The sequence below is a fragment of the Hibiscus syriacus genome, unplaced genomic scaffold (assembly GCF_006381635.1).
Source record: "Hibiscus syriacus cultivar Baekdansim isolate YM2019G1 unplaced genomic scaffold, ASM638163v2 tig00013142_pilon, whole genome shotgun sequence".
Taxonomy (NCBI): domain Eukaryota; kingdom Viridiplantae; phylum Streptophyta; class Magnoliopsida; order Malvales; family Malvaceae; genus Hibiscus; species Hibiscus syriacus.
Window position 1 is genome coordinate 383,369 of NW_024062297.1, and position 72,089 is coordinate 455,457.

Below are 72,089 nucleotides of genomic sequence, written 5' to 3' on the forward strand. Positions count from 1 at the left end.
ATTCTTTCATCTTCTCTAAGTAGCCATAGTTACAATTTAAAGTCTTGAACATTTTTCTTGTTTCATTTTCGTTCGTTATCCCCCTTGCAACATAGTTTTAAAAAATCAAAGTCTTAGATTTTTCCTAGTTAAAGAAAAGTGGGGGGTTCATCCAAATCACCAAGGAGAAGAGTGTGGCTAAGTAAAGAGGTTCATTTCAGGATCCAAACATCAAGGTAGTTATTTCTAATCCTTTGGAATATTAAGTTTTCATAAATTTAGAGAGTTTGCTAAGATTTGGAGATTTGAGCATTTTAAGGTTTATATTTGATTTCTCAAGTAAATCATATTTAAGTTGTTAATAACACATTTTTATGATACCTTAAGACCCTAAACAACTTACTAAAGCTTTAGAATAAGTTTAAAAATGAAACCAAGTCATTTAAGATGACTTTTAAGTCTAAATAAACATTTTTAGGGTTTGAGTATCGATATTAGGATGAACAATATCGATTTTGGTAGAATTGGGGCTAAAATTGGGGTTTTCAAGAGGGATTATCAATATTTCCCCTGCAATACCGATACCCAGGGTCACAATATTGATACTGAGGCCCTATTTTTGCAACAAAATACATTTTTAGTATCGATACTTAGAGGGGTATCGATACTTGATCCTATGGTATCGATACTATAAGTATAATATCAATACTACTCACTTTGGATGGTTAGATTTAACCCGTTTAAGGCCCCTAATAGCTAAGTATGATTTGTAATAGTAATACTTTGTCCGTGAGGGATGTAAATGACTAGGCAAACCTAAAAACACTCGTAAGAGTAGGTTACATCAGGTATAACCATAGTAAGTGTGATACATCGAAATACCTTCTGTCAATTACATATACAGATTGTTGAGGACAAAGATCATTTCAGAGGATACATCGTGAGCATTCAGGAGGTATAGAAGGGAAGTATGATTTGAACAATTGAAATATCGTTACACAGTAATGAACAGGAGTCAAGTATCGGGCTAGCTTGTACTTCAGAAATGGTAAAAAAACTCAATAATCATCATTGAATTCATGAAATGTGTCTAGATTTCCCTTGAGTCAAAGAGACTAAAGCATTCTTAAGTAACAAATGATCCAAATAGAGCTTCTTAATAAATAACAACTATAGTAGTCTAATAAACCTTCGTATAATGTTCCATGCGAAAGAACGAGTGAGATAATAGCTAATGACAGGATAACTTCACTTTAGTAAGTCCAGCTATGCTAGAGTATAGCTAGGCTACCTTAGTTTCCCTAATGGGTCATTGTCAACGCGTGAGACACTTCAAGTGCTAACTAGGGCATGGGCCTAAACGCTTTTGAGGAGTGGGTTAGCGATGTCAGTTTTGTGTGGCTTTTGAACCTCAAGTATGCATGAGTAGTAAAGATGATGAATTGTCTTTAAGACATAAGAAACTAAATTATTTTAAGCTTTTGCATAACATTCTAGGAGAGAGAACGGTTGAAATACTAGTAAGTGAGGGACCATTCTCACCTACTTGTGTTTTAAATGATAACAATGACAAGATAATAATACTATATGTATGATAACCATAAGAACCTTATGAGGTAAGATTTCATGAGATTTATGTCATTTTTTTCTGCTCAGGAAACGATAAGGACACCCGATCTACTTGTATACATGACGATCATCTAAACTATATATATGTTAAATATCCATATATATGCCAATAGTGCTAAGGCACTTTAATATCAGTGCGAATGCACTTTCGTATTAGTGCTGAGGCATTTTAGTACTAGTGCTAAGGTATTTCCATTTATAGATGGCAATGCGAATAAACATATGTATATTTGATGTTTGGTTATGTATCATGCTTATTGAATTATATCATTTTTGGTATTACGGTTAGAGACTCAATATTTGTATACTCATAGAGAAGTTCTTAGTAGAAGACTAATGAAAGCATAAGGCTAAAACTATAATGATAGAACAGTCAAACCCTAAATAGTTAGAAATTGATCTAGATCTTGCATATAATTATTGCTTAGTACCATGTCTTTAACATGCTTATGTTTATGAAATTCTTATGTTTCTCTAGATTAGCTATTATACTGCTAGGCTTTATAAGCTTAACCTTCGGATGTTTTTTTGTTGGTAGTTAAGTAGCTTGTACAATTCGTACAACACCATCATGGAAGGACTTTCGCATCTCCTTCAGAGTATTGTATTGTAGTTTATGGGAAAATATATTCATAGAACCGTACTCATGTATTCAATTGTTAAACTTCAGGTTTGTATTATTTAATTTTAAATTATGTGTCAAGGAGCTCCGGTTTCGTAAAACGTTTTTATAAGTCATTTATGTTTTAAATATGATACCATTCAATATGTCTAAAGAAAAATGAATAGGTTTTAGAAATCAAGGGTTGACTTAGTAGCTTAGTGTAGCACTTTTGGCCCAATTAGGTTTAGGGTGTTACACATCAGGGTATTAGAAAATCAAGTTAGGTATTTAACAAGTTCTATTTTTTCTAGACCACCATGAGCATTGCCAAACGATACTAGGGTTGTACAAGCCCATAGGAAGGATCTCTATAGAGAGAATTGTAAGACTATAACATTGCGTAGTGGTATAAAGTTGGCCAATTTGTAGAAACAAAATGTTAAGAAAATTTAACTAACTATTGAGAAGCAATCAATAATTGAAAAGGAAAATTCAAGGCTAACTCTGTCACGACAAAGTCCAATGCACAAAAAGGTGAACCAAGTTTTGTAAAGTTATTCTCACTATAATTGTTGCAGTAATGTGCCAGACCACCAACTTGATATAAGATATTTCTTGATGCTCTTATAAAATCCACATAAATATTATACTAGATGAAACTTTAGAGCAAGTACTCAACTACGCAAAGTTCATAAAAAACATTTTTCTAAGAAGCTTAGATTGGGAAAATATGATACCATTATGCTCACTAAAGACTGTTGTATTATCTTGTTGAATCGATTGCCCTCAAAACTGAAAGACCCAAATAGTTTTACTATTCCTTGTATTATTGATAATTTATGTATAAACAAGAACTTTGTGACTTAGGTACTAGTATTAACCTTATTCCTACGTCATCTTTAAAAAAACTTGGAATTGGAGAATCATAACCCATCACTATTACGTTGTAGTTTACCGATCGCTCAATTGCTCACCTATAACACCAAAATCCCACTGATTCGAGTTTCATATGGAATCACTGAAGTGACTAACAATTTTTTTAAACTATACTCAACTTTTATAATATTTACACCAAGTATGAAAACATCACACTTTACACAAGCGGGGCCTTAATTTATGAAAAACCAATACTTAAATAAATAAATGAAATATTACAAGCTAACTCATTTTCAAATGATAAACTCTACATACCCACTAAGTCACCATTGCTATACTTTGGTACTCTGTTGAGACTTCTCTGATGATATCGTTGTTCTATCACACTCTATGAAACCTCAAACGTGTGAACAAAAACATATTTTGAAAGTTGGGCTTGTAAGTTCTGCGCTACACAATTCCTCTACTATACTAGATGTGTTCACCATATAAGTATGCTATTAAATATAGTCATGAAACAATAAAATTCATCAAGCATACAATCATAAAAAGCATCACGATGTAGATAGGGATTATATACCATCACTGTAATACTGACTAGCATCTAAAGTGCTTTAGCACGAAACTAAATTACCTTGACAATGATCTAAAGTTCCTTGGCATTGATCTAAAGTACCTTAGCATTAATTTATGTATATCTGAATATTTCTCACATTAATCAATGTCACACAAGGGTAATCAAGGTAGCTCGGCTACTCATTATCATAACTCATCACAATCAAGTGAGGCCATCCCCTCACTCATCACAATCTCACTTAGTTATGTTATCTAGAACATTATACAAGGGTTTATTACTCTTTTACATCTATTTTTCATTAGACCACTATATTCTAGTCAATTAATACCCAAGGACATTTAGGTAATTTCTGCCTCGATTGAGATCTTTCAATTTTTATACTCTTACAATAATTTATATTATTGCCCACTCGATATATATTATTACTAGCCTGACACTTGACTCGATTTGATTATTTAATAGTGGCTCTTTATTCACATTTTCCCTCAATTTCTCTTGAACTAAAGGGATGACTTGCACATCATCCACATACACAAGTAACTCGTGTGTTCTTGTTGTTTTTTAAGTATAAAAAATACAAAAGTCTTATAGAATCTTACCTCATAAGGATTTTATGATTATCCCACATATAACATTCTTATCTCATCATTATTATTAATTTCAACATTTTTAGACACCTCACTCAAGTCTCAAATCATGATTTAGTCACTTGGTAATGCAAACTCGTACTAGTATAGATCATTTCATTCACTTAGACCCATAAAGTAATTTGGTAAATTCAATCCCCTAAGGGCATTCTAGTAATTCAACCCACTCATAACTATATCAAATGTTTAAGAATTGTGGAAAGAATATTTAATTAATTATTAAAGTCTTGACATATTTTTCTTATCAGGTTTTTCGTATCACTTATTATGACCAAGGGTATTTTAGCCATTTTACCTATTTGAGGGTATTTCAGGCTTCCTCTCAAGTTTAACAAGCAATCACTAATGTGTTACATTATTTCTTAAAGTCTTATGCTTTCAGAAGTATTTTCAGACCCTTATAAAGCACTACTCACAACTAGGGGTAATTTGGTAATTTTAGCATTATAAGGTCCATTTTAGTAATTTCAAACATTCGAGCTAGATGCTTGATCTCAATTGCTATTAAACTCTTTACTCTTGAGTTTATTTGACATCTTGAAGTCCATTAAATAATCATCACTGAAGGTATTAGTACCTTTATATGGGTATACCTACCCGAGGGTATCGATACTCTCCCCTGAGTATCACTGCCAAAAATAACCCCAAAAATCTCCCAAAATACTCTTAGTATTGATACCATACATGTAGTGTCGATACTCTTTTGAGTATAATTACCAAAATTAGATTCATGATACCCTAAAAATCACCCTTTATATTTTCAAAAGAGTAGTATCGGTACTCCCTTCTCTAGTATCGGTAGTACCATTATAAAATAGATTAATTTCACCCCAGAATATTAATAGAATCGATACTGTATAAACATTATTGATACTATAACCTAGAAATACATTGTTTTATATGGGAAATACCCTAAACTTACCCCCAAACACTTATGTTAAGGCCTAAGTTTATTATTAAAGCTTGTAAAAGTCATTAGGCATAATCATACATCATTTTTGCACCAAACTAACATCATAAATAAAAAAACATCCAAAACCCAAAATTCTTCACCACCTCATACAAGCAAGTAAACTCATGTAGATGACATACAAGTTGTGAGGAAGAGTAAGAGTGCGTTACCTCAGCTCCTAGCAACCCAAAAACCTCTCTAGCTTACCTAAGAATCAACCTTCCTTGAATTTGATCTTTAGGGGGCTTCTCGCACCATTCTTCCTCTAACCAAAAGCCAGAAATTGATTCCAACATGAAAATGAATGACACTATTTGTTAAACAACAACTATAACACAAGAAAATCATATGGAAACAATGGATTAAGCTCATGGATCTTAAATCCTCCTTAAAACCTTCATGAAGCTCAAGATTATGAATCTTATCTCTAAAATTTTCATATGGATGAAGAAGATGAAGAAAAAAGAAGCCTCGAGGACTAAAAAAATTCCAAACAAAAACCCCAAAGACCCACATGAAAAATCAGTTATAAATACTCCCAAATAAGCCATGATTTTCTTTAATGATAAAATTAAAATATAGGTCCCTTTCATTTCACCCTAAGTTTAAAAATATGTTTGTTATCTCTAGTAAGGTTAATTTTTTACTTGATTAATCCCAAATTCTAACTAATGAACCTCAATGACAAAAACCTATTAAATAAATTATCGAGTCAACACTTGAATGTTAACTCAAAATTTTGGGTAGTTACGCCACCTTGAAAGTACGATAGGAAACATCTTGTTCAGGGATGAACTGAGGGGATGTGATAAGAAATTTCAAATTCCTCTATAGCTTTAATTATCTTCTTCCTATTTTCTATTGATGATCTAATGTCGCACCTCCTATAATTTTATATTTCGCACCCTGGTATTTATAAACTTATCTTTTGATATAGTTTAAAAATTTACACTAAATTTAGGTGAAATTAGAAGTGAATTTGGGATTAAATTGAATAAAAAAAGTATGCAAATTGAATGTACAAAATAGTTGGATTGTTTTGAAAAACACATGAAAATGATGGAGTTATGAAGCTATTACCCATTTAAAATACAATCAAATAAGAAGCTCACTTAATTATTTACTACATCATGTTAAAGAAATCAGTCATGTATAATTATCAACATCAGTGATGGGAGTTCCTTTAGCATCGCTTGCAGAGATCGGGTCACCAGTATAGGTCCGAGGGTGTTACACATATATTATTAACACTTTTAGAATAATATAGATTCAATAATTAGAATCAAGTTTTAAAATAAGAATTTAACTACATAATCATAAAAAGAAGAGATAGATCGAGGGTGTGCTGGGAAAGAGGTCACACCCCCTTGAAATTTCAAATTCCTCTATAGATTTAAATATTTTCTTCCTATTTTCTATTGATAATATAATCTCGCACCCCTATAATTTTATATTCCACAACCCCTAATATTTATCAACTTATCTTTTGATCTAAATTAAATATTTATACTTAATTTAGATAAAATTAGAAGTGAATTTGGGATTAAATTGAATACAAAAATGAGAATTGAATGTACAAAATAGTTGGATTGTTTTGAAAAATGCATGAAAATGGGGGAGTTATGAAATAATTTCCCCTTTCAAATACAATCAAATACAAATTGCACTCGGGTTTTGTTTTTCACAACAAAAAGAAAGCTATTTGACCTTATTTTGCCCAATTTTCTTTGAAATTTCTTGTATTTCTTGTTTATTTCTTAAAATTCAAACATCAAAGAATCCAATCTTACTTTCATTTTTTGAGAATTTTTCTTGAGAGCATCATGAAATCACCCTCCAAATCCCAATTTTCTTTAACTTTCTAAAGGGTCGACTTTCCTTGATTTTCAATTTCAATCCAAGAAGGTTCAAAATTGAGGTAAGAAACTTTTTTCTTGATGTATTTTAAAGTTATTTGAAGCTTTAAAATTCCATTTTCTTTTATATTTTCAGATATGTATGTTATCTTCAATCGTAAGTTTACTTTAGGAGCTTCCATTGTGAAATCTTAGTTTCATTAAATTTCTTTGATTTTAGAACTTCATAAGTTATCTTCTGACCCATTCTTAACATAAAATCATTATATAGTAATCAATTTTAAAAATTCTTCTTTAAAAATTCTTGATTATGGGTTAGTATGAACTTTAGGGTTATTAGGTAGATTATTCTTTGTAAATTAGTTCTTATGATCCAATGATAATAATAGGATACTTAACTGAGGTTTAAAATGTCCAAATTGAGATTAAACAAAAAAAACTTAAATTGTGCTACTTTAACTAGTTAAGCGGAAACATGTAAGATTAAATATTTTTTTATAATTTGAATATTAAAAATATGATTTCTATTAAAGGGTTAGTGTTAAAAACATTTTGATGTTTTAATTTAACAAATTAAGTATAAATGAATTTTAAGATTTTACAAATGATTTTCTAAGTATATTCGATTTAATTATTCGAATATCAAAATATTACTCCAAGTCTTTCAAAGATCAATTTCAATCCTTACTAAAGTGTAAAATTGTGTTTTAAACTTAAAACATTTTTGAAAAAAAATTCACAAAGTATTTTGAACAAAAAACGAGCCTAAAATCAATTTTTCAAAAGAGTGTACCGATGCACCAATCCATGCATCAATGCACCATTGAATAAATTGAACATCGAATGCATTTTATGCATCGATACACATACCATGCATTGATGCACTCAGGTTTTTATGAAAACATCGAATGCATTTAATGCATCGATGCACAAGCCATGCATCGATGCACTCAGGCTATTTCAAAACATCGAATGCATTTTATGCATTGATGCACCCTTAGTGCACCGATGCACTAAGTGGTCCAACGGTCGAAATATTTGAATTTTACACATAGTGTACCGATGCACTAGCCTTATGCATCGATACACACAAGCTCCCAACAGATTTTATTAATTGTTTTCACACAATAACGGCTCTAATGACTTCATTAAAGATCCCTAGCATTCAGAAGTGATTCAAGGAGTATTTAAACAAGCTTAGAAGCCATTTATCAATAAGAAGAAACAACAAGAAACAAGAATCAAGAGATAATAAAAGAGAAAGCATCAAACTCATTGTTTGAGCACTTCAAGCCTATTTTTCATTCAATATTCATTTTGCTTTCAAGAACACTACTTGTACTCAATTTTATTCATTCTTGAGTGTTCTTTCTTTGTTCTAGAATTGTGCAAACAATCTACCTTGTGAGGTTTTCCTTGTAAGTTTGCAAATTTGTGTTTTTCTCTTTGAAAAAGAGTGTGCTTAAGAATTGGGGTATATTCTTGAGGGAGTTGTAAGGTTATCTCTTTGGCCTTAAAAGAAAGAACAAATTAGTGAATTTGTTGGAAAATCCTTAGTGTGGATAGCTAAAGTAGTGGACGTAGACTTTGGTTGAGAAAGTCGAACCACTCTAAATCACTGTGCAATTACTTTCAATTTACTGCAAAAGCTTCCACCAAAATTTTAATTGCCAATTCACCCCCTCTTGGCCTATTCCATCGATCGATTAAATATACAATTGGTATCAGAGCCTCACTCATTTGAAGGTTTAATCGCCTCTTGAGTTGATTCGAGAAGAGTTACATCGATAATCAAGTCACCAATGGCCTCTACTTCAAACTCCGACTTCGGTCTTGATTCATTGCCCGTCAACAAGCCTCATTTCTTCAATGGAGCTAATTATGCTTATTGGAAGAATAGGATGATGTATTTCATTCAAGCAAGTGACATGGAGCATGAAATATTATAGAACACGGATACATCAAACTCTCCACTCACCCAAGATTGTGGAGTGAATGAGAGACAAGAATGTTCCAGCTCAACTCCAAAGTTATCCATATTATCTTTTGTGCTCTTGGACCGGATAAATATAGGAGAGTTTCATCTTGCACAACCACCATTTTCAATAGTCTCAAATCATATGGAGAAATCATTCCAAATGATAAGCTTGTAAGGAAGTTAGTTTACTCTCTTCCAAAAGCTTGGCAATTAAAGAAGACGACGATCATCGAGGCTAAGAACTTAAAATCCTTGACCCTCGATGAACTTATTGACTCTCTCCTTACACATGAAATGATGCTTAAAGAAGGGGAAGTCCTTGAGAAAAGAGACGAGACCAAGAAGGATACGGAGAAAAAAAAAGAACATGGGAGTTGCTCTCAAATCAACAAAAGATGAGAGTGATTCGGATGAAGATGACGATGACGAGGAGATGGCATTTTTGCCAAACGGTTCAGAAAAATGATGAGGCCAAACCGAGGAAGAAAATTCAAATGAAATGAAGGCTTCAAAAATGAACCAAAAGAGAAGGACCCGATCATTTGCTATGAATGCGAAAAGTCGGGGCATGTCAAATATGATTGCCCACAATTGAAGAGAATGGGTCAATCTAAGAATAATAACAAGGCTCACGTGGCTACATGGAGCGATGAAGAAAGTTCCGATGAAGAGGAACAAGAAGTAGCAAACTTGTGCTTGATGGCTTTCGGGGAAGATTCTAAGGTAACCTCTAACTCATTTGAATTAGATGATTTATCTTATGATGAGTTATTAGAGGAATATAATGGGTTGGCTTCGGATTATGAGAAATTGTTTTTAAAATATAAAAATGATGTTTCAAAATTGAAAAATAAAAATAAGCTCATATCCAAGACCAACAATGATATTGAAAGTAAAATAAAAAATTTGCAAATCAAACTAGAAGAGTTTGAAAAGAAAAATTCTGATTTGCATAATTTACTTTGAAAGGTCAATGATGATCATCAAAAGAAAATTGATGATCTTAAAGCTTGTTTTAATAAAGTTGGAACAAAACGTTTTGAAAATGGAGAAAATTCAAAATCCAACTTTGTTAGAAAATTTTTAAAAACTACAATCATAGAGGTCCCCGAAGAACCCCTAATGGAAAAATTATTAGAAGTATATGGGTTCCTAAAGAATTCATTACTACTAAAGATAAGGATATCCTACATAAATGGATACCTAAGGGGACTAGGATTTTGGAAACTAATTAATATTGACCCAAAAGAATTTGGGTACCAAAAATTCGAAATTAATCTATGTTTGTAGGAAAAGGAGAATTGCTACAAGGCAAGGGAAACAAATTCAAATTCATGGTACCTTGATAGTGGATGCTCAAGACATATGAATAGAGACAAGAGCCGGGCATTGATTGTTTGATGATTACAAACTAGATTTTACAACTAATTTCATCAAAAACTCACAAATTTTCAATGAATTTTTGAAATATAAAAAAAATCGAAAAATCTTAATTTAATTTTTAAATTTGATGTTTTTGATTTAATTATGTTGTTTTCATGAAAAACTATACATATTATAATTTTTGAACATTGTTTTCTAAATAGTTTTTCAAAACTATGCCCATTAGGATTTGGTTTAGAGAACCTTGAATTATTGCGAACTCAATTGAGTTTTGGGATTGATTATTGTGCATACATGTGTTTCAAAATTGCAGGTTACATTCCTAATTCCGATTCCTTAAACTATAGTAAACCCTAAATGCCCTAGGACCTCTTCTATTCATTCGAATCAACCTCCTAATCCTATTCCTCTTCAAGCTCCAAATCTTAACGAGCCCAATATAACCATCCTAAACTCATGTTTTAATATGCCTGAGCATCGTAGAGATGAACTCTACCATAGGTACATAAATTCTTTCCAATCTTACAAAATCTAGGAAGAACATATTCCCTCTGTTCAAGCCATGGTAGATATCAACTTTCAATACCTATCAACTCTCAAGTTCTGGAAGTTTGATAACTGTTTCATCTTAAACCTATTGTCTATCATCAGCTGGTCCACATTTTCTACTCTAATGCGGTATGTATTCAAAATGAGAGTCAATGTGGGACTAGGAATTAGATCCTACCTTTTAGGTCAATATATTCATATTGACTCCGAAACCATAGCTAGGCAATTTGGGTTAGATGACAATGGTTTTATATAATGAGAAAGCAACTGTGGCATATCCCTATATTCCTAATGCTAGTGTTAGTACCTTACGTACACATAATGATCATTTTCTACATGTAATGATCTCTTGGTGGTTTTGACCATCCGGAGGTAGGTACTCTACTCTTTATGTCAGGGATTTATGGTGGATGCATTGTATCTAGCATAATAGAAAGATAAATTTGCTACATATTATTTTTAGTGAACTAGTAGATACCATAAATGTTGTCCCTTCTAAACATGTCAAAACTTTAGTTTATGGTGTCTACTTAGCAACCTTTTTATCAAACTCAACCTTAGAGTCTCTCTCGACAATCCCATCCCTCTGTAAAACCAAATCAATCTCACCTCTTTGAAGAAATATGATTCGACCCAATAAGCAAACTCATGCAAGATATTGATGAGGAAGTACCTGATGATGATCCTCCGGCACCGAAATCAGCACAGCAAGAAGATCAAACGCCACCATATTTTTATCTTTCTTAGAGTCATTTGATCTGAGGTTTGCTTCCATGGAGTCTCAGATAACTAAGTTTCAACGGGAGATGCGTGAACATATAGACGCTCTCACTCTTGAAGTATGAGCTCATTATTCTCCTCCTTCCGACCCTCCGATGGAGTAGCTCTCTTGCCATGCTTTCTTAAACTTAAACTCTGATTGAAAACATTTTGATATTTTTGGATTGTTTTACTTTGGTTGTTGAATGTTTGAATTTGTTTGGATTTATGATTTGGATGATTGGATGTTTGAACTTATTATATACATATATTTGGTTTGGTTTTAACTTTCATTTTGAGCTTAATGTTTATTAATTTTTGCATCATTTACATATTAGTTGCATTATGACCAATTATGCCATTTCACATTTGATTATGAATATTGAATTATGAAACTAATGGCTAACATTTCTCTTGATCTTTGATCTTAGCAGCTTAAGCTATATTTATTTATAATTAATTGGCTATGCTTTTCAAAACCTTATTTAAAGACGTTTTAGAGTCTTTTTGATTTAAAAAAATGGGGAGTAAATTAAATTTTCACAATTGTTTACAAAAAAATATGTTCTAATAAAATCTTAAAATTACTCAAATGTTTTGTTATATCAAAAAGGGGGAGATTGTTGAAAACATTTTGATGTTTCGATATAACAAATTAAGTATAAATGAATTTTAAGATTTTACAAATGATTTTCTAAGTATTTCGATTTAATTACTCGAATATCAAAATATTACTCCAAGATTTTCAAAGATCAATTTCAATCCTTACTAAAGTGTAAAATTTGTTTTAATCTTAAAATATTTTTGAAACAATTTTCACAAAGTATTTCAAACCAAAAACGAGCCTAAAATCAATTTTTAAAAATAGTGTACCGATGCACCATTCCATGCATCGATGCACCATTGAATAAATTGAACATCGAATGCATTTTATGCATCGATGCACATACCATGCATCGATGCACTCAGGTTTTTATGAAAACATTGAATGCATTTAATGCATCGATGCACAATCCATGCATCGATACACAAGCCATGCATCGATGGACTCAGGCTATTTCAAAACATTGAATGCGTTTTATGCATCGATGCACCCTTAGTGCACCGATGCACTAACTGATCCAACGGTCGAAATATTTGAATTTTACACATAGTGTACCGATGCACTAGCCTTATGCATCGATGCACACATGCTCCCAACTGATTTTATTAATTATTTTACACAATAACGACTCTAATGACTTCATTAAAGATCCCAAACATTCAAAAGTGATTCAAGGAGTATTTAAACAAGCTTAGAAGTCATTGATCAATAAGAAGAAACAACAAGAAACAAGAATCAAGAGAGAATCAAAGAGAAAGCATCAAAATCATTGTTTGAGCACTTCAAGCCTATTTTTCATTCAATATTCATTTTGCTTTCAAGAACACTACTTGAACTCAATTGTATTCATTCTTGAGTGTTATTTCTTTGTTCTAGAATTGTGCAAACAATATACCTTGTGAGGTTTTCCTTGTAAGTTTACAAATTTGTGTTTTTCTCTTTGAAAAAGAGTGTGCTCAAGAACTGGGGTATATTATTGAGGGAGTTGTAAGGTTATCTCTTTGGCTTTAAAAGAAAGAATAAATTAGTAAATTTGTTGGAAAATGCTTAGTGTGGATAGCTAAGGTAGTGAACGTAGACTTTGGTTGAGAAAGTCAAACCACTCAAAATCGTTGTGCAATTACTTTCAATTTTCTGCAAAAGCTTCCACCAAAATTTTAATTGCCAATTCACCCCCCCTCTTGGCCTATTTCATCGGTCGATTAACTCAACAGTTAGACACAGGAAATGGAAAAAAACATATTTGTACTTTACAACATGTGAGAGATACAAAGTGGGTTATCTTGCATATTATGATAGATATTCTAAGTATCAATGATGATCTTAGTCAAGCTTTGCAACGTAAATCTCAAGATATACTAAATGCTATCAAGTTAAAAGAACCTTATACAAAAGTTTAGAGAAGAATGGTGTGATCCTTTACTTGAGAAGGTAGCATTATTTTGAGATAAACATGATATAGAGATACTTGATATGAATTCTTTATATAAAGGTGGCAGAGGGAGGTCTCATCTTTAAAAAAAATCCATCTCAGTCGGGCATCGCTACTATTGATTCTGAAATGCATGAGATGAATATTAGATTCAAATATGACATGGTGGAGTTACTTAATCTTAGTTTTTCTTTGGATCCAAGGGATGGTTTTAAATCATTTTGCATTGATGATATATGCAAGCTTGCAGATAAATTTTACCCAGAAGACTTCTTGGAGCAGGAAATATTACACTTAAAAGTTCAATTAGAACATTTTGAATTAGAAGCTCGAGGGAGCCTTGAATTGAGAAGGACATCAACATTTTCATAGCCTTGTCAAAAGTTAGCGAGGACTCAAAAGTCAATTATTTACCATCTTCTTAATCGACTTGTTTATCTTGTTTTGACTATTTCTGTTTCTACTACGACCAAGGAACGAGCTTTTTCGCCTTGAAGCTAATGAAGACTCCCTTGCGTAACTAAATGGAGGATGAGTTTTTGTCGAGCTACTTAATATCATATATTGGAAAAGAAATTGCACATGATTTATCAATAAATTCTCATATTGATGACTTTGATCTAATGAAAGAGCGTCGGGCACAATTTCGAATGCCTAGTTTTGACAAGTAAGAATATAGTTTTTGTAATATTTCGAAGCTTCCTAATTATTAGGTATCCTAGAATTTGTTTTAACTTTGTTCTTAAGTATTTTAGGAGTTATCTTATAACTCCAATTTGTATAGTTAGTAAGTTATCTTCATCTCTAATAGATAAAACTCTAGTATATTAGTGCAAATTGTAAATCATTTTTTAATATAAAAGAGGAGAATGAAGAAGAATGTTATTTGTTTTGTTGTGCATATTTATTTTAATAGTTACTATAGTTGTTATTTTATGTTAACTTATTTCATCATATTAAATATAAAAGCTCGCACCCCAGGCATAAAATAATGCTTCCATCCATGGTCTTGGTGAAGGTTGACAAGTTTATCTTTCCTGTTAATTTATTGTGGTAAAATATGAGGCAAATAAAAAGGTGTTCATTATCTTAGGTTGTCCCTTTTTAACCATTTGAAGAACTTTGATAGATGTTTAAAAGGGAGAACTCACAATGCACATGTATTATTAACAAATAACATTTTAACTAGTGGAACCTTTGAAATGTGTTGACATTGAAGAATGTGATATGATGGATATTAACATTTAACTCGTCAATTAAGAATTTGAGGAATGTAAAAGAAATGAAGATCCAAACTTTGTCATGACATAGAAAGATGTAATTATAAAGGATGCTAAAGATATTGCAAAGACAGACCAGGTTGATACAAGATAATTTCAAAATTTTGAATTACTCGAGCTATTTAATTGAGTGATGAAACCTCCAATGCCTTCACTTAAAGAGCCTCATACACTGGAATTAAATTCATTTCTTGAACAACTAAACTATTTGTTCATAGGAGAAGATAAGACTTTGTCTATCATTATCAAAGTTAGATGCATCTCATGAAGAGAAACTATTGCAAGTCCTAAAGTAATATAAGAAGGTTATATGTTGGATTGTTGCTAACATCAAAGGGATAAGCCATATCTTTTGCATGCATATGATCTAATTAAAAGATACTTGCAACATTCGATTAAACAATAAATATGGCTTAACTCTATTATGGAAGAAGTTATAAAGAAGAAGATTATTTGTAGCACCGTTAACTCGTATATGTGTACTATTACGAGTTAAAGATATTACGTCAATTATTCAAAATATATCTTAACCCAAAATGAGTAAAAATTTTCTTTCAAAAGTTACCAAAATTTAACATTTATTATAAAATAATTAATCATAGAAAATCAAAATATAATATTTCGAATTCTATTTCAAATCCGGTTTCAAGAAGTAACAGGCGGTTCTACTATGTTTCATATAATAAATAAAATTGTCAAAGAAAAAAATGTCTGACTTAAAATCCAATTAATTAATATTTAAAACATAGTTTAGTATCATAATATTTATTCATACTATTATTTATATTTAACAATAACTATATTAATAAATTTGCAAACATTTCTTACTCGTATACATGTCAACTAAAAAATTTTGAACACAATAGGATGTCATTATTGTTACTTAAATATAACTTGGTGATTGATGCCAAGCTCAGCTCCTTACTGCTCTCGATATCTTTTACCTACGCTTGAAAATCATCACACGTAAGTATACACTTAGTGAGGCAATTCACAGAAATATTCAAGGAAAGGCAACACGTAAATGCCAATGAGTAATAATATTCAATGCATTATGATCACTTTACCTATAATTTCAATCATGCTACTGATAATAACATGATATCAACCACATATAAAATTTCTTACCAATATACTTGCCATTCACTCCAAAACCTCATAAGCTTATTCATCTGTTTATCATTTATTAACCAATAAAACATAGCAAAAATATAGACCTATGAGGACCCTAGGTAAACGAGTCAAATATGCACCGAAGTGCTAACCGAATATGACACATAAGGTTATTCTTGTGCCCACCATACACATTAAGTGTCATGGGTATACATTATTGCTAAACTAAATATGACACATAAAGTTGTACCCACCACCTGCACTAAGTGTCTTGGGTATACACTCTAGTGCTAAACTGAATATACAGCTTGCTGCTAGACTATGGCATGCCAACTATACATTGTCCCTCAATGACTTACTTGGGCATATAGTATATTTTCATTCCATCCATGGCTATATATATCAATATAATTTAGCATTTGGGTAGTTCAGACCAGAAATAACATCCATTTCAATACATAATATATAAACTTAGTGATCAATTCATTTTACATTCAACTTTTGACATAACTAAAACATGTCAAATATATGATAAATGACATAAATATCATGCCAATATAAACAAGGTAGACTCATAGCAAGTCTTCCTAATGATGTATACCACATCCATGTATAATGTCATGCATGCATTGCACTCACTTAGACATTTTATATACAAGTCAAAATATAAGTCTCCCTAAGCTTTAACTTGATCATTTGCTTTTGATTTGTTTCAATCCCAAAATTTAACTCAAATTCATATTTTGTTGTTTGCACTACCTTCAAATAAATATTTTTATATTTTAATATACAAACTTAAAAATTATTCTATGTATACCATTTGAAACTATACTTAAATAAAAATCTAACCATATAAGTAACTTCTACTAATTCAATTTGTACAATTTATAGTGAATTTTAAAAGTTGACTTACAGAAGCTGTTTTGAGCTTAATCAATTGCCCTGTTTTCTGACCTATCCTCGATTAAAAAATTATATCTTTTTGTATACTCCTTGAAATCAATATCTGTTTGTTTATAAAAAAAAACTATACTGATATATGAATCCAAATGTATAAAAATAATCCTCGAATTATTTTTTAGAATTTATGGTGATTTTCTAAACTTACTGTTTAGATCACAAATCTAGGCATATTTCACCAATTTGCATTTTTAGATTATTCACTAATTATATTAGCTCCCCAAATGATTATATGTTCATAAATCACCAAAGTCACACAACATTGAGAGTCACTTCTTACCATATAAACTCTATCACTAGCTCATCTTGATCCCATGTTTGCTCAATAACACAAACACAAATAAAATATGCATTCACTTGGTGTCCTTAGCTTGCAACATTCCTTAGAAATTCCCATTTCATCCTTAAGCTTATCCTTAGCTTTAATATTGTTTGATATTGATTACAATCATAATTTAAATGAACACCATTTACAAAACATAAATAGTTCAAACCTTATGCTAGATTCTTACTAACATAAGCACACATTAGAAAATAAATTCCTAAAAATCTTCCGATGCTCATTTGATACAAATTCATGTCACAACATAAATGTTGAACATAAAATTTCAAGTTGACCATTCAAGTTCCCTTTTTATTCAAATTTATCCAAACTTCACATAACATTTTCACTTAAGTTTCTAACTTTTCTATATTTTTTATTTCATTCTCAACTTTTACCAACTTTCCAAAATGGCCCAATTTCACATCCTAACATAAATTTCAACACTCTAACATTAATTTCCAGCATAGTACATCAACTATTAAATAATTACACATTGATCCCGTAATTGTTCCATAATTATCGAATAGGTCCCCTACTTTCACAAAATTAACAATTGGTCTAAACAACATTCTAAAGCTTGTAGAACCTTCCAAATATCATTTCTAAGCTTAGGCCGAAAATCCAAGGTTAGGGATTCATGAATTTTCAACTTGTTCCAACCATGAATTTAACCTTAAAAAACATTTCAAAGCTTCTACAATCAAACCCCTAACTGAATTTCATCAAATCACAAATTTCCTCAAACTTAGGGTTTAGGCCAAAACCAATATAAGCATATCTAGGTGGTTTTAATCATTAATCAAACTTAGAAATGATTCTATAACATCAATAACCTCAAAATTCATCATCATTTTTCATAAAACCCTTACATGTTCCTCAACCCTAAAATTTGGAAAAAAGCATTCAAGCAAGATCAGTTTCCTATTTCACGCTTTAATCCAAAAAACTAAGGAAATTGCTTGAAAATAAAAATAAAATTTCTCTTACCTAAGGTTTATGGTTCACACCTATGGTGGATGAAGATGAGCTTGGTCTCGTGAATTTCTAGTTAATTTCATGTTAATTTGTCATTTATTAAGCTTAAATGAATTTAAAATTAATTTAATGGGAAATGACAATTTTACCATTAATGAAACTTTATAATTACATCCATACCAAGTCACATGTTACTTATCATCTTTCCAAAGTCAAAGATGAACAAATTACTTTGCTCTTTACAACTTTACCCATGCGCTTTTCCAAAAATTTCAATCTTGTCATTTTCATCCAAATGTCCAAATCAAACATGGAAATAAATTCTCAAATCCAATTCCCTATATTATTCTCCATCATTTTAAAATGTAGAAATAATATTTCTAAGCTTAATTTATCATCATTCAAAATTTTACAAAATTTATATTCGATTCAATTCGATTTATTGAATTTTTACCGAACTTTAACATTTTATAGCTTTTAACACAAATTCCATATTGAAAATATGATTCCTACAAAAAAGTTATTCTTGGGGGTGAACTATTCATTTTTGAACTCAAAACACCTAACTTTTAAAAATAACCCTTTTGGTCCTTAAACTTTTAAAACTTTATAATTTGGTTATTAAACTTTTAAATTTTACATTTTGGTCACTAACCAAAATTTTGGGTAATACATTATCAAGCGGGTAGATGCTAAAATTATTTACCCATCTCCGAAAATAACTGGCGATTCTGGTACAATGCATACCAAAGAAATAAGGAATTACTATAGTATGCAATTAAAGAGGTGAGAACATACCGATATACTTTAGCCCGGGTCGGCGTATCTGTATGGATTATAGAAATTTAACGTGTTGGTATCACTGGTACACCTCATGGTGCAAATAAAAAATTAATTTGGTGATCTCCTATAGAGATCCAAGAAGAACGAATAAGGGTGAATAATGAGAAATTACATGTTAAAAATCAGAAAAACTTCAATCTAAAACTACTAAGTTGTTTTACGAATTTGATTCCATTCACACAATGTTAGATTCGTAACATTTCAGCATTAACAAAAGGTTAATATTTTGTTTTACTCCTAAACTACTACTAAAACATCAAGTATGTCCTTAAACAATACTTTATATCTAATATACCCAAAAAAAAAATTCCACAGTTTTTTCAAATACCCTCCACCACCGCCGTATTCCTCTCCTCCCCGCCTCTCCCACCTCATCAGCTCTCAAATCTAGATATAGTCATCTCGACTTAGTCTTCTCACTCCCTTCTCCGCATGAAAGCTTTCTTTATAGAAAACTACGACCAAAATCTCTATTATAGGCAACATACTAGCAATTACAATACTTGATACCAATGATGATGAACATAAAATTGCCATATTATAACACTATATCACAACTACATAATACTTTGTTTCCCCAAGCTCCAATTACCTTAAAATCATTGTTAATGATCATTCCAAATGGTGGAAAAGCCTCATATTTTCTAGTCTTACTCGATTAAGTGGTCCAATATATTACATTATTACTCACACTATTTGGGTAAATAGGTTAAAATGAACAATTTGATGTGAATTCAAATAAGTATAATTTTATCTAAATTGCGGTGTGATGTTTGAATTTGAAGTTGTTTTTTGGTTGGCTTAACTTAAAAATAAGTGTCCAGAGTATAGCCAAAGTTAACTTTAATGCCTAAAGAATTTTTCGTTAAAAATATGCGTCTAACATTTCAGCATTACACTTTTAAGTGCATGGACTGTAACGATTAAAATTTTGGGTTTTTTTAATTCTAAAGAAATTTGGGTTTTAAAAAAATTAAAATTTTCATTTTAAAATAATTTTTTAAAAATTTTATAATTCTGACATATGTTAGATAACAATATTTTTTAACGACGGTTACGATTCTAACACCTAAAAATATAACATTGCAAACATTAGGTACCTGAAACTATAACCGAGAAATCGTTAGACATTTATTTTTAATGAAAAATTCTTTAGACATCAAAAGTTAACTTTAAGAATAATATAGATACTTACTTTTACATTAAGTCTTTCTTATATTAAAAATTGATTATAGATTATCACGACTCAATAAAATTATCAACATCTATCAATAGTTTCCAATGTAAAAAAAAATTCAAAAGAGGAAACGACGACTTTGGTAACAAAGAGACCAAAATAGAAAGAAATAAAAGGTATGGATTGATACTAAAAAAATACAAGCAAACAAAAACATAAATAAAATCCAACAATAATATTGTGTAAAGACTTTAACTCCAACTATTTAATTAAAAAATATATATAAAGACTATTTAAAAAATTATAAAATTAATATCTAATATATGAGAAATTTGATTCTTTACATTAACAACAAACCATATATTGAATAGATTGTTGGGTGTGGGTCCCACTATATGGGTAACCCATCATCTTAAAAATGGGTTCAACTCAAAAAAAATGGGTTGCAACTTAAAATGGGGTGCAACCAGAAAATAGATTGCAACTTAAAAATAGGTTGTAACTTTAAAAAAGAGTTTTGCCATACCTTTTTTGTCTTTTGACATTTGGTGAAAAGATACTTTTAGCATGTGTGTAAAAACTGGTGTGGGAAGCAAAACAACAAAAATTAGATTTAAAAAAGTATGAGCTTCACATTCGAGAGAAAGAATGGGAGAAAACAATTTTTGAAGCTTTGGTGCATGAGTGATCAACTTTTCATTCGGAGTTCCATTTATGGTTCGATTGAGCAAATTTTTGGATGGCAGCTAGATGACAAAGTTTTCTTGATTTTGTACGGTTTTATTTTTCATTCGAGTCTTGTAGCGTTGAAAATACCCATTTTTCAGCATGTTGCATTTTTTTTGATGTTCTCCCATTTTTCTCTATTTTTCTACAGACTACTTGTTATTGGCCTTGTTGGAGTTCTATGCTTGTTGTAGGTTGGATATTTTAGTCTTGTAGTTGAACATTTGATGATACTAGAGCATTTTTATTAGACTCTAAAGTCACGTAGTTTTTACCCTTGATTTGGATAGGTTTTCCATTTAAAAATATCGGTGTCTCGATTTATTTGCATTGTGGTTGTATTGGTTGATTTATGGTTCATTAGTGTTGCTAGAGAACATATATTGTGCTATTGTGCTTGCCATAATTATTGACAGGTGTTATAGGGAGAGAGAGAACACTGGTTGTGCTTTCTGTAACATCCTTAATACTGGGTTAGTGACTAAATTGTAAAACTTCAGAATTTTGTGATGGGATAATTGACTCTTTCAATGACTTATTTGAAAATATTTTATGTAGGTAATTTAGTAATTATTAAAGTAATTAAAGGGTAAAGCGGTCAATTGACAAGGACGATTTTTATCTCCCTTTTATAAGATAAGGAAAATCACGTTGGAAGAGGGAAAAAGAGTTCCAGAGTTCACTTGTTCACGCTTGGAAGCCAAGAGTCAAAGGTGAGTTTCTGGTTAATGATTTCTTGTTAAATTTAAGATTGGGTTTTGATTATTGGGTGATAATTAAGCTTAAGGAGAGCTTAAATTGTCTTGAAACAATAAGATGAAGAGAATAAAGGGAATTAAAGAAAAGAGGGGAATAAGTGAAATATAGGAAGATAGTTCTCTAATGAAGTTTGAGATTGAATTTGACTTGTGATCAATCTAATTAACATGTATGAAATGTTAGAATTGGATTTAAAACATGTTAAAAATTTGGGTATGATTCTTGAATTTCATAAGGATGAGAGGATATGGAGGTTAAAGATGGGATAAATAAGTATTAAAGAGTTTAAGTATATGGATGTCAGTTGGAAATATGTAAGGGCATGAAATATGATGTTTTGAGCTAAGTTGAGTAATTTTCGTGCATAAAATGTGAATTCTGGGCTGGTGTGTATCGGTACATATTCAACATGTACCGATACACCAAGGGTAAATTTCTAGAAAATGTTCAAAGTGTACCGATGCACAGGAAGTGTATCGATACACCCCTTAAAATGAAAACATCGAATATAATTTGTGTATCGATGCACACATTAAAGAATGTACCGATACACTTATAAAGGAAAAAAATAATCTTTCCTTTAGTTTAAGAAATGAAAGATTTGAGTACGCCAAGCGGAATATTGATATGTATAATGTATGATTTTGTAGATATCGATCGAGAGCAACGTCCGGCAAGTTGATAAGAAATAGGCATCGAGATGAGATAAGAAAGTGGTAAGGACTAGTGAGGCCAGGTGAGTGCATATTATTTAGTATATGATGTTTAATGGGAAATAAGACTTGTTACAAGTCTATTTCCAATAGTAAAATGCATGAATTCATAGATAGAGTATGTGTTTGCTATGATTTATATGTGCATGAATATATGTATTGATATGTTATTATGTATGTTACATGATTTGTATAAGTACATGTTAGTTTGATAAGTCATGTGAAACAGTACAAATGATCTATATGATTATATAAAAATGTGACAATGAGCTATGTGAAAGAAATATGAGATTATGTGTATATGTGAATGTGTGATAACATAAATATTAATGCCCATGTTATATGTCATGAAAGCTAAAGGTATAATTGACATACCAAGAGTTGAGGGTCTACGCGGTCCTTCAGGACATATATGTATCCTTTGGAACATCTATGAGGTCTTTTAGGACACATACTTGGTCCTTAGAATATTTTTATTTTATGATTCTTAAGGAATTTCTATGTGGTCCTTATGGACATTTTTATGTAACTTCGGTACATTTCTACGCTTCACTTCGGTGCAATTCTACGTGGTACTTCGGTGCATTTATACGAGCTGTGGTGGCAGCATTAGTGCACAACCTCTATAGACTCACATATCTATAGTTCTTACATCTGTACGTGTGCTAATAAAGAGAGAACTTTGAATACAACGTATGTAATATATACTAATGATGTGTAATATGAATGGTATGATATGATATATGTGTGTTATGGGTGATTGCATCTTTTACATGATACACATGAATGTATGTTAATGTATGTGAATGAATATAAATGACTTATATGATGATATAAGAATCTGTTATGAAATATATAATATGAATGTAAGAAATCATATGAACAAGAGATAAGAGATATGAAGGATAATATAATAGGAGTACGATAAATACATAAATGATGACATGTATGTGTGTATGTATGTAATGGTTATATGAAAAGTATATGAGTTGTATGATATGATATCATGAAACATGCATTCATTGTAGAAGTTATAGTTTGCATTATATATTTTATATGCCTCACTAAGTCATAGAATTAGCGTGTAAATGTTGCACATATAGGTTTCGAGAAAGTTATGGAGCAAAGAGGAGCAAGACAAGTCAGATTCTCCTTTCTAAGGATCAGATCAGAAATGTAGTTAAATATATGTATTTTGTTACATAGAATGTAGTTGGCATGTAGTCTAAATATTTGAATTGTATAAGCTCTGATATGTTTTGTAAAACCCATTAACTTTTAATTAGTGTAAAATATTCATTTTATTGAGTTGTGAATTTGGATTTTTCATCCATATGTAGAGGAAAATGTTTTGAAAAGTCAATGTGACACCTTGGACTCGGATCTGGGTCGGATACGGGTTGGGATGTTACACTTCCATTTAATTTCGATTGTTCAATTTCTTCCCCAATAAACTGGTAACAGAGCTTGGTTATTGTGTCAGATAATTATGAAAATAAATTCAAGAAATATGATTATGTTGAATAGAATGAATTATCAATTATAGCGAAATAAAATGAAAGACTTGTCGTTTGTGAAGGCTTTGCATCTTTCGATCTTTGTACTCAAAAATCCGATTCAAAAAGTGATGAAGAATGGGAATTTGAGCTTCAACAAGTGTTTGGTTTTATTCGGTAATTTGTTGAAGAGAATATTTATTACCACATTGATCAAGAGACACATCCTCGCACATTTTGGGAGGAGCTTGAAAACTTGTATGCTTCGAGGTCGGGCAACAACAAGTTATTTTTGTTGAAAAATGATGGCGTTGAAATACAAAGAAGGAACGTATACAAAGAAAGAACGTATACAACTGATCAAGTTAGTGAGTTTCATAGTGTGATGAATCAACTGCTTGGTATGGGTGTCAAAATTTGATGATAATATTTTAGGGCTTTGGTTTCTTGCTACTCTACCATACTCTTGGGAGAGTTTTAGGTCTCGCTTATTAATTATGTTCCACAGGGTATTATTTCTTTGGATTTGGCTAAGAGTGGTGTATTGAATGAAGATGTTAAAAGAAGATCTAAGGGTTCTAAATCACAGTATGAGGTGTTGGTTATCGAGAATTAGGAAGAAATAGAGAAAAAGATGAAAAGGGTAGAGACAAAAGCTAAAGCAAGTGAAGATTGAGATTCAAGTATATTGAGTGTCATCATTGTGGTAAGAAAGGTCATATCAAAAAATATTGCTTCAAGTGGAAGAAAGAGAACAAAGGTGTGGTGATAAACACGATCAGAAAGATGATTAAAAATATGAGTGTGTTACTACAGTTACTCGTGATAATCTGTCGGTTATTTGTGATGAGAATTTGGTCAACCTAGCATGCAACGAGACTAGTTGGGTGGTTGATACTGGTGCTTCACTTATGCCATGTCTAGGAGGAATTTCTTTACATCTTATACTCCTGGTGATTTTGGGGTATTGAAGATGGATAATGACGGTTTGGTTTTGGTTATTGGCATGGAGATGTTAGCTTGGTGAGTAAAAATGGTACAAAGTTGACTCTCAAGGATGTCAGGCATACACTGGATATCAGTTTGAATTTGATATCTACGGGAAAACTTGATGATGAGGGATTTTGTAACACTTTCAGTGAAAGACGATGGAAGCTGACTAAAGGCTCCTTGGTTATGGTTCGAGAAAATAAGAGCTCAAATTTTTACTTGATGTAGGATTCAACTTCTCATGAGACTATGAATGTGACATTGCATGATAAATTAATTGAGTTGTGGCATAAACAGATTAGTCACATGAGTGATAAGAGCCTTAACCATATAGCGAAAAAATATCAACTTTCGTATTTGAAGAATGCTACACTGAAGAATTGTGATCATTGTCTAGCACAGAAACAAAGAAGATTTTCTTTTAGAAGTCCTCCTCCTCATAGAAGATCAGAGTTAAATAGTTGATCCATTCAGATGTTTGTGGTCCAAAAAAGGTAAGATCATGTGGCGGTGCACTTTATTTTGTGACTTTCGTTAATGATTATTCAAGAAAGTTGTGGGTCTACACTTTGAAGTCGAAAGACCAATTTTTGAGGTGTTTAAATAGTTTTAAGCATCAATTGAAAGAGAAATAGGAAAGAAGTTAAAGCACATTCATACTGATAATGGTCACGAGTACACGGGGTCGTTTCATGAGTATTGTCTGTGACAGGGAATTAGACATCAAAAGACACTATAAAAAACTCCATAGTTAAATGGATTAGCTAAAAGAATGAATCGAACATTGATTGAGAGTGTCAGATGTATGTTTTCAGAAGCAAAGTTGTCAAGATCATTTTGGGCTAAAGTATTGAATATCGTGTCACATGTGATTAATCTGTCTCCTAGTGTTTGTTTGTGAGGTGATGAACCAGATAGAGTTGGTTTGGTAGCGACATGCCATATGATCATCTTCATGTGTTAGGTTGTAAAAAATTTGTTCATATTCCAAAGGATAAAAGATCTAAGTAGGATGCCAAGACTCAACAATGCATCTTTATTGTTTATAGTCTAGATGGTGAGTTTAGCCATAGACTCTATGATCCAGTTCAGAAGAAGTTCATGAGAAGCTGAGATGTTGTCTTCAATAAAGATCGTACCATTGATGACATTGATAAGACAAAGAAAGGGGATTCACAAGATAGTGGTGTCTTGACCAACGTGAATCTAGTTCCCCTAGACTCTTCACGGGATCCTATTAAGGGTGATGTGCATGGTGATGTTAACGATGACCAGCAAAGGTGACTTTGATGCTCCTATGGATGATGTTGTTAATGATCAATAACAAACATCTATATCTCAATCAGAAGTTCCACTTCAGATGTCTTCTAGAGATCGATTATCTTTTTCAAGTATTCTTCTGATGAGTACGTTCTTTTAACTGACGGGGGAGAACCTAAATGTTATGAAGAGGCTATGGATATTAAATACAAAGATCAGTGGGTTGAAGTGATGAAAGATAAACTTCAATCCTTGTATGAAAACAAAAAATTTGATTTGGTGAAACTGCCTAAGGGAAAGAAAGCTTTGAAGGATCAATGGGTTTATGGGTTGAAGCAAGAAGAGAAGTCTCTATCTCCATGATACAGACCTAGATTGGTCGTCAAGGGTTATACTCAGAAAAATAGGGTTGATTTTGAAGAAATATTTTCTTTGATTATGAATATGTCCTCTATCAAAATTATATTGAGTTTGGCAGCTTGTTATGACTTAGAGGTTGAACAAATGGATGTAAAAATTGCTTTTCTTCATGTTGATTTGGAGGAAGAGCTTTACATAGGGCAGCCAAAGGGATTTGTAGACCAAGGAAAAGAAGACTATGTGTGCAAGTTGAAGAAGAACTTGTATGGATTGAAGCAATCTCTAAGGAAATGGTACAAAAAGTTTGATTCTATTATGGGAGAGCAAGGCTACAAGAAGACTACTTTTGATCATTATGTGTTTGTTAAGAGATTATTTGATGATGATTTCATTATCTTTTTGCTATATGTTAATGATATGCTTATTCTTGGTCGTAATGCTTATGGAATTGAGAAATTTAAGCAAGAGTTGAGTAAATCCTTTGTGTTGAAGGATTTAGGACCAGCAAAGCAAATTCTTGCATAAAGTTGATACGTGATAGAAGGGCCAAGAAATGTGGTTATCACACGAAATGTACACTGAGAAAGTATTCAAAGGTTTAGTATAGACAAAGATAAAGCGGCAAATACTCTCTTTGCTACGCACTTTAGATTGAGTGTTAAGCATAGTCCTTCCACAAAAAGGAGAAGGAAAAGATGCAGAAAGTTCCTTACTCTTTAACCATAGGTAGTTTGATGTATATGATAGTATGCATGAGACCAGACTTGGATTATGTTGTTGGTATAGTTAGTTGTTTTCTTTCTAATCTAGGCAAAGAGCATTTCAATGCAGTGAAGAAGATTATGAGATATCTTTATGGAATCTCCAACATGTAACTTTGTTTTGGCAATGAGAAACATATTCTTATTGGATATACAGATTCAGACATGGACAGAGACATTGACTCGAGGAGATTTACTTCAGGTTACTTGATCACTTATGCAGGGGAAACTATGGTATGGAAATCGAGATTGTAAAAGTGTGTTGCATTTTCCACCATCGAATCAGAGTTCATTGCAGCTACAGAAGCGTGCAAAGAGATGTTTTGATGAAGAATTCTATCCATGAACTTGGTTTTACTCATGAGAGGTATGTCATATATTGTGATAGCTACAGAGTGATTCATCTTGGTAAGAACTCAACTTTTCATGCTAGATCTAAGCATATTGATGTGAGGTACCATTGGATACGAGATGTTATTAAAGTAGAGTTGTTAGAGCTTGAGAAGATTCACACTGATGATAATGGTGTTGATATGTTGATGAAAGCCTTACCAAGTGGGAAGTTTAAAGCATGTTGTTTGACCTCCGACATGAAGGCATTCCCACATAGTTGGAAGGGGATATTTGTTGGGTGTGGGTCCCACTATGTGGGGGAACCCATCACCTTCAAAATAGGTGTAATTAAAAAAATGGATTACAACTTAAAATGGGGTACAACCAGAAAATAGGTTGTAACTTAAAATGGGTTGCAACTTTAAAAAGGGGTTATGTGTGTAAAAAGAGTGTGGGCAGCAAAAAAACAAAATTAGATTTGAAAAAGTGTAAGCTTCATGTTGGAGAAAATAGTTTTTGAAGATTTGGTGCAAGAGTGATTAACTCTTCGATCGAAGGTCTATTGGTGGTTTGATTGAGCTGATTTTTAGACAACAGCTAGGCGACAAGGTATTCTTGACTTTGTATGGTTTGATTTTTTATCCGAGTCTTGTAGCTTTGAAAATACATGTTTTTCAACAAGCTACGTTTTTTGTGATATTCTCCCATTTTTCTCTCTTAAACTACTTGTTATTAGCCTTGTTAGAGTTGTATGTTTGTTGTAGGTTGGATATTGTAGTCTTTTAGTTGAACATTTGATGATAGTGGATCTTTTTGATTGGACTCTAAAGTCTCATGGTTTTTACCCTTGATTTAGTGAGGTTTTCCACGTAAAAATATTGGTGTCTCGATTTATTTGCATTGTGGTTGCATTGGTTGAATTGTGGTTGATTAGTGTTGCAAGGGAACATATATTGTGCTATTTTTCTTGCCATAATTATTGACAGACATCATAGGGAGAGAAAGATCATCGTTTGTGCTTTCACTTGATTTCGATTATTTGGTTTCTTCCCCAACATAGATATTAGCTTACATAAATATTTAAATATAATCATCTTATGTTACAATATTTACTCTATTAAATGATTAAAGTCAATACATAAATGTTATCGTCATTGTTATTCGATTTTATTTTCTTTCAATATTGTAACACCCATAACCCATATAATTATACGTATACATATTATAGATGTCACCCGAATTTCTTAAAACCATTTCCACTTTTACAAGTGATTTAAAATTTATTTTCTTAAAATAGTAATTGATATTATAAAAATATCATATCGTATAAATTATGTTTCATTATAACGAATTTAATTCAAAAGATTTTTTATGAACAATACCTGTGAATAGTGAACAGTGTACCGATGCGCTATAGTAACGTGAACCATAGGCTACCACCTTACCTTCTTGCATAAGTATACAACCCAAACCATTATGAGATGTATCACTATACACCACATATTCTTTGCTCGATTCTAGTTGTACCCACACTGGTGCTTCCGTTAAAATATTCTTTAAAGCTTTTAAAACTCTCTTGACATTTCTCAGTCCAAGCAAATGAAACATCCTTTCTCAAGAGCTTGGTCAAGGAGAAGCAACCATCAAATTTTTTTTCACAAACCTTCGATAATAACCAATAAGTCCCAAAAACTTTGGACCTCTGAATTTTTTTTGGAGGTTTCCACTCCAATTTTTCTTTTTATACCATCTGCCGAGACAACATAACCAAGAAAAACAACTTCTGATAGCCAAAACTCACACTTTGACATTTTGGCATATAACTTTTTACCCTCAATTATCTCGAGCACAATACAAATATGACATCATGCTTTATCTTGTATTTGAGTATACCCGAATGTCATCAATACAGACCACCTCAACTGATTTAAGTAAGGTTGAAGTATTCGATTCATCAAAATCCATGAATGTTGATAGATCATTTTTCAAACCAAACGGCTTTACTACAAACTCAAAGTGTCTATACTGTTTCCTGAAAACTATCTTTGAAACATCTTCCTCTTTAAAATTTTAACTGGTTATATCCCATTCAAATATCAATTTTAGAAAACATTGCTACTCCTTTTAAGCTGATAAAACAAGTGATCAATCCTCAAAATAGGATATTTGTTCTTGATAGTTACTCTATTTAACTATCGATAATTTATGTATAATCACACATATCCATTTTTTTTAAACAGCATCGGTTCACCCCAATGTGAACTACTCGGTCTAATGCATCCTCAATCTATCAATTCTTGCAATTAGTTCTTTATTCTCTTAGCTTAATCACTACCATTTGATATGAACTCATAGATACATGATTAATGCCTTAATAACTATCAATATTAAATTCCACCCCTCAATCTGGAGGTAACCCATAATAATAAATCTAAAAAGACTTATGGAAATTCCCAAGTTATGAAAATATCATATGATCTTACTTCATATACTTGAGTATCTATCACCTTAGCTAGAAAAGCTATGCATCATTTTTATATCATCTTAATCGCAACCATTGCTGATATCACGTCAATGGATATTTCACTTTTTCATCAATCATTAAAATTTTTAATTTCTCCGCATTTTTTAAATTAATCGCTTCTTGCGACTATTAACCCAACTTTAATGTAGAGACAACCACTCATGATCAAAATGATATTAACTTATTAATGATAATCCCATCGGATTCATCAATAACATAAGCTCTTGAATCTTTATTGGACATTTATTAATTGTTCGTCTAATACTTGTATCATGATCGTGACCTATGGGTCTTCCTCTATAATATCACTCGATATCAAGTAGAATTGAATATTTCTACTTTAGAATTCCTTATTTCCTTCTTAAGGAAATCTGTATAACTTTTCCAGATCCAAAGATAATATTTTCCAAACAGTTGAAACATTTTCCATCTCAACTGAAAGTCTAAATGTCAACTTCATTCAATAATAAAACTTGATAAATTTATAGCAATAACTTCATAGTAGTTAATGCTAAAATCACACTACCAAGAAAATTTACTCCTTTTTCTTATCATTACGAACTTGACACTTTTCAAGTTCTTGAGAATCCATCTCAATCTAAACAATAATTCATTATAACATGAAATGTTAGACAATCCATTTTCGCATATTTACCTTCACAAGGTAACACTATCCAGTTTTATGGACTTGATATATTCTCAATCCAACTCATAACCATTTGATTCACTAATAACTCAACTTTCTGTAAACTTTTTAGTGGAAATCATATTTACCGCTTATTCAATTCCTATTACTCAATAAACAATGCTTTAAACAATTTAATGCTTAGCTTAAATATTTCTCACTTATTTAAACTTACCTGGAGAAACCTCAAAATCATCACTAGATTCAGAAATCTCCTTTGGATCCTTATCCGATTCGATTTTTCTTGTAAGTCGTTCAAACTTTTTAATCAATTCTTCCAATTCATAAACTTTGTTAAATGTTAGGGCATTTCTTCCACAAAATGGAGAAAAAATCCTTTATAACATCCACCCTTCTAAGGTGTTTTACATAAGTCATGTTAGGTCCCATTTTAATCGATTTCAATCTTGACTTTCTTTTTAACATTTCGACTTTCTTACCTTTGTCTTTAATTTCAACATCTGAACATAGTCAGAATCATCATACTTTGGTGGCATGTATATATACAATTATCAGTAACTTTTACATCCTAGTGGCATGTATACACTTTTAACTCAAAATAACCTCGGTTTAGTCCTAGAATCGGCTAAATCTGTAGCTCTGATACCAATAAATGTAACACTCATAACCCGTATAATTATACCTATACATATTATAGATGTCACCCGAATTTCTTAAAACCATTTCCACTTTTACAAGTGATTTAAAATTTATTTTCTTAAAATGGTAATTGATATTATAAAAATATCATATCGTATACATTATGTTTCATTATAACGAATTTAATTCAAAAGATTTTTTATGAACAATACCCGTGAATAGTGAATAGTGTACCGATGCGCTACTGTAACGTGAACAGTGCAATACAATTGTGTATCGTTACACTGCTACAGTAAATTCCTAAAATACATATAAATTCATAAAAATTTAACCTTTCATCATATAAAGTTTCCAAATTTAATCAACAAAACAAATTGAATATTATTATTTACATGCCACTATTTAATTCAAATTCTATCATAGGATGTCATGCTGATATTGAAATATACCTCTCGATGCTTGATGTCATTCCGAACTCTTTATTCTATTACTGACTTTTTACCAACGCGTGAAAATCATCACACTAAGTATATACTTAGTGAGGCAATTAAAACAATATACAATGTAATACAATTCATGCATGAATCTCAATATCCAAATCAAAATGCCATAAAATCATATTACATACATGTGCAATATTTTACCATTTAATACCATAAGCTCGTAAGCTTATTTTACCAATAAACTTACCATTTATCCATAAGCTCGTAAGCTTATTTTACCAATACACTTACCATTTATCCATAAGCTTGTAAGCTTATTTTACCAGTACACTTACCATTTATCCATAAGCTCGTAAGCTTATTTTACCAATACACTTGCCATTATTCCCTAACCATATACCATAGACAATAACCATAAACAATAGACAATAGCCCAATATACAACCCTGAGGACCCTGGGTACACGAGTCAAATATAAGCACCGTAATGCTAATTCGTATGACACATAAGGTCGTATCCACCATCTGTACTAGGTATCCTTAAGTACAGTCCCGTATGACACATAAGGTCGTACCCACCATATACACTAGGTATCCTTTAGTGTATCCCGTATTCAGCCTGCTGCTGGACTCTATGGCATGTCAACTATACCCTGTCCATCAATAACTGACTTGGGCATACAGTCTATTTTATTTGATCCATCCATGGAAAAGTATAATATCAATATTTAACAATGGGGCAGTTCATACCCGAAATAACATTCATGGTAAAAATCATATATGTTCATGATAACATTGTCGTAATCGTCTTTTGGTTGGGCCCCAGAATTGGGCTTCGACTTGAAAAATGTGGATTGGAGTTGCCATCGACCATTTTAAAATGAATTTAGGTGGGTCGAACACTATCTTACCTGATCTGCGTTTTTACCAGAAATATGTCGAGTTCGAGAGTCGGTTACGGTTAAGGAAGGATTAGCACCCTTGAACCGCCCTTTCGATACCAATTAAATTTCCTGTTGTCTTAGTTACGAAAATTCGAAATTAAAATTAAAATTTAACAGACCCGAATCAAATTATTTACAATTGATTGATTTGAATACCCTTAAAAGATAAAAATGTTTGACTCGTAGCGGAGTATAAAATCGAATTAGGATAGCAAGTGTGCAAACGTGAGAATAATAAATAAAACAAGAAAAAATGAAAAATAACAAAACACGTAAAAAAATAATAAAAATAAATAAAAATAAAAAAATGAATAAAATGTTAAAAAACAAAGACACAAATAAAGGGAAAATATAATGGAGTAAAAAAATAAAAAAGGTAAAAGAAATTAAAAATGAATAAAAATAATGTGTACATATAAAGTAGTATTTACTAAAACAAATAAAAATAATAAATATACAATACTAAGTAAAACAAATAAAAAATAAAGATATACATGATATTAAGAAAAAAATAATAGAAAAAAATAAAATAAAATAAAAATATAATATATATATAAATAAATAAATAGAAACAAAAATAGAATATTAAGAAAATATGTATATAAAAACGTATAAAATATAATATTAAGAAAAAATATATATACATAGTAAATTGAGAAAAATTAATACATATATACATATATATATATATATATATATATAATGATATAAGATATATATAAAAAATAATATAATATAAATAAAAAAAGGAATATAGTAAATAAATAAAAAAATATAATTAAAAATATATATAGGGGATGAAATTAATATAAAAGTAAAATTAAAGGGTAAATTTCAAGGTAAATTAAAGATTAAGATTGACTTAGGGGGAATATTAAATACTTTAAAAAAATGAACATGCCTCGGGAGTAGATCTAGGTTCGAAACTTCGAAACGCCACCCCTTTTTGGTCATCGGCGCAACCCACGCTTTGGGTTATTCAAACCATATCTCAAGAAAAATAATATGCACATGCGAGAAATGAACGAATCAATGTAAAAAAAGATGATACCTTTTATTTCCTTTTCGAATTTCCGATTTCTTATCGGCTTTAACCCTTTCTAATTTTTCTTTACTAAAATCCCAAATCCAAAAATATGATATCTATAAAACCCCACTCTCAAGAGTAAACCATCTATTTATGGAATAAAATTCTCTTTAGGAAATTTATCACTTAATTCCTTAACTTTTTCCCAATTTTATACTTTGACAATCAAACTTTCAAAATTTTCATTTTGGTCATTATCTAAATTTTTGGAGTATTACAATTATGATCTCTTTTAATAATAAAATTCGTCAATATCTTTGAGACAAAGAAATTATTTTATGGACACTTCCCACCATATCATCGATAATTCTATTAATTAAAATTTATCTACATCATTAAAATTTTTAATATCATTTCTATAATAATATTTTATTTTTCAAATCATCTTCTCCCCCTTGCATATCAAAACTAAAAATAATTAGGGTTTATTTTTATTCCTATGCGTAATACCCTTTACCCAAAATTTGAGGGATTGAGATTGATTCCTGTAGTTCTCAAGACATTAATGAGTTTTCAAGCAAGGAAAATAGCTGCTGCAACGATATTTTACCTCTTTTCAATTCTGTGAGTTTGGATAAAGAGGTACACGCATGATAATAAAAATAAATTCCTAATTATTTTTAAGAGTAAATTTCATTATTCTTCGGTGAACTATATTATTTCTCATATTTTATTTAATATAATTTTAATTTTTAATTTACTCACTCAACTTTTGAATTATTTTTGTCTTGATCACTCTGAATTATTTTATCATTATTTTTATATGACATGTCACTTTTATTATTATTTAATATAAAATAATTCAAAATAAAAAATAAAAAAAACAGAAAATAGTCGGATGTCACCGTTGACCACCAAGACGCAATTAAGTAGGTTGTAATTAATTAAATAATTATTATTTTTGTATAAATCACTGGTATGCAATCTATTGACCGAATAATCCAGATCGGGTACTGACTGCAGAGGCGAGGGCGACCCTTCCAACCCAGTTTGCTCCATTCACAAACGTCAGGATTCGAACTCTTGACCTTGCTTAAGACCCTAGTACGTCATCCCATTAGACTAACTGATTCTTAGTTCATTAAATAATTATTGAATACCCTTATTTCTCTCTTTTTTTTTATTTTTTCCTAAGAAAAAAAAAAGTGGCGTAGTGCTTATCAGCAAATGAATAGAAACAAAAAAGAAGGAAGTTACATGCAGAAAAAAGAGAGAAGCAGACGTGGAAGAAGAATAGAGATTTGCAATTCAACAGAAAACCACGTATTTTTCATGCACAGACCTTGACTTTCTATAAAGAAAACCCCTTCTTCCCTCCCCACCTTTAATCTCACACAAAATGCCAGGCCTCACCATTGGAGACACCGTGCCCAACCTTGAAATCGAAACGACCCACGGCAAATTCAAGCTCCACGATTACTTCAACAATCGCTGGACCATCATCTTCTCTCATCCATGTATCTATAGCTATATATACATTTTTATTAGATCTTTCTTTCTTTATATTTTTGTTGCAGTCATTCATTATTGCTTTTGTATGCAGCGGATTTCACACCTGTGTGCACTACGGAGCTTGGCAAGATGGTGGCTTACCTGCCGGAGTTCGAAAAACGAGGGGTTAAGCTTCTGGGTTTCTCTTGCGACGATGTGCACTCACACAAGGAGTGGATCAAAGACGTTGAAGCTTATAATGTAACTACCTTTCTTGACTTCCCTTTTTAAAAAAGCTTTTGAATATCTATTTTGATCAAAGAAGATGCTACGGACGTTACAACGTAAAATACTATGTTTTTATGTTACGAATGCGGTCATGGTAACCTCGAAAAACACCACGAAAAACGTTATGATAATGGTTTTGAGATGGTTGTTTCTTTGGGTAGCCTGGGTACATGGTGGATCCGAATGAACAAGACTCGTAGGGGAACCAGCTCCCTTCTTGAGCTATGCATATATATACTAAATATATGTAAGTTTTTACTATGTACGCACTGCTTAAGCTTACAGTGGTTTAAATAAAAGTTGTTCAGTAACTTTTGAATGGTAAGAAAGTTATAAATTTTACCTTTTGCTGAATGTCAGAATCAACTTTGCAAATGACGGGAGTCGAATCCGGATTTATTGCTTGAAGGCAATTATCCTAACCGTTGGACTACAAACGCAAGTTCCTAGTTGAAAATAGTTAACAATAATGATTACTAAAAGCTAGGAATAATAGTTGGTCCGTATATGTTTATTGAATTTTGATTAAAACGTTGGAATGGATAACAAAAGATAATGAAATAATTAGTGAAAATGTAACATAGCAATTAATCTGTTTAAAATTAGTGAATCTTCATTATTACAAAACAATGTCCACATTAAACTTTATGCAGACTCTTAAACATTATTCTAATTAGGGTGAGATTCGATCGAGTCGAGTCAAAATTTTTTGAGTTATTTGAGTTGACGAGTTGTATTTTACAATTCGAATTTAACTCAAAATTTTTCGAGTTTAGTCAAAAAATTTTGAGTTATTTGAGTTGACGAATTGTATTTTACAATTCGAATTTAACTCAAAATTTTTTCAAGTCGAGTTAAAGTTTAAGAAATTCGAGTTGAGTTATTTGAGTTTCTATATTAAATTTTATTATAATTATTTATAGAATTATACTAATTTTATTGTAATTATTTATAGTATTGTAGTAAGGATTGATTCAAATTGTTGACTTTTTTTTAATCATGTAATATATATATATTCACATTATAATGTTATTTAATATATCAAAAAAAATTAAAATTATAAAATATATTAATAATATTATATTTTAAAGAAATTATTTTTAGTTAAAATAGGGACGAACGTAGAATTTGAGGCGAACTTAAACTTAAAAGGATAAAATAAAATTCCAAGGGGCAAACTAAAATTCTAGGGCAAAACAGATTTTCAATAGGAAACATATAGAAAATTTTTAAAATATATGGTAGTTTTAAATTTTTAGGGGGCAACTACCCCCACCCATCTCGATCCGTTCCTAGGGTAAAGTATTGTCGAGTGTGTAAAGTCTAAAGAGTATAAAGTATAAATAAGTCAACGAATTGATGGAAAGAAATTATTTGCAAGCAATTGTAATCAAATAATCAAATTGAGTGAAATATATATTCTATTGTGGTATATGAGCATGGACTTTAAATTTAGTAAAAATTGGACTTAAAATAAAGGATGAATGGAAGAAGTAAGAAAATTATAAAAAAAATTGAGGAACTAAATAGAAAAATAAAAAAATTATTAAAAATAAATTAAAAGTACATATGTATTATACAATGGTTTAGGAGCATATGATTCAAATTTTGTAAAAAATATAGACTCAAAATGAAGGAGAAACTGAAGGAATAATGAAATCAAGGGCTAAATCGTAAAATTATTAAAATACCTAGTCAAATTTTTTATTTTTTGAGTAACTCGAAATTACAAAATTCAACTCTACTCAAACTCAAAAACTGAATTGATAATTCGAGTAGACTCAAAAAACTCAAAATTAAAAAAAATCAAATTTTCAAATCGAGTAGAGTTTTACTAACCCCTACTTCTAAGGGTTTATACAACATATATTAGAAATGCAGAGCCACCGAGCACCAAACTTCCACCTATGCACTTTGTAAACCACAGTTCTCACCCTGGGCACCGAAACAATACCGATTGTTGGGGGTTCGACTGATTACCTAACATAATTTCTTTACTTAATTCCAGCTGGCGGTTGCATTGGAGATGTAGGATTAGGAGGACAATCGGAGAAGAATATTTGTGATATAAGACGAATCTACACTCTTTAAAGGAGGTGAATAGATAACCTTATTGTTATCTCGATCTAGGAATGACAAAAACAATGGCCTTGAATTGTAAGTATGGCTGCAACAAAGAAGATAAGTAAAGAGGATTAGTATATAAAGGAATGAATAAGTAAATAAATGATGAAATAAAGATAAGAAAGAGTTGCCTGAAGAATTGAAGATGATGATGTTGGTGGTCTTCAATGGAAGATGGTTGATGGTGTTAAAGTTGAAAGGATGATGGTGATGAAAGTGTATATCAAACACGCCAAAGAAGAAGCTATGCTAGAGAGTTCAACTCCAGTTTTCACAAACTTACTCGAGGGATGGTAATGGTGTCTTAAACCCACTAGATATGAAATCTAGGAATTATAAGAATCAAGGTGGAAAGTTTGACGCTACAAGTATAGAAATATACATACTTATCGATAAAGTTCTTAAAGAACTTGGAAGAAAGATTATCTTTTCAACTATACCAACAGACCAAAGGAGCTTTTTGTACTGTTTACGAACCTGATGCCCCCTCACATGAGCCTGAAATTAATGATAAGCAGAATAAACAGGTAATTCATACTACAAATCAAGGGACCAAAAGAGAAAACACAAAAAGAAACTTTAGTCTGTTGTTAATAGTTGTACAGATAATCAAGAGACATCAACGGTAGTAATTAAGAATTAAGAATCTCTCTTGAAACTTTCCATAATCCTGCCTAATATGAAAACAAACAAAAAAAAGGTTACTGATGTAAATTGTAAAGTACCTGAATTTTCACAATTCGATTTCTTATCTTCAAAAATTCATTCCTTCCTTTCCAGCCACGATACTTATGTTGGATCTTCGAAGCTGCAGTGTGCAAATAGTGTCTAAAATGATTCATCTTTTGATGCCTATTCCAAGACCCAAGAATACTAAGATCAAGTGATACTTCAGACATCATCATTGCCTGTAGTTGATTGTAAATGGGAAAAGCGAGCTCGAAATGCAGATTGAATTAGCGCAGCTGCATGATCTGATTTTCTAACAGCAGTAAGGGACCCTTTCAATGCACAATTCTCATCTAATGCCCCATTAGACGGAGCAACTTGCGAAGCAGTCTCAACGGCCTCTTGTGCTGCCATAGTTGTAGCATCATTATCTACCGAATTTTGGTTAACAGTCAATGAAGAAAGACGGGTGATCAAATCAGCTTCAGCTCGGTATCCAACTATTCCTTTGTGACCTCTACTTGATGCTAAGTCAGTTGCGGTTCTTCCACCAGGGAAATTTGGTTTGGGATCATCAATAGCACCAGGAGATGTGCCTAGTTTAATAAGCGCAATGACTGTTTCTTCTCTGGAAAAAGAAAATGACCATCAATACAAAACCATCACAATTGAACACACGTATATTTAACACGAACAGATATATGAAGAAATTGTGCAAAGACTTGACCTTCCAAAATATGATGCCCAGTGAAGAGTCGATCTACCTCGAGCATCTCTAAAATTAGGACTTATCCCTGCAGAAGCTATAGGATCCATTGCCCACTCATAACCAAGAGAAGCAACCAAGTGTATAATTCCTTGACCTTTGTCATCTAGAATATGTGGACCTTTGCCATCTTCATGAACTTTGTTTATCAAGCACTCACGGAGTTTTTGTTTTAGCAAATTCAGAATCAATCCCTCTCTAGATTGTATACAATCATTTGCACTTGGTATTCCCGTTGAACATATGTTATTTTTCTACCAACATTTATCACAATCCTCAACAGCACTAACCAACCTCTTCCTCCTGGGGCCAACATGCAACGATTTTGCCAAACGAACTTGCAAGTGTATTTCCTCTTGTTCTGTGGTTTTAACACCTGTAATAAATGAAAATCCAGGTAGCTTTCGACGATATTCAAACTCCCTTGTCTCGCTGCATGCCAATCTGTTGCTGCAGGTGATATAAAGTGGGACACGTCCAGAAGCATGAGAAGGAACTTGACAACGAATGACATTGTTGGTCAAAACCTCGGCAGAAACTTCAATTTCACCAAACGTACAGCCCCATTTGGCAGCGCCGGAAAGCTCTTTGTTTCGTAAAAAATTTCCAACAAGTAAAGCCTGCTTAAGAAGCACGCATGGGTAAGTATGATTTCATGAAAAACAAATGACGCGCTAACAAAACATTACACGCAAATCATATTTCTGTACCTTTGTTTCAACACTTGAATAAGCCCAATCGGGTGAGAAATAAACAATGCTAAATAATTGTTCCTGGGAAAGAGTAGGACCCAAGGAATCGATATCCAACTGCATATGGCGGGATAAACTGGATACTTCCTTGTCATCAGTCTCAGTGTTAAGTGTATTCCAATAATTGGCAGAGTCAGAAGCCATCAAAGAATCATCACAATCTCCAATTTCTTTATACATCCGTCTTCTGAAGCTATCAAATTTTTTCAGCTCTCCTGGTTCGTCATTCTGTACATTGTCTTTGAATCATACCGTTGTAGCTCCTGCAGGAGATCAACTATCAATCTATAAATTTTCAACATACCTGGAAAAAACATACAAGGGAAATGGATTGATTCTAGGACATCACAAAGTATCATAGGTTACAAAAGCGATGGCTTAAGTTAATGGAAACAGAGGAACATCATTATATTAGTCATTTGTGTTTAAAACTGAAGCTGCTAAAAGATGCAAAGAGAAATGAATTACACTTATATGCTATACAACTTAAGGCACAGATTGCATACTTATCCAAAGCATACGCCAGATATAGCTCTAAGTTCTAAGCCATAATGCTGTTAAGAACTATGCGGAATACAAAATGCACGTGTCTTGTTATGACAGACCTGAATTAGCTTCCCTGGATATTCTCCGACTGCTTAAACACCTACATTGTTGATTAACTTGTCTGCACAAGTTACAGTATCTGAGATATCATGCACCCTCAACTGTGCTTCCCTATGAGTTATAAAGTCAGCTGTCCCAGGCTGTTCAACATAGAGCTTTTGATCTGGCGTGCTAACGGTATCTGTGGCCAAGTTATGGATGCCAGGCCAGAAACATGGCACAGAAAGAGTGCCATGATTAAAGTTAGATTCTGGAAAACCTGAAAAATGGAGGATGATCAGATCATAGATCTTAGAAATATATTAGAAGTTTCTAAAATAAAGTACTAAAGGCCTGAATTTTAGGGTAATGGTTATTTTTTTCACGCTCTCAATTATTATTTTGAAGGTGATAACGACACAATGAGGATTCCAATGTGATTAACCTCACCAGCAACTTCAGGTTCAATTGAAGCAGTACAAGATAAGGAACCATATACAGGTTGGTCGGGAGAATCGGCACTTGGATAATCCCTGGAGTCAACATCCTCAAATTCAGGACATAATGTTTTCCCAATTCCAATCAACTCTGCTCATCGATGCAGGAGATATCTCAATTGTAGCAGCAGGTGAATTTTCCTGTGCTAGGGACGGAGCTGAAGCAGTTTGCAGGCTAACACTCTGTGATCCTGGGTCCGGTAGTAAATGGAAGGTTTCAGACCTGCACCCCTGCAAAGAATGAATGCATTGAATTGCATAGAGTGGACATATGCAATTTAAAAAATCAAACCAGAGACAATTAAAGTCTACGAGTTAAAGCATGGATCCTCCAAGATATCTGCAACCTAAAGAGCATTTATTGTTGACACAAAGCATAGAATTTTTTGCAATGTCTTTATCTTAATTCCTAAGAAGATGGGCAAAGAGAGAGAAAGAGAGTAAGATTATACCTCGTTTACTTCTCTGTAATGAACAAAAACAATATGTTCAAACTCCCTGAAAACAGAATTATAACAACATGAAAATACAAAACATTGAAGAATAGACTAAGCAATATTTGATAAAGAAGGATTATCAAATATACTTTCTAAATGAATAAATTGAAATGGTGTCGCTGAAAACTGTTTTGGAAGTGTATATAGCCAGAAAACCACTCACCCATCAAGCATCCAGTATCAACGTTTTTCTGAAAATTCTCATTAAACTGACCATGTGCATAGTAACAATGAAGAACATCCACACTTTCAACCTACAAAAGTGAATTAGAAAACAACTTACAAAAAGTACATGAACAAGTTTCACCAAAATATACAGAAATCGAGTTTGATATGATAGATGCCTTTAGAAAGTAATGAGCTCAATTTAAAAATGTAGTCTTAGGGATGTGAAGACTCAATTTAACCAAATTAATGAAAGCATGGCATATAAAGCTAGTTAAGACCTTACCTGATGTGATCACGCCTACCTTGGATCCAAAAGTGATGCCTCAAGGTCCCATTACTAGATCAAGGGCCAAACAATTCAGGGAAGTACTCTTAACTAAGTGTCTTGATGCCTTCAATTCATTTGATAACTTAACACCATCCAATGTTAAGTTGTATAATGTTTTAATAGCTAAAGAGTAACTTAGCATATCCACATATTTATGATTGATACACAATGTTATAAGTATGTTAAGATTAGTCTTGCATTTATTTAAGCATGATTCATTACATTCAAGAAATGGAAGCATTCTTAATTATTCATTTGATAGCTCATGTGCATTCATTTTAGCTCCTAAGTCTTATACATTAGCTTACATATGTTATATCCTTATGTACTTAGCTCATGACATGCATACATAGCTCACAAGATCATGTTCATGCACGGAAGCAAGGTAATTAGATCATACAAGCTCAATGCATTTGATTTACCTTGTTTTCTTTGCACATGTAGGTACATGGAAGCATGACACACATTGGGGCAGCTTGTGGGAGTATTTGGGATCTATATACAGCTCACAATTAGCTCACAAACATCATGACAGCTCGTGGAACACAATGGGAAGCTCAACTCAGCTGGAGGAGCTCAAGACTACTCATCTCAGCTAGTAGGACTATTTGAAGACAAGTTGCTGAAAGTGACAAAAAATGTGGCTGAACATAGCTGAAGGAGATGCTAAGGAGCTTATGAGATCACGGCTAAGAAGATTCTTCTCCACCAGCCCTTGCATTACTAGCTAGCTATACACATGCAAGCTTGAAGATAGCTCAACTCACGCCTAAGGCTGCTGCACATGTTTGGTCTTCATCATATGCATAAGGCTACACCATAAGCCCCCTAGAGAACCATGTGCATGCCTTGTGACCAGCCAAGCCATGTGCTATACGTGTGCCTCCTTTACGCGCCAAAGATGAATGGTTACATAACCATTCGGCCAAGAAGCCCTCACCCTTCAAATTGGTGCCAACTTGAAAGGACTCAAGCAATATTCAGACATGAGACATTCCCCCTCTAACTAGCCGAATCATCACCTACGCATTCATCTTAATTCTTTAATTAAATTATGTATTTTCAAACAAACACAAGGGCTAGCCGAACCATTATGTTTCTGTTCGGCCATGTCCCTTAAATTCCTATAAATAGGCTAGTCCTATTCATTTTGTAAACACACCTTTCATATTATTTAAGTGAGATTATTCTCTTTTCTCAAGTCCTTGTGACTTTTATCGACTTATGAAGTAAGTTAATTATTTGTGTCGTAAACCCCTATTCCTTGATACTTGTGATTCTTATCTCCTCATAGATAGCGGGTCCAAGTCCTTTGTTACCACCCCTTAGAAAAATTTGTAAGGCTGGGTCTTTGCTCATTGTAGCACTGGTTATTCCTTGGTTTTTTAAGATACTATCCTCACCAATCATCCTTTGTTTCATCATCCATACCATAGCCATATCAACATACTTCCGCTACCAATCCTTAACATAAATAGCCCTCCATTTCACTTTTACATCAACTACCAATCCATCTATTTGAACCATTCACTTATGTAGGTTGTTTTGCTTCCTTCCTAGATCTACAATCTATTTAAGGTAGAAGTACCTTACATCAAGCGGTATTCAGAGCTTTGGTGGAAGAAACAAAAGTGAAAAAAAAGAAGTACAAGTGAAGTGCAAGTGAAGAAATGAAAAAATCAGCAAATAAATTGCAAGCACTCAAAGAAGAAAACAAGGAAGAAAAGAAAATAAAATTGAAAAAGTTGAAAGCACACAACAACAAGGTTCATCACCAAGCAATTTAAGTATCTAAAATTGACTGTGGTGATAGAAAGTTTGTGAAGTGACTTTGTGTAAGTAACCTATTTATTCTCTTCCTTCTTATTTCTAAGTCACCATTTTCATTATATTTTGCTTTCCATTCCTACTAACCATTTATAGCCGACGCACAACAAGAAAACTTTACTTGGTATAGTTTTGAGTAAAGTTAGTTAGAACTCGAGATAAAGAAATTGAGAGGAAAAAGGCTTGAGCGTGGGAGACTAGAAGAGAACTAGTAAAAGCCTTGAAGTCCTAGAGTGCAAACACGAGCAGATTGAGTGAAATTCAAGTTTCCTTGGAGTAAACTCGTGAGGCTTTGTGAGAGCATTAGTCGGTAAGGTCTTATACACATTTCCTTTTTTATCTTGCTAACATGTCTCTTCCATCCAACATATTTATAGTTAAAAGGACTTTCAACATTAAAAGTCAAGAAGATGAATAAAGAGAGAATATATTCTATACAAAATGTCATGTGGGAGATAAAATATATGTAGTGATCATCGATGGAGGAAGTTGTAAAAATGTAACAAGCACTCACATAGTGGAAAAGTTGGGCCTAAAGACTTCCAAGCAACCTCATCCTTACAAACTCCAGTGGCTCAATGATGTGGGGAAGCAAAGGTAACCAAACAAGTTGTTGTTCCTTTCTCCATTGGAAGATACAAGGATGAAGTTCTTTATGATGTGGTGCCCATGAGCGCAAGTCACATTATATTAGGACGACCCTAACAATTTGACAAGAAGGCTACTTGTAACACCCACAACCCGTACCTGACCCAGATACGAGTCCGAGATGTCACATTGACTTTTTAAAACAATATTCTTAACAAAATAATAAAACGTTTGGACTTATATAACTAAAATACGATAATATACATAGGTTTATACAAAGTTCATCAAAATGCTCAGAGCATACACAACTTAACAGTTTGATTACATGCCAACATTCATTTACATAACAAAATGACTTACTGATTAAGTTGCTTTTGATCTGATAGTTGCAGGAGTAATGTTGTCAAGCTGCTTAATTTGTCTCATCTACTTTCTCGGATCCTACGTGTGAAACACTCACACGCTAAGTCATCTACTTAGAGAGCCAATATAATAATAACAAGGAAATGTAATGAAAATGCCATAATGAGATGGAATGTAATGAAATCATATACTTAATCAACGCAGTTTAAATCACCCTGTTCCTTACCCATAAGCATATTAAATTAACATTAATGAATTCAAATTAATATGTTTATTGACCCATGATACCATACTGAGAACCTAATGTATGTGAGTACTATGAGGTTGTGCACTATTCTGTCATCACAGCTCATATAAATGCACCGAAGTGCCATGTAGAATTGCACCGAAGTGCCGCGTAGAAATGCACCGTAGTGCCATATAAGATGTCCCTAAGGACCACGTAGAAGATTCCTTAAGAATCATATACATATGCTAAGGATCAAGTATATGTCTCAAAATACCTCACACATGTTCCAAAGAATACATATATGTCCCGAAGGACCGCGTAGACCCTTTACTCTTGGCATGCCAACTATACATATAGCTCTCATCTACATAACATGGGCATTTCTCAATTTACATAGTATATCACATAGACATATAATTTTCATACCTTCATCATATTTCTCATATAACTTTGCATACATATTCATTTAAAACATATTACACAATGCACATAGTATGAATTCCTATTATGTTTCATAATATGAAATGAATCATGCATCAATGTATTGAATCTAGACTTATCACAAGTCTAGAACTGGATACACTACTATAATCATATTATGCATATGCACTCACCTATATTCTTTGCCTTTCCCTCGATCGATCTTACTGAGCAATTGTTCTGGAACTTGTTTAGGCTTTGTATCTACATAAATATAATTTTCAAGATGATTATCAGATGCCTAAACCTTGTAATTTTATTCTAATAGCTTAAACAAATTTAATGAATCAATATTCAATTTTTCCTTTAGGGGGTATCGATACACCCCTTGAGGTATCGGTACCCTTACTGTATTCTGTTATTTTTTCGTTCAAGAGGGTATCAGTACTCTCACTATATTCTGTGATTCTTTTCATTTAAGAGGGTATCAGTACCTGTTTAATGGCACCGATACCCCTAGCCCAGAAATAACATTTTATGCACGAGAATTCTTCATTTCCATCTTAACACTTCCTATTTCATTCATTTACATATTCTTAGTTCATTTACATGTTATTAAAACTCATTTATACTCAATAATAACTTCTTTAACCCCCAAATCTTATCTTTCATATGTAATTCAAGAATTACACTTACTTTGCAACATGTTCTAAATTTAATTATAACACCTTATACTTCTTAATTAGCTTGATGACAAGTCAAATCCAACTTCCAATTCTTATTATGAACTCTATTCCAAGATTCCATTCAATAACTCCTAAGCTTTAATCTCCCCTAATTTAATCATCCTTTGATTTTAAGATAACTTTAGTATTCCATAAGCTTAGTTATCATCTAATGATCAATGAGCAACCCTAAATTCATCAAAATTCAATTAACAAGAAAACTTACCTTTAGCTTGGCTTCACGGTGGAGAAGAAGAATGAGGAAGAAGAGAAGTCTGGAACTTTTGTTCTTTCCAATGGCCTTCCACGTGGTATTAAAATATCCACCCAAAAGTAATATTTAATTACTCCCCTGCTAAAAGACTCATTTACCCTTTTAATTCTTCATTCTTTACTAAATTATCCTACACAAAACATTTCAGTTAAGTCCTTGAACTTTTCAATTTATCTAATTTGGTCACTGAATTTTAAATCTCACAATTTGATCACTAACCCGATATGAAGGATGTCACAAATCCCCCCTTAAGAAAACTCATCCTCGAATTTTTATTGCACGAATAGATGGGGGTATTGAAGTCACATATCCTCTTTGCGTTCCCACGTTGCCTCCTCTACTTTGTGATTTCTCCAAAGAACTTTGACCAATGGAACTGTTTTATTTCTCAATTGTTTGACTTCATAAGCCAATATTTGTATTGGTTCCTCTTAATAGGTCAAATCAGGTTGAACTTCTACTTGTTCTGGTGCAATGATGTGAGAGGGTCAGACCTATATCTTCGTAACATGGACATATGGAAGATGTTATGGATTTTCTCCATTTCCGGTGGCAAAGATAATTGATATGCCAATGGTCCTATTCTCTTAACAAGTTCATATGACCCGATGAATCTAAGACTTAACTTTCCTTTCCGACCAAATCGTAATACTTTCTTCCATGGAGATCCCTTCAGAAACACTTTATCTCCTACTTCAAATTCAATCTCTTTTCTTTTAAGGTTAGAATAGGACTTTTGCCGATCAAATGCTACTTTAAGATTATGTTGAATTTCTCGAACTTTCTCTTCCACATCTTGAATCAAATCCGGACCAAGCACGCTTCGATCTTTGATCTCATACCAGTTTAATGGCGTACGACATTTCCTCCTATATAACACTTCATAGGGTGCCATCTTAATACTGGACTGATAACTATTATTGTAAGCGAACTCTGCCAGTGGTAAATATTTCTCCCACGACCCTTTGAACTCAATGACACATGCTCTCAACATATCTTCCAAGATCTGAATAGTCCTTTCTGATTGTCCATAGGTCTGAGGATGAAAAGATGTACTAAAGTTTAAGCGAGTTCCCAAAGCTCCATGTAGGGATTTCCAAAATTTTGAAGTAAATCGAGGGTCTCTATCAGAAACTATAGAAACAGGTATTCCATGCAATCTAATAATTTCTCTAATATACATTTTCGCATACTTTTCCATAGAGAAATCAGTTTTGACGGGAAGGAAATATACTGACTTGGTCAATCGATCAACAATTACCTAGATTGAATCTCTTTTGTTCGAAGTCAAGGGTAACCTCGAAACAAAATCCATCATAACATTTTGCCATTTCCATTGAGGAATAGAAAGCGGTTGTAATAATTCTGACGGAACTTGATGTTCAGCTTTAAGTTGTTGACATGTTAAGTACATGGACATAAATTCAGTGATGCTTCGTTTCATCCATGGCCACCAATATTGATCCTTTAAATCCATATACGTCTTGGTTCCCTCCGGGTGCTTCGTCAATGGACTGCAATGAGCCTCTAATAATAAATATTTCTTCAAGTCCTCATTGTCAGGTATCACAATTATTCCTTTATAATACAAATTCTCATCCGATTTAACCTCAAAATCTTTAATCTCTTTATTATTTACTTGCTCTATTCTTTTCAAACATATTTCATATTTACTTTGTAATTCTCCTATTCGATCTAACCATGTTGGTTTAAGTTTAAACTCTCCACATAGACCATCGTCTCCAGTCAAAGATAACCTTGAATCCATAGCTCGTAAGGCTACAAACGTTTTTCTACTCAAAGCATCTGCTACCACATTAACCTTTCCTGGATGATAGTCAATTATTACATCATAATCTCTTAAAAACTCAACCCATCTCCTTTGCCTCAAATTAAGCTCTTTTTGAGTCATCAGATACTTCAAGCTTTTATGGTCTTTATACAAGTAATAACGTTCTCCATATAGACAGTGACACCAAATCTTGAGAGTGAATACCACTACAACCATTTTAAAATCATGGGTGGGGTAATGCTTTTCATGTGGTTTCAACTTTCTCGATGTATACACTACCACCTTCTCTTCTTGCATTAATATAAACCCCAACCCATTATGGGAAGAGTCACTGAATACAACAAAATTCTTGCCAGATTCCGGTTGAACCAATACAGGAGTTTCTTTCAGAATTACCTTTAAAGATTCAAAACTTTCTTGACATTCAGGAGTCCAAACAAACAATACATTCTTTCTTGTTAGCTTTGTTTAAGGTAGCACTATTATCGAAAAATTCTTAACAAATCTTCGATAATAACTGACAAGTCCAAGAAAACTCCAGACTTTAATACATTCTTTGGAACCTCCCAATCCAGAATATCTTTTATCTTTTAAGGGTCCACATGAATCCCATCTATGGAAATTACATGCCCGAGAAAAATCACTTCGTTAAGCCAAAACTCACATTTGGACAATTTGGCATAAAGCTTCTTATCTTTGAGAATTTGTAAAACTATCCTCAAATGTGCATTATGCTCTTCAATGGTTTCGGGTACACCAATATGTCATCAATAAAGACAACCACAAACTGGTCCAAATAGGGTTGAAAAATCCTGCTCATGAGATTCATGAAAGCAATTGGTGCATTCTTTACTCCAAATGGCATTACAATGAATTCATATGGCCATATCTCGTTCTAAAAGTTGTCTTTGGAATATCCTTCTCCTGAATCTTCAATTGGTGATAACTCGAACATAAGTTAATCTTCGAGAATACTGAAGCTCCATTTAATTGATCAAACAAGTCGTCAATTCAAGGAAGGGGATACTTATTCTTGATGGTTACCTTATTAAGCTGCCGATAATCAATGTAGAGATGCATTGACCTATCATTCTTCTTAACAAATAACACCAGAGCTCCCCAAGGCGACACACTTGGTCGAATAAATCCCTTCTCTAACAACTCTTGCAATTGATTCTTTAACTCTTGCAATTCTTTTGGAGCCATCCGATAAGGTGCCATTGCAATCAGAGTTGTTCCCAATATTACTTCGATTTGAAATTCTACTTCTCTATATAGAGGTAATCCTGGCAACTCAGCAGGGAAAACATCAGGGAACTCTCGAACTATTGGAATCTCATCTAACCCTTTCTCTTTAGCTCTTGTATCTATCACATTTGCAAGAAAACCTTGACATCCTTGTAGCATCAACTTCTTGGTAGACATCACTGATATTACATTTTCTAAAGGATTACACCAAATAAATATTGCCTATGCAAAATTTATCCACCACAAGCTAATGTAACCTATATGCAGCTAAATACAACTAAAATGATATGCATACTTTGTCTAGACGAGCAATAACTTAAGTGAAAATACTAGAAATTAAGTCTTTTTACGGAGTTATCACACCCCACACTTAGGTTATTGCTTGTCATCAAGCAATGTACAATAACTAGAAGAAAATCAAAATTATCATGGTAAAGCAGAGTTACGGAAATCATATGGTTTGAGATTGCAGCCCTCAGCAAAAATTATTTAGCCTCAACATGTTCGACAGTCATGTAAGTCAAGTCCATTCCCAAGTTAGGATTCTTTGCTATAGTGTGTGCGCGATTGTAAACAGTCTTTTCATAAAGGTAATTAGAAAACTTAATTAAGCACCTCTGGTTTGTCAAGGCAACAAATTATTTCTCAGGCTTAGTTTATTCTCCTAGTTATTTATCAACTTTCTTTTTCACAGGGGAGTCAGCTCATCACAACTACCGTTCCATACTCTAGGTGAAAGGGAGCATACCTTCCACCCCCAAGCTAGTCGGGCAGAGTCATCATGTGACTACTTTCATTCCTCATATGTCGTGGCTACTCGTTATTTCTTATGGAGTTTTTATGTTTATGCCTTTGCACAGAGGAGTGTCCCTTCTTGTTTTTTTAAGTTTCTAAACATTAGAGAGTTTTTACTTCACCCTTAAAATATTTTTGAAGTCTTGGCAAGCAGAAAGTTATTTTCCAAAAATTTTACAAATTACCTGAAACAAAGACAACCTACAATCGTGTTTATGAACTTCAAAGAATCAGACCTAAGGTTGGTTCTCTTCTTTAGACAATATTAACAATAATTATGGCATATGCAATGAAATTATGCATTCATCAGTGGGCATACATAAATCATTCTTAACAATAACCTTAACCTGCTTATGTCATGACAATCAAAATTTTCAACCAATTATCATCAACTGCTTTCTAACAAAGTATGGAATAATATGGTATTATACCAACCCCTAAACTTGAAGGATGCATTGATCTCAATGCATGAAATTAAAACTACACAAATCTGAATGCAGATACTAAAAAGGAAAAATAAAGTAGAAACTCACTGTGGTGGGGTGGCTTGGCTGGACACCCTCGTTCGACATCGTTTAGGAGGAGAGGGACTCTCGGATCACGTGTCTATTGCTACTGGCGAGGGAGATGGCTGAAGTATACGGCTTGCGATTCTGTTATAGCGCTTCTTACTAGATGAGGCTCGTGTTGGAGTTGACTGCTCGATAATAGGAGTTGGTTGTACTGGAACTAGTGCTGAACTAGGAAGTGCTGTTGGGGATGGTGTAGCTTTACTGACAGGGGACAAAATGGGATCTTGCATTGGTTGTGGCGGTGCTGGAGTAAAATCTTCATCGGTGAATAAGTGGGGTGGAGTATCATCACTGCTTCCGGAGGTTGAAAAGGAGAAGGAGCTGAGGAATTCTTCTATGTCGCCTTGGCCTTCCTCTGGTACAGGTGGTACTTGAGTTGCTAGTGGTGGCACATCAACGGATACTTCTGTGGGAACTTCTAGAGGGGCATGCGATGTCGAGGCATGGAATGTGCTGTCGCTTGCTTTGTATTTGAGAATAACAGCGAGGAAGGTCAGTAGTCTGATGTTTGTGTTCGGGAGAAACTCCTTGAAGAAGGCGTTGAGTTGCATGTCCCTAGCCTTGACATACTCAGAGTAAATTTCCATGTGGTCCTCTAGGCGACCGATCGTTTCACCCATTTCTCGAGTGTGCGTGACCATAACAACCATTCTAGCCACGGTAACCGATTGTGCTCCTCGCTCCAAACCATCATGTGGGTCGTTGTCATTGAAACTCATTAATTAGGGGACCTTTTTCTTAGTAATACCCTCTTTTGGTTTAATTTAATCCTCAAAGTGATCCTCAAGAACCTTCTTCTTCTTGCATAATGCGGTTATCCAGTTGGGAAATAGAAGGTTACCCCGGTTTCTCTTGGCACAGTCATGGATCTGCTCGAAAATGAGTTCTCCAACATCCATCTTCCTCCCGTATATGATTGAGTGCAAGAGCAACAATCTCTTCATCAGGACTGTGGTGTTGTGGGATGTTGGCATCAGCTTGCCTTTGAGAAAGTGGTTTTATAATTTCAGGTGTGGTTTTAGTGCTCGGTGATCTACTCTTTTTCTCGTTGGGGCATTCCCTTCGAACTTGGCCCCCCAAAGCATAAATCCTATAGTACACCGTCGTACATTTCTTGATTAGCCTCTGCTACAAATCACTTGTACTACTCCTCTACTTTTCCCAACTTAAAGTATCGGTTGAGTGCAGAAGGGGAAAATCAAATGAGCTTTCCTCGAACATAAACTGTGTGGTTAGATGGGTCCTCGAAATGGGCATAGAATTCCCATACTATCTCCGATGCTACGGCTTTGGGATTGTGAGCAAACTTCTCCCAGTTGTGTTTCTTTATCACGTCCATCACCTCCGGTCCAAATGGCTCCTCTTCCTCGATGGGAAAGACGAATCCATCTTCCAAATAGTCTTGAAGTTTCTGAAAAGTTTTGAAGCATGCCTCTGCTACAATTATTTGGAAACGTTCGAAACTCTGTGTTGGGGCTGGGGCTTTCCTTGTTCTTAACATTTTTCTTGGTTGGTATCAGTGGTGACGATGGGTAGAGAAAAATATTTATTTCTTAGTGATGGGAGGTTGAGGCACGATAAAGAAGAAGAAGTTATTGAACAATTTGTTTCTTTGGAAAGTAATGGATGGTTTCGAGGTAGTTTTGTCCTTTCTTAGAGGGAAAAGATTTGTTCATTAATGAGAAATATATGATTGGACATAAAGTGGGGGAAAAATTTCTTTCCCTCTTTATTCTGTCGCCAAAACCATGCGTCCTAGGGTTTCTTCTCTTCTCATGCATGCTCTTATTCCTCATGCAGCCACATGTTCTTTGGTTGCCTACAATAAATAAAGAAAATAAAATAAAATGGATAATGGAAGCTGAAAATAACTTAATTTATTTATGTACATAATTCAAATTTTAATTGTCTAGGAAACAAAATTTTGTTCAAGAAAGTAAAGAAAACTCTTGGGCATCATATGCTAATGATGTCGGTTTGTCTCACATGATTGAGGCTTTTTTGTACTCCTTGAGTCCATGCCCATTCACCTTAAAGATGAAACCATCGTTTTGGTTCTGGATTTCAATTACTCCATTGTCATGGACTTGGTGTACAATGAATGGTTTGGACCATCGTGATTTTAACTTTCCTGGGAATAACTTAAGACGGTGTCTTGAATGCTGTGCGATAAGCCCATAGTGCTTCATCTAGCTTCAGCGACCAGTCCTTTCGATTCTGGTTGACCACTTTCTCAAGGATCTATTTAATTTCTCAGTTAGACACTTTTCCTTGTCCATTCATTTGAGGGTGATACACCATAGCAATCCTATGTCCTACTCCATATCACTTCAGTGCCTTGGCAATCAATTTATTATCAAAATGAATGCGTTCATCACTGATAATAGCTCGTGGTGTTCCAAATCGGGTGAATATATTTTTGTACAAAAATTGTAACACCGTCTTGAAATCATTTTTAAGTGCAGCTATATCTTAAACCCACTTTGATACATAGTCTACTGCCAATAGGATATAAAAATCTCCAAAAGATGTTGGAAAGGGTCCCATGAAGTCTATTCCCCATACATCGAAGAGTTCAATTTCCAGAATATTTTGCCATGGCATATCGTGCCTTTTTGCTATGTTTCCTGTCCGTTGGAATCTATCACATGACTTATAGAATTCATGCGCATCCTTAAATAAGGTTGGCTAATAAAATCTAGATTGGAACACCTTTGTTGTTGTTCTCATTCCACCAAAATGTCCTCCATATGGTGACGAGTGGCACTGATGTAGAATATCTTTCTGCTCTTCTTCTGGAATGCATCTTCAAATTATTTGGTCTCTGCATTGCTTGAATAGAAACGGTTCATCCAGTAGTAATGTCGCACATAATGTCGAAACTTCTTTCGAACATGGCTAGATAAATCAGGAGGAACAATACCACTAACAAGAAAGTTAACAATGTCAGCATACAACGGCGCAACCGTGACAAATAATATTTTTTCGTCAGGGAAATCTTCTTTAATAGCTGTCGTGTCAACACAATCATGTTTTTTATCTAGCCTAGACAAATGATCTGCCACCCGATTCTCTATACCTTTTCTATCCTTAATCTCTAAATTGAACTCTTGTAGTAATAATATCCATCGAATTAGTCTAAGTTTCTTATCTTTTTTTATTAATAAGATATTTAATGGCTGAGTGATTTGTACGCACAATTACCTTAATGCCTTTTAGGTATTGCCTAAACTTATCGAACGAAAATACTACTTCTAAGAGTTCCTTTTCAGTCGTGGTATAGTTAACCTATTCATCATTTAGAGTACGACTTGCATAGTATATCACGTGAAAAATTTTACTTTCCCACTTCCCTAGCACTGCTCCGACTGCATAGTCACTGGCATCGCACATGAGTTCAAATGGTTCGTTTCAATCTGGCGGGACAACGATTGGTGCTGTTGAAAGCTTTTTTCTTCAAATATGTGAAGGCATTCAAACAATCATTAGTAAATTCAAATGGATGATTTTGTTGAAGCAAAAGACATAAGGGCTTAGAGATTTGAGAAAAACCGCCTGTAGAAGCCTGCATGTCCAAGGAAGCTTCGTACACCTCGCAAACTAGTGGGTGGGGGTAGGTTTGCAATTATGTACACCTTGGCTTTATCGACTTCAATGCATTGACATGAAATTTTGTGTTCAACACTATTCCTTCGGTTACAAAAAAATGGCATTTCTCCCAATTCAGCACTAGGTTGACTTTTTCACATCGTTTGAGTACCTTAGATAAATTACCGAGGCATCGTTCAAAATTATCACCTGAGACAGAGAAATCATCCATAAATATTTCCATGCATTCTTCCACCATATCTGAAAATATTGCCATCATGCATCTTTAGAATGTAGCTGGAGCGTTACATAATGCAAACGACATTCTTCTAAATGCATAGGTTCCATACGTGTATGTGAAAGTTATTTTCTCTTGATCCTACGGCGCTATGGCTATTTGATTATACCCTGAATATCCATCGAGGAAGCAGTAAAATGCCTTTCTCGCCAACTTATCAAGCATTTGGTCGATAAAAGGAATGGGGAAATTGTCTTTCTTTGTGGCTTTGTTGAGCTTTCTATAATCCATGCATATGCGCCAACCTGTAACTGTTCTTGTGGTGAGGAGTTTTTCATGTTCTCTTTTGATCACGGTTAGACCACCCTTCTTTGGCAGACATTGCATCGGGCTAACCCATGAACTATCGGATATAGGATATATTACTCCCACGCCCAACCATTTTATGATTTCCTTAATGACTACTTTCTTCATAATTAGATTGAGCCTTCTTTGAGGTTCCACTAAAGTGTTATGGCTATCTTCAAGGTTGATTTTGTGCATGCATATAGTCGGACTGATTCCCTTCAAGTCTGCCATAGTCCATCCGAGAGCTTTTCTGTGTTGTGACAAAATATTCAACAAACTATTCTTCTGTTTTGAGGTTAGGTTAGCAGAAATTATCAATGGTAGAGTTTCATCAATTCTTAAATAAGCATATTTAAAATATGATGGAAAGGGTTTAAGTTCCAGTTTCGGTGCTTGTTAGAAGGATGACTCTTGAGACTTTTCTTCATCATATTCTAAGGGTTCGAATTTCATACCTGATCTATTATGAAGAAGTCTCGATTGATCCTTTGTCTCTCTTCCGTATCATGCATTGGTGTCAATTGCAAGGCATTCATTGTTCAGATTATTGTTGTTAGGGCCACGAATTTCTTAATTTTATTCTGAGTTTAATTCGTTTGGGCCAAATATATTTTTTATGCATCTCGGTTGTAGGGTCATGATACAAAGCACTGTATTCATCGAGTCGTAGAGATTCACCTTGTCTTAGGATTATCTTCTCCTCGAATTCTCTAATGCATTGGCACTCTTCTGAATCATCCATATATTTCATGGAGATGAATACATTGATGGTAACATTTTGCTCTCCTACTCGCATTGTGAACTCTCCCTTTTCGTAATTTATTAGGATTCTCCCAGTGGCTAAGAATGGTCGTCCTAGGATGATCGGGACATTTTCATCGGCTTCACAATCCAGGATAAGGAAATCAACTGGAAAGATAAATTTACCCACCTTTACAATAACATCCTCTATTATGCTCTCTGGCCGCACATATGACCGATCGGCTAGCTGTAAGATAACTGAGGTTGGGCAGGCGTGATACCCATCTAGTTTCATAAATATGGACTTTGGTATCAAGTTCACAGTTGATCCCAAATCAACAAGAGCTCGTCCTATAAAGTTACTACCAATTGAGCATGGTATTATAAAGATGTCAGGATCTTTTTGCTTTGGTGGGAGTTTGTTCACTGATTAACAGATTTCTGTTGCCGTGGCAATGCGTTCTACCTTCCGTTTCATCGTAACAATGTCTTTAAGAAACTTGGCATAGGAAGGCATTTGCTCGATGGCTTCAAGTAAAGGCACATTAATACACAACTTATCTAGAACATCAAAAAATTTCTTGAACTGGATGTCATCATCATGCTTCTTCAAACGTTGAGGGAATGGTGGTGGAGGTCTCACATTGTCTGCTGCTGTTGTTAAAAATTTCTAGCATCGGCCATGAATTTCTCATTGTTTGAGCGATGCGTTTATGCACCTTCAATTATTTCCTTCTCTTTAGGTTTTTCTCTCGTTCAACATTTTTACCTCGATCCTCAGGTTGTGTTATGTCATGGTAAAAAAAGTTGGAGTTTCTCCCCCAAACTTGTCATCTTGGTTGATCTGTTTTATACTCCTTAGTGTAAGAACATTGCATTGTTCCTTCCCATGATGCTTGGTGATCTTCGTATCACTAGGAAGATTTCCTTGTGGTGCAGAATGTAATGTTGTGGCAATTTTTCCCACTTGGTTCTCCAGTTCTCTTAGGGATGAACTGTGGCTTTGCAAAAGTGTTGCTTGGCTTTGTAAAAATTTCCTTGATTTTTAATTGTTGCAGAATGTTCGTGCATCAAGGTCTTTGTAGAGGCCATGAAATCTTTCGTCGAAGCCATAAATTCTTGCAATGATAACTCCAAGGAATTAGTATTGGAATTAGTATTAGAGGAAGAAACTATACCTTTATGGTTTTGCCAGGACTACTGATGATGTTGATTCTGAAAATGTTGATGGTCAGAATTATTTTGATGTGGCCTATAATTTGTTGCTTGATTGTTGTTGTTTCCTTGATGACTCCATGAGAAATTTGGGTGCTGTCTCCAACCAGGATTATATGTGTTTGAATATGGGTTGTTGTTGCTCTGATTATAATTGCTTACGAAATTGGCTGACTCGTGGTTTTTCGGGCATTCACTCTCATGATGGTTGTTGTGACAAAATAACATGCGTTATTGGTCACCTTGACATCTTTTACCTTATTAGGACGTTGCAAATTTTTCAACATGTTAGTTATGGCAGAAAGTTGAGCAGCTACCGAATCCTTACCCTCTAATTCATATGCTCCATATATTTTTCTGCCGGTTCCCAATCTTGTATTTGGAAATTGATAATCATTATTTGTTATCCTATCAAGGATGTCAAAAGCTTCCTCAAGTGATTTGTCCATTAAGGTGCCATTTGCTGAGGCATCTAGCATCATTCGAGTTGGTGCATTGACTCCGTTGTAAAACATTACCACTTGCATCCAATCGTGAAAGTCATGGTTAACACATTTGTGAAGTAGGTTTTTGTACCTATCCCAGTATTCGTACATTGATTCATCATCTCCTTGGTGAAAACTAGCAATATTATTGCGAAGCTATGTATTCATATTGGGTGGATTGTATCGCAGTAAGAAGTTTTTGCATAAATCTGCCCATGACTCCGTTCAGCCGAAAGGAACTTTGTTGAGCCAGGCTCTTGCTCTATCACATAGGGAATAAGAGAAATGTTTCATCTTTAGCGTATCTTCATGTACTCCTTGTTGCCAAAACGAGTCACATACTTCAAGGAAAGCATGAACATGTTGCCTAACATCCTCATTGGGTGAACCACCATATTGTCCGATAGAGTTTAACATGTTAAACATCACCAGTTTTAGTTCAAAATGAGTGGCTTGTATTTCAGGTGCCATTATACCTAGATTGAGATCATCAAGAATCGGGTTCAAATGATCTCATATTGCTCTTGGCCTTGTAACTTCAAGATTGATAGCTGCATCAGGTCCTAAATCTCCCATGTTGTGTTGCATTTAGAGTTGATTTGATTGTTATCTGGTTTTTTGGGCGCGCAACCTTTGTTTGAGTGATTACTCAACTTCAGGGTCAAATGGTTTCAAAGGCTTACCAGAAGATCTCAAGGTCATGAAATAATTAAAACCTACAAAAGAAAATAGTAAACTACGTTAGACTAATATAATGTGAAAAGAGAACTTGTTATGGCTAAAAAAATTCGTCAGTTGCCAATCCCTGGCAACGGCGCCAAAAACTTGATCGCTTGTAAATTAGATGATAAGGCAAGAAAATATGTGCAAGTATAAACAATCGATGCAAGTAATATAGGGTAAGTGAGTATCGTCTCCACAGGGATTGGTCGAGCTAATGTCACAAACTAAGTCCTACTAAGTTGTCAACTTAAGAACTACTAAAGCAAAGGGGCGAATTAATGAGTGTAGTAAAGTTTGGTCTAGAAAAAAGAAATATGCAGAATGCTAAAGTAAATAAAACAAGATATGTATTGATTTAGATTGAATGCAAAAAACCTCACATAGTCAGACATATCACAGAGCACTGATGCTAAACCCGTCCATTGACAACAATTATTTTTAAGTCTAGAATGAATTGTTATGACTTGATCAAGTTGCCAGACAGGATTACTAGGTATTCTTAGATGATTACTATTGGTAATACTCCTCAGCGTTAGCTACAATCCGTTGTTGTAGCAATACCTCTCAGCGTAAACTATAGGCATTGTCTATCCTACTCTAGCGTCTATCCCTTTTAGTCTATTGAAACAACTCCTTATCTTTAAGGTAGACAAGTTAGAACATCACCATCCTGGATTCATTCTATTACATACGTCGATCTATCTTAATTATCTCGAATATAAGAATCACTATCTAGCTAAAGGCTATCTCTCGATGCTTTTACAATGCCAAGACATGTTTTACCGAAACCGCAGGTGATCTCTTGATGCTCTTACAGTGTTAAGGCAAAATATTTAAATAGTAAGCAAAACATAATTCATCATTCATAAAACATAAAAATATTGTTCAAGCAACATAAAGTTTAACACCAAGTAAGACATTCATGGTGCTATCAAAGATCATCCAAAATTCAATGTTTAGTATAACCCTAAACAAATAAAGAGTTAAAAACAAAGGAAGAATGACTCCCAAAACTGGGTCTCTTCTGATCAGCACGACGCCTGCCTTGGTGATCACCCTCTCTCGAGGCCTAATCACTGCTATGTTAACGTCTGGATATTGAGGACACCAAGGAAGGTATGTGGGTAGACAGTGAAGAAGCACTATAGTTTCTTGCTCACACCTTGGATAAAGTTCGTCTCTCTTTTTCTTGCCCTTTTTTCCTTTGGTGGCTACTACTGGAAATATAAGGGAAAATCTCCTAGGGCTTTACATGCTTTTTGGAGTTTCCTTAACTAGCCGTTGTCAAATAAATGTCCAGACTTAAAAAGGAAAGGCAGTTGTTATAATAACTAAGTCTTGCTAGCATGTGAAGTAGATCATTTAGCTGGCTTGTGATATAGGCGGTTTCGTCACACCTGCTTCAGATTTCCTCAGATAAACCTTGCCTCGGTGAGATAAATCTACTCCTCACGTTCTCATCTGTTCCGTTGGCCTTTGCAAATTTAAGTTGTCATGACTGAAATGTTCTTCCCCTGTAAGTTTCCTGCACAAACATAATCCAAATGACCCTTTCTCCTCAACAACATCAGTCAAACCAAATAAATCTTGCCTAACCAAAATTTATCCACTACAAGCTAATGTAACCTATATGCAACAAAATTCAACTAAAATGTTATGCATACTTTGTCTAGACGAGCAATACTTAAGTGAAAAGACAAGAAATTAAGTCTTTTTACGGAGTTATCAAAACTCCATCCTGGTCAAAGGCATACTCTGAGGTCTTCCCCTGCTCCACTTGCTCAAAGATGGGAAACAAGGAGCTATCAAGAGGTTGCTTGGCCTTGATCTCCTCAGCCAATGTCGGTTTAACCTGCAATTCTTCTAAGATAGTGCTATCATCAAATAAATTCATCATGAGCATTAAGGACCTCAAATCAGTTATCGTATTCTAACTCAAAGCATTCATAACGATGTTAGCATTACCTGAGTGATAATCAATCACGCAATCATAGTCCTTCAAAAGTTAAAGCCAACGCCGCCGCCTCAGATTTAGCTCATTATTGGTTAGAAGATACTTTAAACTCTTATGATCCGTAAAAATGTAACACTTCTCTCTATAAAAATAGTGTCACCATATATTTAAGGCAAAGATCACTGCTGTTAACTCCAAATCATGGGTCGGGTAACTATACTCATGCGGGTGCAGCTGAAGAGATGTATAAGCTACCACCTTACCCTTCTGCATCAGAACACAACCAAGTCAGTAGTGTGAAGTATAACTATAAATTGTAAAATCCTTCCCGGGCTCAGGTTGAGTTAAAACCACCTCTAATTTCTCAAAGCTCTCCTATTGTGTATCGTCCCATTCAAATGGAACATTCTTCTTCAAAGGAGCAACAATGATTGGGAAACTCTCGACAAAATATTGATAATATCATGCTAAGCCTAATAAACTACGAATCTTAGAGACATTCTTGGGTTGCTCCCAACTCACAATAGCCTCAATCTTGCTCAAATCGACCTGAATACCCCTCGCATAAATAATGTGCTCAAGAAACGACACCTCCTGAAGCCAAAATTAACACTTGCTCAACTTAGCATATAAACTATGTTCTCCCAGAGTTTGCAAAACAATCTTCAAATGCTCATCATGCTCTGCCTAAGTTCGGGAATAAACCAGAATATCATCAATAAATACTACTACAAACTGACCCAAATAAGTCCAGAACACACGATTCATCAAGTGCATAAAAGCTGCGAGAGCATTCGTCAGACCAAAAGGCATCAATTAGAAATCATAATGCCCATATCTAGTGCGAATGTCAGTTTTCGCAACATCTGAACCCTTAACCTTTAACTGATAGTACCTCGAGCAAAGATCGATCTTAGAAAATATAGTAGTTCCTCACAATTAATCAAATAAGTCATCATTCCTGGTGTTATAACCATTTTTTAGGTGAAACCAATTATTTATAGTTTTAAAACGGTTACGACTTTAAATTTTGGAAAATTGGGTGGTTTTGAATTTGATTGGAATTAAAATGAAAAGGAGTCACCATGGACCTTTGGGTTAGGTAGATCGAATACCTAAAAACGTCTTTTAAAACAATTTTTAGAAAAAAAATCATTTTATAAGACAAAATTGGTATGCGTTTACCAAAAATTTGATTTGATGGGTCTGTGAGTCGGTTACGCATAGGGAAGGATTTGCACCTCCATAGTGCCCAAAATTGGAACTAAAATCGCTTACACGTTGTCATAATGGTGGAAAATATAAATTAAATATAAAGTTAAAATATGATCCGTTTATCGAACATTGACTAATTTGCTTCAAATTAATTCATTTAGAAAAATATTATTTAACTCGAAAAGAAACATCGAAATTAGCAATCCTCCATCGGGAAGACTAACTCGACTATTTCTTATCAATAAAAGAATATTCACTCATTAACAAATGTATGAATCGAAAAGAAATAAAAATTGACGATTTGCATTCACATATAATAAATTGGGAATTAAAGTAACACACATTGCATCATTTGAATTAAAATCAAATTAATTAGTAAAATAAAATTGATTTATTTCAAGTTTGTATTTGTTCGAATGTCGTATTGGATTGTATCACTTCGATCAAGTGGTACTTTCCACGTCCGTTCTAGAAATATCATTCTTGAAATATATTAGAGTAATATTAAAATTTAAGGGAATACAATATACACAATAACAATTTGAAACATGCAAAATAAAAATATTTATAATAAATAAAGATAAACATATTTATTTACATGTGACACAAGAAAATACATAACATATAAAATGTACATACATAATGTATTGAAATAAAAACAAATTAATAAATCAGAGCCCAAGTAACAAATGTTAAATAATACAAGTACTGAAATTGAAATAACCCATTAATTATGATAAAGGACTAAAATGAAATAAAAGTAAGCATACATGTTGCATTCGGGATTTAACACAAAATAACAAACAATGACCAAAATAAAAATTTCCAATTCTGTGTCCAATGTACAAACAACATCAAAATAGCCCTAACATGATTCTGGATCAAAATGAAACACGTTGAAAATTAAGAGACAAATCAAAATCCCATAAAGCTCGGTTTAAGGATCAAAACGAAACGAAACAAAGTTGGGATGGCCACACACACAATTACCCCCCAGCAAAACACGGGTAGACTCTAGACTCATGAAACGCAGCCGTTTCACACCATCAGGGAATTACGCCATTTGACATATATGATAATAGGGTAACTTTCTAAACCCTAAATCATTCTCTCTTCTCATCCTAGACCAAATAGAAGATCCTCACCCCTCTCCTTCTTCTCTCCCAAATCACCCTCGTCGAATCCTATCAGAACCCATGGCCTCCGCCGCCTAATGGCTCGGATGAGGAGCCTAGACGTCACCTAAACCTATTCCGACGACAACCCCTCTAAATACCAACTAAAATCTAAGACCAAACTACTCGAAATCCATTCGGTTTCATCACCTACTCATCTACAAAACTAGACACCCATCTAAGAGGTCTCTACCCACCTAAATTGTGCTGCCCTCTAAACCCGAGCCTAACCCCCTCAAAACTCAAACTTAACGAACCCCTATCCACGCAATAACAATACCCATAAGCCGAAAAATCTTACCCTTAATGCCAAATCAAAGTTCGGGTTTCAGGCGGGGGTGATGTTTCTCCTCTCCGACTCCGACTCAGGAAGGTATGGGTTATGTTATTTTGCTTTTTAAAATTTTTTCGATTGGTGTTGACGGCTCGGGTATCTGTTTTTTTTCTTTCCAGTGATGGTTTTTGGTGATGTTTATTTTTTGGGTGACTAATGGATCGTTTCCACTGATGATGTGTTCTCTCATTTCAGTTTTCTGCTTGGTGTTCCCTCAATTACCACTGATGGTTGTTTTTTTTGCTTCCTGGTTCCGTTGATGACTGATTTCGTGTTCCTGTATCTGATGTTCTATTTTTTTTTCTTTTTGGTGATGGCTGATTGTCGATGATCTCCCGATGAACGATCCTGCCCCCGTTTTTGTTTTTCCTCCTTGTTTATAACTGATGGTAGATTCCTTTCTGATGGTTATTTATTATTTTGGGTAAACTACACGGGAGACCACCAAACTATGATCATAAATCAATTTTGCCATCGAACTATTTTTTATCTCAATTCGACCACCAAAATTTTTAATTAATTTAATCAGACCACTCTCCGTTAAAAAAAAACGAAAGTGCTGACGTGTCCGTTAATAAAACTGGCATAATTATAAATTTGGTCCTTAATATTTACATATTCTATCAATTTATTCACTATTTTAATTCAATTAAATAAATTTAACTATCCAATTAGAACATGACACGTGTTAATACATGATTGGAAGATTTTATTTATGAATTTTAAATTATTTAAATAATGATTTTTTAACCAATCAGGTGGTGACACGTGTCACCACCATATTGAAATTGAAAATTGAAGAACAAAGATGCAATTGGAGAGGATCGAACATACGTCTAAGGGGAGAAAAGAGTAACCAGACACCCAAACCACTGGGCCAAAGCTCCCCAATGGCTCTAACTTATAACAATTTACATTTGACTTGTACGATTAAACAATTTATATGATTAAATAAATATCAGTTCTATTAATGGTTACAGAAAAAAATTTCGGTTCGATTACCGGTTAAAGAAAAAATATTTTATTTGAAAATTATTAATCGAACCAAATTAACCGATTTTTTTCTTTAACATTAATCGAACCGAAATTATTGGACCGTTAATCGAATCGAAATTTATTTGAAAATTATTAACCGAACAAAATTAAGCGAATTTTTTCTTTAACATTAATCGAACTGAAATTATTTGACCGTTAATCGAATCAAAAATTATTTGAAAAATATTAACCGAATTTTTTTCTTTAACCATTAATCGAACCATAATTTATTTGAAAATTATTAACCAAATAAAATAAATTATTTTTTCTTTAACCGTTAATTGAATCTAATTTTATTTGAAAATTATTAACCGAACCAAATCAACCATTTTTTTCTTTAACCATTAATCGAACAAAAATTATTTGACCGTTAATCGAATAGAAATTTATTTGAAAATTATTAACCGAATAAAATAAATTATTTTTTCTTTAATTGTTAATCGATCCGAAATTTATTTGAAAATTATTAAACGAATCGAATTAACCAAAATTTTTTTCATGTAACCATTAATAGAGGTGAAATTTATTTAACCATATAATTTGTTTAATCAAACAAGTCAAATATAAATTGTTGTAAGTTAGAGCCATTGGGGAGATTTGGCCCAGTGGTTTGGGCGCTTTATTACTCTTCTCTCCCCTTGGATGCAAGGTCAATCTTCCCCAATTACATGTTTGTCCTTCAATTTTCAATTTCAATCTGGTGGTGACACGTGTCACCACCAGATTGGTTAAAAAATCATTATTTAAATAATTTACAATTTATAAATAAAATCTTCCAATCATGTATTGACACGTGTCATGTTCTAATTGGATAGTTAAATTTATTTAATTGAATTAAAATAGTAACTAAATTGATAGAATATATAAATATTAAGGACCAAATATATAATTATGCCAGTTATATTAACGGACACGTCAGCACTTCCGTTTTTTTTTCAACGGAGAGTGGTCTGATTGAATCAATTAAAAAGTTTGGTGGTCGAATTGAGACAAAAAATAGTTCGGTGGCAAAATTGATTTATGACCATAGTTTGGTGGTCTCCTATGTAGTTTACCCTATTATTTTTTGTTGTTTCCCATCCCTTGCACTCTCGAGAAACAAAAACAAATCCCTATCAAGCATGGGTTCGAGCAGAGTGAGCATGGACGAGAATGGAGCACTGTCTCGGGTGTCCAGGTGGTCGACAAGCGTTGTCTGAGGCGCAAAGTCTTGAGTTCCTGTGAAAGCTCGGGGATCACAAGATAGCTGGGAACAGTTGGATCTTGAGGACAGATCCAATGGCCTTCATGCTGCGGTGCTGGAGGTTGGTGCCAGGAAACCCTAACGAGCTTAAGGTTTCTTATGTGGGCTGCACTATCGGGCTGTTGAGTTCCGGCTTGGTGATGGGTTGTTGTAATCTGATTTTTAATTTGGGCCTGTAATCAAAACATTTATTTAGTGCAATTTTTAATTGTTTATTTATTTAATTACTTATTATATATATATATATATATTAATAATTACTTATAATAATATTAATAATAAAATAAACTTGAATTAACTTTGAATAAGACCCCATACAAATAGAGCATCTACAGCTGCCCCTTTTCGCTCATTGTCGTGTAACGAGAATAAAGCAAAGATCAAAAGATGGTCAAATTTGTCTGGTCATAAAAATTTCAAAAGATTATTTCGTTTCACTACAAATTTAGGGTACGTGAAATATAAAAAGAATCTTCTAAAAACATGTTCGCTCCCTATCATTTCAGGGAGCATAGAACTCGAAGAATCCTATGGGGACAAGTTCGCTCCCTCTTTCTTTTAGGAAGTATAGAACTCGAATATCTTCAATAATCGTGTCTGCTCCCTAGTCCTTCAGAGAGTATAAGACTCAAACATCTTCAACAATCGTGTATGCTCGCTATTTCTTCATAGAGTATAAGACTCGAACAATCTTCAACAATCGTGTCTGCTCCCTATTCCTTCAGGAGTATAAGACTCGAATAATCTTCAACAATCGTGTCGCTCCCTATTCCTTAAGAGAGTATAAGACTCGAACATCTTCTTCAAAGGGTTTGCTCCCTCCTTCTTTAGGGAGTATGGAACTCGAACATCTTTTTCAAACGGGTTCGCTCCTCCTTCTTTAAGGAGTATAGAACTCGAACATCTTCTTCAAACGGGTTCGCTCCATCCTTCTTTAGGGAGTATAGAACTCGAACGATCTCTACAAATAGGTTCGCTCCCTCTTTGTTTAGGGAGTATGGAACTCAAACATCTTCTTCAAATGGGTTCACTCACTCCTTCTTTAGGGAGTATAGAACTCGAACGTTCTCCGCAAACAGGTCCACTCCCTCTATTTTTAGGGAGTATGGAACTCGATCATATTTTTCAAACGGGTTCGCTCCCTCTTTCTTTAGGGAGTATAGAACTCAAATGATCTCCACAAATAGGTTCGCTCCCTCTTTCTTTAGGGAGTATGAAACTCGAACATCTTCTTCAAACGGGTTTGCTCACTCCGTCTTTAGGGAGTATGGAACTTGAACAATCTTTTTTGCTTCACTACTTTCTTGTGAAGGGTTAACCTGGTTTGCTTTGATGGTAAAACCTGAAAATCAAACGATACAACTAATTAGTGTATGCTTGAAGATTTGAAAAACATTATACTCAAACATTTAGAATTTAAGAGAATATTTTCGAATTCATTTATCTTGTGAGAGCTTGTCTCGCTGCTTCTAAATACGAGATTCTTCCTTGACTTGGATGCCATTTGAACCTCTCCCTTCCTGGAACCTTGAATCGGTTAATGACTCCTTAACATTTCTTTTTACTCAAAAGATCGACCTCTTTATACTCAAAATCTTTTTTTTACATCTGATGGTCTGATGGTTTACTCCAGCACTCTTCTGAGAAGGCTTAAAATGGATTGCTTCACTACTCTTCGGTGAAGGCTTAGAATAGATTTGCTTCACTACTCTTTGGTGAAGGCTTAAGATTGACTTGCTTCACTACTCTTTGGTGAAGGCTTAGGATTGATTTGATTCACTACTCTTCGGTGAAGGCTTAAGATTGACTTTGATCCAATATCTTGTGTGCAAGTCACTTTAATCTATTGATTCCTCTTTTCATACACGAAAATTTTTGTTTTTCTTCTACATCTGATGGTCTTTACTTCAAAGTAATGCTTCTTCTATGGATTAGACCTCTCTATTCTTCAGGGTATGTCTCTTTAAACATAACTCTTGCGTTTAAGGTTTGAAATCTTTATTTCAATCGTCGGGATTTTAACATCCTGCATCTTCTCTTTTCAATGCAAGATCTGTCAAAATCATGTGTTTATGCATGACACAAATGCAATTAATTGTATCAGTGTAATGCATTTTCTTTTATGCAGATGATGTTCTCATGAATGCATAAATGTTCAGTTAATCTTCATTTGCCTCCAAAGTGGCGAACAGTCTTCTTCCATTTGATCATTCCTTTCCAGAGTTTGCTTTATATATCCATGCAACAACTCATAATTTCCAACTGGCACTTTTGAAGAGCCCTCTGATCTTCTTCTATCACCTTTGGCTTCTGTCTTCATTTTAAAGAAAGCGTTTTCTCTCTCAACTTCTTACTATGGTCAGAAGCATGATTGTGTTGCCTCATTTTTGGAGACTATGCATATGAATAGGACAAACTCCATAAAGATCAAAGGGAGTGATGTGTTTATTCTGATTTGACTCTTGTAACATACCATAAGGAGGATCTATCCCGATTTTCATGTCACCACATCCAATCAGATATCAAACAAGGTTCATTTATACCATATAATGTTGAGAGGTTTATCAACACCCCATCATTCAATCTTATTTGGCTCCACTAGTTTCTTGTTGTTAAAATTCTATCGCCACTTCTATGGAAAGTAATCTTCATCATTTCTCATTTTTTCTCGTGGGGTTGTAGTGGACAATCTTCATCTTAGGTACTGCAACATTGGTTCAATACCATATTTACTAGTTCATAAAATATTTAACAACCCATTCATCTTTCCTGTGGCTTTTGCCCATATCTTTCAACCTAACAAGCTCTTTTGCATAGCATTTAGAGTTTTTATATGGTATTACAAGGATACCCAAAACTCAGTGGAAATCACAAGATTAACGCAACTAATGATTGAAAAAATGATCATATACAGTAAACCCCACTGTCATTGTTTCACCATTTTCACTCTTCATACATTTCTATCTCATTGGAACAATTCGATCAATTCAATGACCATTCCACAAGTCTTCATAGGCTTCCAAAGATGCCCCACATTAATATCTCCAGTTAAAACATGCCTTCATTAGTGTTGAAACATCATCTTATTCTGGTACAAGCCCTCAAAATGACCCAACACCTCAAATTATAAGGCTTATTCCCAAAGCCTTCTTGGTCTGTATCTTGTCATCTCAACATGACGTGGGTTCAGTCATGCCCCTACATTATCTTATACTGGTACGTGCCTTTAAAATATCCCACCACCTCAAGTTGTAAGGCTCATTCTTCATGCCTCCTTGGTCTGAATCTTGTCATCTCAACATGATGTGGGTTCAGCCGTGCCCCAACATTATCTTCACTTGAATGTTCTCATTCTGATGTCACTACATAATAGTGTTGTCAAGTAGTTTAAGGGCGTATCTTCACTTTGTCACGAACACTTAAGAAGTGATCAATTCTTCTAACAAAATGCCTTACAATGTGCCCTTTCTGAATAATGGGGTCCTCTTCTTCTTGACGGGTTATTGACAACATTATAAAGAAATGTTACAAGTTCTTATTCTTCATCCATTCTGATCTCTTGGACCATCTGCTTCAAGATAAGAGAATGCTTCATATTCTGTTGCTTACTCTTCCTGACGGGTTACTCACAATGTCACAAGGAAATATAACAATTTCTTCCTTCATCCATTATTTTTCTCCAATAGAGGCAAAATGAGCCTCACCAGCTTCAAGGACCTTTCACGTTTGAAACTGTCTTGTTTGAAAAAGTTTTTCCTCTTTCTCTTATTTTAGGGAGCAAATATTTTTTTTACATTGCCCCTTATTGCGGCCTCACAATCGAATCAAATCATAAACACAAGTTCACATAATATCAAAAGAATCAATAGCTCTTTAATATTTTCATTGTTATAACTCTTTGACAAGTGTCAAAATTGAGGGGTTGGCTTCAGGTTAGCTTCCTATTTTCTAAGGTTTCGACAGCCGAAATGTCATTTCTTTCTTGATCATTGTGAACATCGCAACCTGCCCTTTTTTCTTGGATTGGTATTTTAATCGGATGTGGACAAAATGAAGCAACTAGCATAATCCATTATTATACTTTCTAGAGCACTTCTATTTCAGTTCTCTAAAATCTTTCATTTGTTCAAGCTTCATAAGCTCCTCTAACGAAGGCAGTGCATAAATATTGATCTAAAAATGAAATTCATGTGTGCTCGTGTGAAATTGACTATAACAGGTGTTCCCTGACTCCCTTAGTCCATTTTTACCGCAACTCCTTATTTAGATAAACTTGATTTAATTTTCCATTTTCTGGCTAGCTGAAACCAACTTTATTGTAATTTTCCTTTATCAGGCTAGCTGAAGGATTCATCTCATCACAAAGTCTTTGACTTGACAATCACAGTGGAACATACACCGAATTGCCAGGTACCCAATCAGGGTCATGGTTTGAATTAATCTATTAATAAAGCCAGAGCTTTCGAGTTTCCTCTATAACCAATTACCTTAGTGGAATAGCTCAGCTTTATTGTATACATATAATATAATCATCGTTATCAGACTTTATTATATACATATAATATTATAATTTGGGTATACGGATCCAATTTCTTAAGTTTGTCAAAAAGAACCTGTCATAGTCTAGGTGTTGTCGAAAGTCAGAAAATCTCATCGTTAGAGTTCAATTTCCAAGCAACTAACCTAAACTAGATTCACCTACTCGACTATTCCATCCGTAAAGATCATAATCATCATCGAACGTCATCAACAAAAGTACGGTTTAGTCAGTTTTGTAACATCATACATAAGAGATGCCCCATGTTTTCCGCTCCTGTGCATACCTGAATACCAAGCCTATTGTTCATTCCCTTATGATAGAAGAAGGCTATATCGGTCCCTGTAAAAAGAGGGTACGGTGGTCGAATGCATCTTCTGGGATCAAGGTCCTTGTTTTATCTGGTTTCAATCTTGTCATTTTGTCAAAGATTTACAACTCTAATCATTAAAGAGCTTTTAATTGAGTTGATATTCAAAGAATTTCAAGTCGTAAATTCGATTCAATGCTCACCATCCTTAAAGTAGCATGAATTCATTTAAAATATCTTTACAAATAGAAAGATGAGAAAGTACAAAAACAAGTTCAAACAAGATGTCACAAATGGAAATGCAATTTTGGTGGAGCACAACCTTATCTTGTTCAGCTGAATACCTTATTTTCCCTAGAATGATGGGTGCCCAGTTGGATTAGGGTTTTTTTACCCTGACTTACTCCCCATTTCTCTATCATGTCTCTTATCAGGACTCCTTGGTTAACGAGCCTTTCTATCTCTTCCATCAATGGTATGCACTGTCAGTGTGATGGCCCAATGCCCCTAGATGAAAATCGCAAGCACTATTCGGGTCATAACCATAAGCAGATGGGCTAGTCTTCACTCTTAAAGGCTTTGGAGTGAAGTAACGATTCTTGATTAAAGGGGATAGCAAGTCAGAAATGGGCACTTGAAAAACCTTGAGGGTCGTATATTCCTAAGACATCTTCTGTGGCCAGTCTGGGCTACCTCTCATTTGACTTTTTTCTCGTCTCTTCCCACTTCTATCTTATTTTTTAGCGTCAGAGAGGTCTCAAAAGTTGAGTCATTTATCTCTGCTTCACGTACCTTGCTTTCACTGATTTTGCTCTTCTCGTTTTCAATACTCTCTTCCGTATATACTTAACTTATTTCAACCCCGTCAACTCCATTCTGGGGATTAACTTTCAATTGTTTAACATCCATCTCTATTACTCCACGAGCCAAAAGATCTCGGACTTTTCATTTGAAGTTGCTACAATTCTTGATGGAGTGTCCTCGGGCTCCAGCATGATATTCATAAGAAACTCTCTCATCATACCAACTTGGATAAGGGGGCAACAAAGTCTTGGCCAGACGTGGGACAATCAGTTGGGCTTGGAGCAACTTGGGATATATCTGGCTATATGAAATCTCTTTTGACCCCACTTTCTCCTTATCATTTTTATGATCATATTGAAGACCTTGTGACTGACCACTGAAACGTTCGCTTTGAAGATTTAACATTTGACCAGCATCCTGGAAGAGACATTGGTTTGCAGATTTCCCTTCATCGACAAGTTTTGATCTTCCGGGGAGCTTAGGTTTTCCATTTTCAAAGTATAACAACCCTTTCGCGATGAAGTTTTGAACTTTAAATCTCTGGATCATACAATCTTCTCTAGAGTGGCTAAACCCTTAAAAATGATAGCCGTATAATTTTTTGACACCTTGCCAGTCTAGACGCAAATAAGTATTGTACCTAGGAGGAAAAGGCTTTAGGAGCTCACTTTCAATGAGAAAGGGTAACATGTCTGAATATGAGATCGAAATCGGAATTAGAGGTCTCCTCTTCTTCTTCTTTCTATTCTTTTTGGCCTTTTTTACTGGCACTTGAACCTCCTCTAGGCTTCTCTTCTTTGAGTCCTATTTAACTTCCTTATTAGAAGTTTCACCCTTAGCTTCTACTTTTCCCAGTATGATCTCTGTAGCATTTTCTAAAATCATACTTGATTTTTGGAGTTGACTTGAATTACCACATCCCCTAAAAGGTTCTTGATCATTTGTTGCCATCGCCTTTGCTGCACCACTATCAATCAAATTAACACTCGAAGTCTTCATATTTTCTTGCATAATAGGGTCCTCTAATG

General features: G+C 33.8%; 1 pseudogene; it reads right to left on the reverse strand.

The window, feature by feature from the left end:
• Positions 1 to 38,185: 38,185 nt before the first annotated feature.
• On the reverse strand, positions 38,186 to 47,604 carry LOC120205811 (annotated as a pseudogene).
• Positions 47,605 to 72,089: the final 24,485 nt, after the last annotated feature.